This window comes from Dipodomys spectabilis, unplaced genomic scaffold, assembly GCF_019054845.1.
Source record: "Dipodomys spectabilis isolate Male_0828 unplaced genomic scaffold, ASM1905484v1 ptg000175l, whole genome shotgun sequence".
NCBI classification, from domain to species: Eukaryota; Metazoa; Chordata; class Mammalia; order Rodentia; family Heteromyidae; genus Dipodomys; species Dipodomys spectabilis.
The window spans coordinates 9,081,984-9,150,500 of record NW_024870852.1 but is presented as its reverse complement, the minus strand read 5'-3'; the positions used below and the strand labels follow the sequence as shown (position 1 = coordinate 9,150,500).

Sequence of the window (68,517 nt, the reverse complement as noted above, 5' to 3'; positions counted from 1 at the left end):
CCAGGCAGAGCTAGAGATGAGTGACTGGTCTGGTCTGGAAGCTACTTTGGGGGAGGCCTGGGCATCTCCTTGGAGCTCCTGTGGCCACTGCTGCTCTGGCACCATTGTCTGCCTAGGGCAGGCGAACGCCTCTTGTGTCCCAGGTGACCTGCTTTGTGCTTGTTTGTGCTCTTACTGCTAGTACCCTGTGAGGTGAGTGTTGCTGATGAAGAGCTGGATGGCAGATGACAGTCTGGGCAGTGACTTTAAGACACTCACAGCTGCTGTTGCAGGCCACCTTGGGCCTCTCCCTGTGCTCTCTGTCAGCCCAGTGACAGGCTCAACTTTACTGGGAGCCTTGTGCTCCTGGAAAGCAGCTATAGTAAGGAAATCTCCCAACGTTTATTTCCCCAGTCCCTATAACCCCTTTTAATTTTGGCCACTATGAGGATCTTGGAATTGATGGGATGGTGCTCTACCATTCGAGCCATGCCTCAGCTTTTTTTGTGCTGTTTTGGAGATGGAGTCTTCCTTAGGCTTTCCGGCTTAGGTTGGCCATGAGTCATGGTCCTCTGGATCTCAGCCTCCTGAGGAGCTAGGATTACAGACATGAGTTGTTTCTATCTTTTTCTATTCCGAAAAACAACTTGCCAAGCTCTTTTCCCCTATGACTTAGCTAACACTTTTGTGTTCACTTTATCAATTCCCTAAGACCAGAGCTGACTGTGAGTTTTTCCTCTGTACCTTTCTGCTTTTGCCTGAGCTTGCTCGGGTATGGGGCGCTGTCCACGACCCTCCAATTTCCATTCTTTGTTTCATAGTTGATTAGCTCAAAGGGATCCCTTGAAACTATCCAGGTTTCCTCTCCAGCTTTTGTAGACACTCCTTTGGATTGCAGGGAAATCCCAACTCTTAAACTCCCCCTCCTGTATCCTGGCTTCTCCTTCCTAGAAGAGCCGAAGGCAAATCCACTCTGCCCAGACACTCCCATCCAGGGATCTGGGGTGCTCTCCCTGTGGAATAGCTCAGATAGGGTACTGTACCTCATTACTGTAGTCCATGAAATGCTGTATCACCTTCCCACCGGTCCAGTGTATTTCGACTTTACCGCTTTGTATCTAAAAGCCTTGGGTCAGTTAAGAAAGAGCCAGGTGAACTTGGAGGCCATTCTGAAAACCCTGAGATCTGGGCAAAGCGGACACTCTCAGGCCCAAGGGAGCCCAGCCGCTCAGAACAACACCCCACGCAGAGCGCATGCCCCACATTGTCAGCCATTGTGTGTCCCAGAGAGGAGCGGGGCGCCCAGGGAGAGGGACCCCCGAGGTGGAGAGGGGCACCCACAGGAAGAGAGGGATGCCGAGGGAGGGAGGGGCGCCCAGGGAAGAGAGGGGAGGGGAGGGGCCTTTAGAGAGGGAAGCCGCACCTGGCAGGGGCCCCCGCCTGGGGAGGGGCAGAGAGGAGCGGGGCGCCCGCCGCGGGGAGCCACACCGTGGGCGGAAGCGGGGTCAGGACGCCACGCCCGCCCGCGGACCGCGGCCCCCAGCCCTGCGGGCGCCGCGGGGTTCCCTCCCCGTCCGCCCCCCGCCCCGGGATCGCAAGCTGGGCGGGGCGGGGGCGCCCTGCTCGTTCCCCGCTCCCCGCCGCCCGCCTTTGATTGTGAGGAGCAGCGAGTCGCGGAGCAAATTAACTTTTTGCACACTTCATTATGCGCCGCCCCGCGTCCCCCGGGGCCGCGGCCCCGCCCCCGCCCGCGCCGACAACTTGATTGGGCAATTAATCTTCGCGCCCCGCGCCCCGCGCCCCGCCGCCCCGCCGGCCCGGGGCCTTTGTGCGCCGAGCGCGGGCCGCGGGCCCGGCCGGCCGCCCGGTCTGCGAGCGCTGATAAGGCGCCCGCGCCGCCCCGCCTTTGTCAGGCCCGGGAGCCCGGCCGCGCCGTCTCGCACCCCGTCGGCGCGCCCCCGCCCCTCGGGCTCCGTCCATCTGTCTGAGCTGCGCGATCCCCGGCGGCCGGGCTGGGGGAGGGGGTCCTGCTCTCGGGCAGGAAGCCAGCAAAACCCCCCTCCATCCGGCGCCCCATGTGTCAGAAGTGACCCCCTCCGCGTCGCCCGAGAGACACGCGCGCGCGCACACACACACACGCACACGCGCGCGCGGGGCCGCCCAATTAAGCAGCAGCGCGGACTAATTAAGAAGGGGAGAGCGCGAGGCCTAGTAGCAATTTGAGCCGTCGGGACGGGAGGGAAGGAGAGGGGAGGGGAGCGGGGACATGTCCCAGCAGGGTCCAGAAAAGGAGGGGGTCCCTGCCACCCACCCTGCACTCCAGGTGTGCGACGCCTGGTTATTGGCTGGAGTGGGGGGGGGCAGGGTCCCGGGAAATTCGCCTGACACACTCAGCGTCTGCCTCTTTGTGAATATCCCGGGGTTTTGCCAGCAGCTGCCAAGCTCCCCTCCCCCCCCCCCCTCCAAAGGCAGCCTGTGATCCAGGTAATGCTGAGAGCCGGGTATCTCAGGGTGTCTCAGAGAGGGTTCCCACGGGGAGGGGTGCCAGGAATCACGCAGTGCCTGGGGTGGTGTGCGTGCGTGTGTGTCTGTGTGCGCGCGCATGCTGATGAGCTGGGACATGTTGGCGCTGGGAAGCTAGCTACTGCTCACCAGTGCTGTTTCCTGGAATTATCTGCTGTGTTCCCTGCACAGGCACCTTGCCACTGAAAACCCATGGTGCTAGGTGGAGGCCTAGAATCTGGTCTCCCCTTACTCCAGCCGTGTGGCAGCCTGTACTCTGTGTCTAACTTGGCCTTGAGTGTCTGCTCCAGTGGGTGAGGGATGGGAGTGTCTGTTCCTTCATTCCTGCTGGGGTGTGTGTGGGGGGGTGTCTTGCCGACAGGGCTGGGAACCTGTCACCCATCCAGTCCCAGAGCACAAGGGTTGCCAAGTCTATTGTGTGTGGACACGGCAGAAGGACCTCTTAGGTGCTGGGGACATGGTGAGCAATGCAGAAGCCTTGGTACCTGGCAGGCTCATGCTCTTAGTTTGGAAGGAAGATGACAAGTGAAATCAACACGTGAGACGTGTGGCAGGCAGCTCAGTGGGTGCTGAGAGCTGTAGAGAGGCAAGATGACTGGTGAGGTGGGTGGTCCCCTTGCAGGACCCCTCCCCTCCCCACCACTGCAGTGTTCCTTTGTCAGGGCAGTGAAGGCCACCGTCCTGGGTGCAGAGACATCGGGCCTCAGTAGTGGAGCCTAGCCTTTCCAGCCCAGCCCTTGGAATGATGGCCCCCTCACACCCTGCAGCTGTGAGGAGGAGGGGCCTGGAGTGGTTCCCTGTTGATAATGACAAGCTCCAGTCTTGCATGACCACAATGCCTCATGAGCCCATCCTGTCCAGAAGGGGCCCGGAGAGCAAGAGCTGAATTAAAATGGAGAAATGGAGCTTCCTCCCCTCCCCCTCCTCTGTCCTTCGCCCCTTCCCCACTCTCATTTCTGCTGCTATGGAAGTCAGGGAGAACTCTCTCTCTGTCTTGCCTGGGTAGTAGGTTTATGGGGGGACACCTCCTTGTGAATACTAAATTTAAGGGAGGCCTAGAACCAGGAGATGGAATACAAACCAGTGCCATTTGGTCTGCTCCCCACACCCCACTCCATGCATACCTGGGGTCACTTCCTAGTCAACACTGGCTCCTGAATCTTACATTCTATCTCCAAACATCCTGTCATTCCAACATTGTAGCCTTCCGACTTTCTAGAAGCTTACCATCCTGTGCTGCTTACTCAAACATTCTGGATTTCCATGATAGGGGTCCTTCCATGATAGGGGTGCTAGAATTCTAAGGCTCTGATTGTATTGGATTTAACCCATTCAAGAAACAATGGAGAGGGCTGGGAAGGTGGCTCAGTGGTAGAGCGCTTGCCTTGCATGCTCGAGGTCCTGGGTTCGATTCCTCAGCACCACATAAGCAAAAAGAAAAAAGCCGGAAGTGGCGCTGTGGCTCAAGTGGTAGAGCGCTAGCCTTGAGCTGAAGAGCTGAGGGACAGCACCCAGGCCCAGAGTTCAGGCCCTACGACCGGACCCAAAAAAAAAAAAGAAAGAAAAAAAAAGAAACAATGGAGAGCTGGGGCCAGTGGCTCCACACCTGTAATCCTAGCTACTCAGGAGGCTGAGATCTGAGGATCATGGTTCAAAGCCAGCCTGGGCAAGAACGTCCTGGAGACTCCTATCTCCCATAAACCACCAGAAAATGGGAAGTGGTGCTGTGGCTCAAACGGTAGAGCACTTGCCTTGAGCTGAAGAGCACAAGTACAGCACCCAAGCCCAGAGTTCAAGCCCCATGACCGACAAAAACAAAAACAAAAACCCACCAAACAAAAAAAGAAGAAAAGAAACAATGGGGAAAGATGACTTGGCAGACCTGCATAATAATTGCAACAAATCAATCATATTTTTACTTAACAAGTATTTATTGAAAGTTTCTAAGTGCTAAAGACTGTTCCAGGCATTTTACACATAAAGTAAAATACATATTATGTTTAAACAATGTGTGCAGGAAAGATCTAGGAAGCAAAGGAGATAAAAATAAAATTGATGTTCAACACAGGACTAAGGTGATACTTTTCCCCCTTCCCTTCCCTTCCCTTCCTCCCATCCCTCCCTCCCTCTCTCCCTCCCTTCCTTCCTTCTTTCCTTCCTTCCTTCCCTGCCTGCAGCACAGGTATTAAGCTACTGTACCTGGCCCCCTACTTGTTCTTTCAACTACTAAAGTCTGAAATTTTGATAGAGAATTATGGATTTATTTCCTTTTGCAGATCTGACACTTTCTTCATGCATTTTTGAAGCTGCTATGGGGTATAAACATTTAGACTTTTTATATGCACTTTGATTAATTGGCTTCTGTCATTCTAAGATGATCTTATCTATCTCTGGTGTTTTTTTTTTTTTTGCTTTGAAATCAATTTTGTGATATTAAATTAGTCACACTACTATTTTTTTTTTTTTGGGTCCGGTCGTGGGGCCTGAACTCTGGGCCTGGGCGCTGTCCCTCAGCTCTTTTAGCTCAAGGCTAGCACTCTACCACTTGAGCCACAGCACCATTTCCGGCTTTTTTCTTTTTGCTTATGTGGTGCTGGGGACTAGAACCCAGAGCCTCATGCATGCAAGGCAAGCGTTCTACCACTGAGCCACCTCCCCAGCCCCACACACTACTATTTTTTTATTAATGTTATTGTCATATACCTTTTTTCCCTCTGTGTGCTTAGTTTTGGATAATTTTTTCCTGCTCTTTTAGTATTTTAGTTTCATTTTTAGAAGCTGGTCTGGATCTTGCATGTTTCTCCCTAACTTTAGAACATAGAGACAACTAGAATACAAGGCTTTTGGTGGTACCGGGTTTTGAACTCAGAGCCTTATGCTTGCTAGGCAGGGATTCTACCATTTGAGCCATGCCTATAGTCCTAGAATGCAGTGATAATTGATTTAATGTTCTTGTCCATTGCTTCTGTGTTAGTTTCAATTGGTTGAGCCATGTCTCCCTGCTTCTGGGATGCTTCTTTGGACGCCAGGCATGGTGAATTTTACCAATTCTTGGATGTTGTATATTTTTATGTTGCTATACATCTTCTCAAGCTTTTCTCTGAGATACAAGTAAATTACTTAGAAACAGTTTGATCTTTTCCAGCCTTGCTTTTATGATTGGCACAGTAGGAGCAGAGCAGTGCTCTGTGAAGGGCTAATTTACTCCCTGCTATTGAGAGCTCTAACCAGTGTTCAGGGATGAGGGCTCTGTTGGGCACCGTTTCAGTCCGACGTGAGTTCTGGGCACTGTTCTCCAGTCTCTTCCTGTGTTCCTCAGCCGGGGGTGGTTTTGTCATACAAGAGCCTCCATCAGGGCTGAGGCCCAACCTCAAAAGGGATTTTGCTCCCATCTCTGGACCTTTTCTTTCTGTACATGTCGCTTCTCTCAATGTTTTGTCCCACAAACTCTGCTTTCTTGTTTCTCCTGGACTCTCCTCTTCATTCCCCTAAGTTAGGGAACCTTCTAGGTCCGCCCCCTGCACTCGGATCTGAAAACTGTCCCCACACAGCACACTGGGACCCTCTAAGGACTCGCCTGCTGTCCTGTCTCTCAGCGGTCACCATCCGCCCTTGCTATGCCCAGTGACTCAGACACCATCCAGTTACATTTTTCCTCTTACCATGTTTGTCTCAAGTAGGAAGGAGGAGGAACAGAGGAGACCCACCAGGAGCCAGAGCACTGACCCAGTGGAGCCATGGTGGCTGGGGGTGGGTTTGGGGGTAGGGAGGGGATGAGGGCGGGTTCCAGGTGCAGTCAGCCTTTTGGGTCTGGATCTGGGGGTGGGGGAATTAAACCCTGTGCTCACTCTGGGGAGACTCTCCCTAAGCAAGCTGCAGGGGAGAGGCTGATTCTGTTCCTGGTGACTGTGCGTCCTTGGGGGAGTCATATCACCTCTCTGGGCCTCAACTTCCCCATCTGTGAAATGGAGAGCTGGCCCAGGGGCAGGTGGGTGAATAGCCTGCTGCTAGAGCAGGCTCAGAAGGGCCCGTCTGTCCCTGCCTGCCCTGGTGAGCCACCCCTACACTGAAGGTGTGACGCTATGTGACCTTGGCCACTGCCTACCTGCTTCAGACTCCAGAAAGGAAGCCAAGTTCAAGCCGCTGACCCTTGATGCTTCCAGGGGGTGGGGCAGGGGGGGTAAAGGCAGAGATTTGGGACTAGAAGAAGCTTCCTTGGCACGTGACGGGTGGGGACACTGAGGCCCAGGGAGGGAACCGGCCATGCCCCAGTGTCTGTCTGCATCCTGAAGGGCTCATTGTTTGGGTGGGTAATGAGCCCTCATTGGGTGCTCAGCACCCCAGTAGGTGCTGCAGGAGGAGGGACTGTGTGGGTCCCCTAACCCAGGTCACAGAGGAGGAGGCAGGCGCAGTACAAGGGGTCTGTGCAGCTGTGGAGGGGACCCTGGGACCGGAGGAGCGACCGGAGGGCTGCCTCAGGGAGGCTTCCTGGAGGAGGCAGCTTGGGAGATCAAGGAAGAGGGCCTTTGAGAACCACAGAAGGTAAAGATGAAGGACTGGAGGAGGTGGGAGAAGGCGCATCACCTGGAGGGAGCTGGTAGAAAGTGGGAGTGTGGAACAGTGAGACACCGTGGAGGTGTGGAGAGAGCCTGGGCAGAATGTGCAGGGTTGGCCTGGGAAGGTTTACTTTAAAAAAATCATTTATTTATTTATTGTGTCAGTCATGGGCTTGAACTTGGGGCCTAGGTGCTGTCCCTGAGCTCTTTTGCTCAAGGCTAGCACTCGACCACTTTGAACTACAGCTCCACTTCTGGTGTTTCTGGTCTCATGGACATTCCTGTCCAGGCTGGCTTTGAACCGTGATCTTCAGATCCCAGCCTCCTGAGTAGCTGGGATGACAGGTGTTAGTCGCTGGTGCCTGGCGGGGTGAGGTGTTAAACCTGACACATGGCCCCACGCGTGGGGCAGGGCTGCTCTGCAGGAGACCTGTGACTTGCAGAGCTTTGGATGCCGTGGGTTTTCCTCTCACGCCCTGTCCCTCCTGTGACCCCAGCGACCTCCGTGGCCCTGGACCTGTCTCTTCTTCAGGTTGACACCCTTGCTGAATTCTAATGAAGCCAACCTTTGTAATCGGAAGTATTTTTTTTTTTTTAATTGGGACAACAGAGCGTGCCTTCCAAGGCTAGGTCATAAAATGAACTGCGGGACTCTTGGCCTTGGCCTCTGGGTTTGGTGGCCGTAGGAGGCTAGCTGCGGTGCTGTGACATCACTCAGGAACTGTGCAATGGCCCTGGGGTGGGGGTGGAGGGATGAGACCACCCCCTTGCAGCCTGCAGCCTCAGTCCAGCCTTGGGGTGAATGCAGCCCGGAACGGTGCAGCCATGTGTAAATTATGTCTGCTGTATATGGCCGTTAGGCCCTGTGTGGTCGCAGTGGCTTCTCCCAACTCTTAGCCTCCTCTGTAGCATCGCAAGTCACCCACTGAAAGTCTGCTGAGATCAAAGGCTCTCCTCCAGCAGAGCTGAGGTGCACACAGGAATAAGTTGGGTATAAGCCCAAAGGGATTCCAGGCCTCCCGACGTCAAGCCTTGAAGCCCCAAATCTCAGTGATTCCCCCCCCCCCCCGCCCCCAACCCCCAAGTCTGACAGAGAGGTGTTACCTGTGGCGCAGGTGGTGGGTTGTACTGACTGCGGTGGGGCTTTGGCGGGGTCAAGCCGGGGAGCTCATGGCCTTGACCAGGTCTCTTCCTCGCCTCTGCCTCTGCCAGCTGCTGCTACCGAGGAGGCCGCTGTTGGGGTCCAGGCTGTGGCTGGAGGTGGGGAACAAGGGCAAACGAAAGAGTCTGCACGTGTAGGGAGATTTCTCCAGCCAGGCTCTGGAGCTGCGGGCCTCAGCTTTACATCAGGGACTGACTCATGAGCTCTGAGGTTGGAGAATAACTCTTCCCTTTTTTTTCTTGGTGCCAGTCCTGGGGTTCAAACACAGGGCCTAGGTGCTCTGCATTTTTTTTCTTTTTACTCAAGGCTAGCACTCTACCACTTAAACCCCAGCTCTACTTCTGGCTTCTTGGTGGTTAATTGGAGATGAGTCTCTTGGACTTTGCTGCCTGGGCTGGCTTTGAACCATGATCCTCAGCTCGCAGTCTCCCGAGCAGGTAGGATTATAGGCCTGAACTACTGGTGCCCAGAAGGACACCTCTTTTCTGACTTGGGCTTCTTCCTTTCAAGTAGAGATGACAGCCCCCCACTCCCCCCCTCCCCTGCAAGGGTGACAGACAGCAGGAGCCCCAGAGCCCTCAGTTCTTCACCACAGCCTCCTCTCCCTGGCTCTGAGCGTGGCTGGGCCTCAGGCCCCTTTCCTTGGAAATGCCTATAGCTGGCCTGAACCTGGTGTGCAGTCTGGGGGGAAGCAGAGGACAGGGCAGAGGCCAGCTGCCCCTTCCCCAGCAGGGTCTCCCTGCCTCCTTCAAGACCGCTTCGTCCTCCTTTCTGCCTGCCAGTGCCTTCTCTCTCCTCCACTTCTGGCATTTTCTGAGTAATTAGAATCTCTATTTTTTTTTTCTACCTTAGCTGAGTTTCCTCTCTCCTTCCTTTGTCATTTCTTCCTCTTTCCTCTCCCCTGCCTCCCAGTCTTCTCCCTGCCTTTCCTCTCTCTTGCCTCTCCTTTCCCACCTCTGTATCTTCATAGTTGTTATCTGTTAGGTTTTTAAAAAGAGGTAGCCGAGTAAGAACAGCACCACACACGTGGTATTCAGGTAAGGGGTAGGTTTATTCATCGTTCCGGCTGGCACCAGGCCATCTTAGTCCTCCATGCGGTGGGGAAAGGCCTAAGGAAAGAGAGCTGGGAGATCTGGGAAAGAGAGAGAGCTGGGAAAGAAAAAAGAGCTAGAAAAGAGAGAAAAGAGCTAGAAAAGAGAGCATCTGGGAAAGAGGTGGGAAAGAGCAAGCTAGGAAAGAGAAGAGAAGGAAAGAGCTGAGAAAGAGCTAGAAAAGAGCAGAGAGAGGGCGTCTGGGCCTGGGCTAGGCCTTATCTAGGGTATGGGTGGAGAAAGGTGTGGCCACATCAAATTCAGATGTGACCTCAGCAGATGCAGTTGTGACATCTTCCAGGTGTCCTAGTTGCTTAGGTAACGCAGGTACTGGGTGGAGATTTTGCTGCCAGGAGGGTGGAGTCTGCTAGCCATCCAGGAGTGGACCTTACATTATCCACATAGGTATAATGATTAGTAGCTCAGTTTCTGCTGTCTGCCTGCCTGGGTTCCAACCCCAGTTCTGCCTTTGCCTGGCTGTGTGATCTGGGCCAGCTGCTTCATGTCTCTGGTGCTGGCCCCATTGCAGAGATGAGCAGAGCAGGCCAAGGGAATGAAAGCCAGGGGCGGCTGCCCTCCCTCCCACCCCCCATCCCATGCAGGAATGAGGTGATAATCTAGGACCTCTGAGTTCTCTGAGCTGCGTTCATTCCCAGTTCCAGGTGAGGGACCTGAAGCCCAGAGACAAGCGAGAGAGCCAAGGCCACACAGGGCAAAGAAAAAGGGTGGGCCAGCCGGGCGCTGGTGGCTCACGCCTGTAATCCTAGCTACTCAGGAGGCTGAGATCTGAGGATCGCGGTTCAAAGCCAGCCCGGGCAGGAGAGACTGTGAGACTCCTATCTCCAATAAACCACCACAAAACCGGAAGTGGTGCTGTAGCTCAAGTGGTAGAGCGCTCGCCTTGAGCTGAAGAGCTGAGGGACAGCGCCCAGGCCCAGAGTTCAAGCCCCACGACCGACAAAAAAAAAAAGAAAAAGGGTGGGCCCCACACCAGCCTTTCTCTTGGGCTGCTGCCAAGGCTAAGCCAGGTATTCACCATTGTAGAGACCTGGTTCCAGCAGCTTCACCTTGTCCTGGAATCCAGGCTTGGCCCTCCTCTGCCCCCTCAACAAGGGATCCTCGCCCACAAGTGCGCACAGCAGCACCCGGGAGGAGCCCTCCAATGGGGCTTTTGAAATGCATCCCGTGTCCCCTACCACCAAACCAACCTCCGGGCCTTTCCAGCTTAGCAGCAGACTGACACCGCCCCCATCTGCCTCATTTTCATCACCATAAATGCTGCTTGTTCTTGAAATTCAGTGCAGGGATACTTACTCGGACTTTTTTTTTTTTTTGGTCGGTCGTGGGGCCTGAACTCTGGGCCTGGGCGCTGTCCCTCAGCTCTTCAGCTCAAGGCTAGCGCTCTACAACTTGAGCCACAGCACCACTTCCGGCTTTTTTCTTTTTGCTTATGTGGTGCTGAGGAATCGAACCCAGGGCCTCGAGCATGCAAGGCAAGCGCTCTACCACTGAGCCACCTTCCCAGCCCCACTCGGACTTTTTTTTTTGGCCGATCTTGGGCAAGCTTGAACTCAGGGCCTGAGCACTGTCCCTGAGCCTCTTTGTGTTCAAAGCTAGCATTCTATCATTTAATGAGCCACAGTGTACGTCTGGCTTTTTCTGAGAAGTTAAGAGTCTCATGGACATTTTTGCCTGGGCTGGCTTCAAACCATAATCTTCAGATCTCAGCCTCCTGAGCAGTGAGGATCACAGGGGTGAGCCACCCACACCTGGCTACTGGGCTTTTTTTTTTTTTTAATCGGTTGTGGGGCCTGAACTGTGGGCCTGGGCGCTGTCCCTCAGCTCATCAACTCTTCAGCTCAAGGCTAGTGCTTTACCACTTGAGCCACACCGCCACTTCCTGCTTTTTCTACTATGTGGTGCTGAGGAATGGAACCCAGGGCCTCATGCATGCAAGGCAAGCGCTCTACCACTAAGCCACCTTCCCAGCCCTGGGCCTGTTTTTGAGATGAGGAAAATAGAGCCCTGAGAGGGGGCATGCTGGCTGCTGAGGGCCCTTGCTGTGGGCACCGGTGGGCAGAGCTGGGGGCAGTGGTCCCCATCTCGTGGGCACCGGGGGGCAGAGCCAAGGTCAATGCTCCCCCATCTCGTGGGAGTTGCAGGATGCACTCAATGACGTCTCTCCAGGTCTAACTGCTGGTGCAGGGGTGAGAATTACTTTCAGAAGGCCAAGAGCATGGATGGTCTGCAGACACAGGAGAGCCAGGGCCAAGGTCAAGGGAGGGGTGAAGCAAGGGGGCTGGGAAGGTGGCTCAGTGGTAGAGCGCTTGCCTGGCATGCATGAGGCCCTGGGTTCTATTCCTCAGCACCACATAAGCAGAAAAAGCCAGAAGTGGCACTGTGGCTCAAGTGGTAGAGTGCTAGCCTTGAGATGAAGAGCTGAGGGACAGCGCCCAGGCCCAGAGTTCAGGCCCCAGGACCGACAAAAAGCGGGGGAGGTACTTTGTGTACATCCGTGCTGTCCAATCTTCCCCAGGCCTACCTGTAGGAGCCGGTTAAGGGCACGGAGTTCCCAGGGAAGGGCGCGGGGAGGCGTGGGGCGGAGGTGGGCCCAGGAGCGACAGGTTGCGGGAAGGGAGTGAGGAAGGGCGGAGGTGGGGGATGCGGGAGGTGGGGACTGCGGGAGGTGGGGGATGTGGGAGGTGGGGGCTGCGGGAGGTGGGGGCTGCGGGAGGTGGGGGGTGCGGGAGGTGGGGGCTGCGGGAGGTGGGGGCTGCGGGAGGTGGGGGGTGCGGGAGGTGGGGGGCTGCGGGAGGTGGGGGCTGCGGGAGGTGGGGGCTGCGGGAGGTGGGGGGCAGGCCTGTGAGCGGAGGGGCGTGGAGGGGGGGAGGGCTGCGGGGAGCGCCCGCGAGGCCCCCGCGGGCCCGCAGCTGACGGCGGGGCGCGGGCGGAGCAGATGGACGGGGCGCAGGCCGGCTCGGGGTCCCCCGGTCCCGTCCAGGTGGCGCGGCGGCCGCTCGGGGCCGGCTCGGGGGCCCGGGAGGGAGGGGACCCCGCTTTCCATGACAATGCCGGGCGCTGCGCACAAAGGCGCCGCAATCAGCGTTTTATTGGCTGGAGTTAATTATCTGCGGCGGGGCGGGCGGGGCGGCGGCTCCCCGGGGGCTGGGGGCGGGGAGGGGGGGGCAGGCGGGTGGGGGGGGGAGGGCGGGCGGCCCCTCCCCTCCCCGCTCCCCTCCCCCGCTCCCCTCCCCCTCCCCTGCCCCCAGGCTCCCTGCCCCCCTCCTCCCCGCCCCCTCCTCCCCTCCCCCTCCGCCCTCCCTTCCGCCCCCCCACCCCGGGCCGCAGGGCGCCAGCGCCCCCTGGCGGACGCACCGTCCCCCTTCGGCCTCGCCCTCCCCGATCGCCCCCGGGGCCAGCCCTGACCTCCACCAAAGGAGCCACAGTTCCACTCCGGATCTATTTGATTAACTAAGTTACTTATTGGTGGTTAATTGGACAGAAGAGGCCGAGACTTCTCTGCCCGGGCTAGCCTCGAACCCCCATCCTCAGATCTCAGTCTCCTGAGTAGCAGGGGTTGCGGGCGTGGTCCACTGGCGCTGGGGCCTGGCTCGGAGTCTTGATGCGCCCACAGTGATCTGTATTCGGGATAATGCACTTTGGGCAAGTCTGGCAGTTTCTCACAAGGTTATCTATACATCCCTCCACGGTCTCGCAAGGGCACTGCTGGATTTTTGACCCAAAGAAGCCACACACACATATATGCCTATTTATGTGTGTGTATTTTATTTCTTTTGGATATATGTTCCCCGCAAAACTTGTATACAGATGTTCATAAGATGAATATGCAGTCAACAACCACTGGAAACAATTCAGTGTGCACCTGTGAGTGAATGAAGACAGTTGTGCATCCATGTAGTCCAGAACTGGCCTGCAGTAACCACAGTGAGCGATGCGATACAGCCGCACGGCAACCTCAAAATGGAGAGAAAACAAGCTGGCCCCGAACACCTGGCCCTGGAAAACTGTCAGGAGTCATCTATATGAGCTGAGAGAAGCATTCAGGGCCTCCTCCCTGCGCGGGAGAGGCTCAGGAAGTGGGGGACAGCACTTCTTGGCTCTTTGGGGTGCTGGGAGTGGTCATTTGTGTGTTGATGATAAACTTCAGCCTAGTTTAAATGAGCTAGGTGCAGACAGCGGGAGTGTTAAATGGAAGGGAATGCGCCCTGGAAGAGATGGGTGGCCGTGGCTGTTGGGGCCACCTGGGCCCTGGACTTACAGACACTCTGTAATTCTGTTAGACCTGTTGATTCAACTGAGGGAATGTACCCCACAATTACAAACTAATTAAAGAAGTTGGGTACCTGGTGGCTCACACCTGCAATCTTAGCTACTCAAGGAAGCTGAGATCTGAGGATCTCCCTTCAGAGCCAGCCAATTAACCATCAGAAAACCACAAGGGGCACTGAGACTCAAAGTGGTAGAGTGCTAGCCTTGAGTGAAAAAGCTCAGGGACAGCACCCAGGTCCTGAGTTCAAGCCCCATGACCTACAAAATAACAACAAACCACTTAAAGATGGAAAGATCTGTTGAGCATGGCGGCACATACTTGGAATCCCAGCTAGAGGTAAGAGGATCACAGTTCCAGTCTGAGCTGGAACTGTGTAAGAGCCTATCTGCAAAACTAAAAGCAAAAGGAGGCATGGACAGGCACGGTAGTGCTCGATTAGCAAATCCAGGCCAAGGTCAATGCCCAGTTCTGCAAAATGAAGTAATTCATCACTTTGTTAATTACTTTTAAAAAAAATAAATATTTTAATTAATTAATTTTTGCCAGTCCTGAGGCTTGAACTCTGGGTCCGGACAGTGTGCTTGAGCTCCTTTTGCTCAAGGCTAGCACTCTACCACTTGAGCCAGAGCTCTACTTCTGGCTTTTTCCTGTGATTTAATTGGAGATAAGAGTCTCACAGAGGGCTGGGAAGGTGGCTCAGTGGTAGAGCGCTTGCCTTGCATGCCTGAGGCCCTGGGTTCGATTCCTCAGCACCACATAAGCAAAAAGAAAAAAGCCGGAAGTGGCACTGTGGCTCAAGTGGTAGAGCGCTAGCCTTGAGCTGAAGAGCTGAGGGACAGCGCCCAGGCCCAGAGTTCAGGCCCCACAACCGGACCCCCCCAAAAAAAAAGAAAAGAAAAAAAAGAGTCACAGATTTTCTTGCTCAGGCTGCGTGGAACCACAATCCTCAGTTCTCAACCTCCTGAGTAGCTAGGATTATAAGCAGGAGCCTTTAGCACCTGGCTTGTTAATTACTATTAAGGCAAAAATCTTCTAATGGCCATCTGGACGAAGTTAGGCCGAGGTGCTGTCCCCAGCGGAGCAGGCTGGAGTACGCAGCTGCCCCCTCCCCAGCCCTCCCCCTCAGCTCAGCTCCTGGGGGGCTCTAGCACCCCCTAGTCTGTCGGAGTCAGGGATCCTCTCCTTATCTGTCAATCAGACCACTCTGATTCCTGGAGCTTGCTGTGGATTGGGCTGCAGGGGCCATCTTTAGCGGGGAGCTGGCTTCCAGATGCTAGCCTTCTCTTCCTTTAGAGCCTCAGAGCCTCGAGGCAGAAGCCATGATTAAATGTGTTGCTTTTTCATTAAGCAAAGACTGTAGAGAGAACACATCCCATGGCAGGAGCCTACAGCACCTGCTGTCTAACCATGCGACTGGAGGCCAGCACTGGGGAGGGCTCCCATCTCCCCCCAAGACAGGCTCCTAACCCTGCCACTGGGCCTGCAGCCTTATTTGGAAATGGGCTCCAGGCAGATGCAATCAAGTGAAGATGAGGTCGTACCAGGGAAGGCGGGGTCCCAGGGTGATGATGGATATCCTTAGAGAACGGGGGCATGTGGACGCCACACCTTGCACGGGAGGCCGGTGACCACAGAGGCACGGACTGGAGCCTTGGGTCTCCAAGCCAAGGAATATGCCAGGCTTGCCTGCCACCCCGAAAGGCGAAGGGGAAGCTGGGAGGTGTCTCCAGGCCCAGCCAGCCCCTTACTAGTACTCTCTGATCTCCAGACACCTTAGCAAGTCACCTAACTTGGTGCCACCAAGGGACCACTATCCTAGGAAACTGCACACTAACCACTTAGCATCCAAGACAGTTCTAGACAGCGACAGGTATTTTGGAGACACAAAACGAAGCACTTTGCCCCCATGTGGGTGGTTCACACCTGTCATCCTGGTTACTTAGAAGACCGAGATCTGGAGGATTTTAAGCTTCAAAGCCAGCCTGGATAGAAAAGTCCAGGAGATTGCATCTCCAAAAATACCCAACAAAAGCAGGACCGGAGGCATGGCTCAAGTGGTAGAGCTGCCAGATCAGCAAGCCAGGCTGGCAAGTCCAAGCGGCTACAGGAACAAAAGCAAAGAAAATGCCCAAACACATTAGCAAGGTTGGTGAGAGAGGGTGGTGTCTGGGAGCCATGTCACATTGGAGGGTGGGCAGCAGGGCCTTTGGGAAGAGGCGGCCCGTTCCAGGGGAAGGGTCGGCAGAGGCTCTGGGGTGGAGGTGCTAGGTGGTCTTCTCAGCAGTGCTGGGGGTGAAGGACGCTTGTGTGTCTTGGAGGAGGTATATAAAGGGGAGTCCCTGAGCCCACTGCGTGGCTGATGGGGGTGGGGGGGCCCCTTGGCCTGGGCCGGCTGGCAGCTGACAGAGAAGGCCAGCCTCCCAGCTGACATGCTGACCTCTAATTGTGATTAATACCAGGGCCTCTCCCAGCCCGGGCCAGGCCTTAGTAACAGTTGCAAGAGGAGGAAGCACAGAGGCCAGGAAGGGGTTAAGGCGCTGCCTTCCATCTGAGCCCTTCAGACAATGAGGGGAGCTGGGGGGGGCTCCACTGGGAAGAGGGGGCATCAGCTGGGGTGAACCGATGGAGGGGACAGAGGCCCTGTCCCTGGGGGCAGGGTGTGAGTGTCTGTGGGCAGAAGAATCAGACAAGAATCCCTGTCCCTTCCCTGCCTGGTGGCCTCTCTGCAGCCCAGCCTCTGGAATCCTGCAGCTGGAATCCTGAGATCCTGAGATCTTTTGTTGGGTTTTGTTCATCTGTCATGGGGCTTGAACTCAGGGCTTGGGCGGTGTCCCAGAGCTTTTTCACTCAGGGTGAGTGCTCTTCCACTTGAGCCACAGCGCCACTTCCGGTTTTCTGGGGATTAATTGGAGGTCTCACAGACTTTCCTGCCTGGGCTGGCTTCGAACCTCGGTCCTCAGATCTCAGCCTCCTGAGTAGCTAGGATGACAGGCGGGAGCCACCAGCAGGCACCTGGATGGAAAAGTACTTCACCTCCCCCACTGTCAACTCCTTCGCTGAATGACTAGCGGAGTCCCCAGCCCACCCCTCCGCCCTCCTCTGAGGAACGAGTGTCTTGATATGGAGAGTGAACTTGGGGCCCGTCTGTTGCATTGCTCCCCAGTTCTGCCACTTGCCACCGAGGGACCCAGGGGAATACGGGTAGTATAGGCTTTTGTTCTGCTTTGCTCTTCTCTGCCACTTAAACCACACCTCCAACTCTTTTTCTTTTTGCTATTTTTTCTGTAGGGCCTCACATAACCGGCAAGACTAGACCTTGATGCTCCTAGGTGTGCTTCCAGTGCGGCTGGGATGACAGGCCCGTGCTACCATGCCTAGGGTGTTTTTTATTCTCTCTCTCTCTCTCGAATTGATTTAGATGGGTTCTTGAGTACTTGTTGCTCCTGGTTGGCCTTGAATGTCAATTCTGCCAATCTTTATGGCCACCCTTTATGTCTAGTCTCGAGAGCCAGGCCAGTACAGGGCCACAGAACAACTCTAAAGAGAAATCCCAGCTCTCACTCTGGCTGTGTGGCCCTGGGCAAATGGATGAACCTCTCTCTGTGTCTTCATCTCCTTCCCCGTACTGGGAGATGAAACTGCGAATGCCGACCGCACAGGGCTGAACCGGCTGAGGTGGCATGAGGCCGTGCCGGAATTACACAACGGCCACATTATTGGAGGCCCGAAGCATGTCCCAGCTGTGGTGCACACTGCTGTGTGACCTAGTGCAGGTGGCTTTGCCTCTCTGGGCTGCCTCATCTGTCCTGTGGGATCACATTAGTCTGTGTGAGCCTCAGGGGCATGGCCCGTCCTCTGGAGTGTACCTCTGTGCCCCTCCCAGCCTGTAGGACCCTCAGCAGATCCCCCCTCCAGGGACACCCCATTCTTTAACCCCTTTCTCCTGCTTCTTGGGCCACAGTGCCACCTGTTGGCGGGAAGCGGCATTGCAGCCAGTGCCTGTTGTGCATGCCGCTGTGTTTTTACACAGGAGGGGATGGGGGGTCTCGCGGAGCCATCTGCAAAGCTGGGATTGGAACCCACCTCACTGTTCACCTCCAGACACAGCCCAGGGGCCTGTCCTGCCCCTCTGCCCAGAGAGGCCCAGCGGCCTTGGAAAGACAGAGCACTGGACTTGGAGTCCTGGGGCTGGGGTCTGCTTGCACTTTGCTATCCCCAAACATGTGTGGAACCATTCTGACAAACTGCTTTGAGTCACCTGAAGGATGGGACATGCGGTTTTCTGCATGACCCATCGCAGCAGCTAACAGGCTGCACTTAAAGGGGTCAGTGCAGGGCTGGTCTGTGTTGTGACTCTCAGTCTGTTCCTGCCCAGGGCTGTGGGGGTCTCTGAACGCTGGGTCTGACCCCACTCCCGTCCGTGCCCACTCAGGCCGTCCACACTGGTGCTGCTCTCTTCCTGGGCACACAGGATTGTTTCCAGTTGCATAATAAAACAGCTAGCGTTTATTAAGCTCTTAAGACCGGTGCTGTTCTAAGCCCTTTCCTTGCCTTAATTCAGCAGAAGAAAACATACTCTAAAATCAAAACACAAGAAGTGAGAGCGAAGTAAAGCTGGGCATGGGTGGCTCACGCCTGTAATCCTAGCTACTCAGGAGGCTGAGATCTGAGGATCACGGTTCAAAGCCAGTCTGGGCAGTAAAGTCTGTGAGACTCTTCTCTCCAATGAACCACCAGAAAACTGGAAGTGGCGCTGTGGCTCAAAGTGGTAGAGCGCTCGCCTTGAGTGAAAAAGCTCAGAAACAGCGCCCAGGCCCTAAGTTCAAGCTCCAACACTGGCACACACAATCAATCTAACTTAAGTGTGTGTGTGTGTGTGTGTGTGTGAGAGAGAGGTGGGGGAGGAGAGAAGGGCCTTTGGAGGCTCACCTGAACAAGCCCTGGTGAGTTAAACAGTAGGCTCTATTTATAGGAACTTTCCTTTCTTTAGACTTTATTTTTGTTGACTTGAAAAATAATACTCCCCCCCCCCCCCCAAGTCAAAGTACAGAAGTATCCAGGAAGGAAAAAAAATCACCTGAACTCAGTTTTCTCTCCCCGAATGAAGGAGGCTGGCGCTGTGATTGATCTCTCCAGTGGGCTCTGGGAGGCTGTGAGCGTGAGTGCGAATATGGCTGTGTTGTTCTCAACCTGCATCTTCCTCCTCATGGGCTAAGACAGCTGCTCCCGATCCTGCCCTTACCTCTGTATTCCTGCCAGCGGGGAAAGGGGAAATGGGAAGAGGCGCAATTCCTCCTTCCTGTTTATACACGGCACAGAAGTTGCTGGTGTTATTCTGAATCACATCGATGTTAGACTCTGGGCGGCCATGACCCAGTGGCAAGTCAGGGGAGGCTCTAAGCCTAGGAGAGACACAGGCATCACAGCAAGCTGTAAGCCGTTTGAGCCCTGGAGCCCGTTACGGACCCAGCCCGGGACCCTCGCAGGTTCCACGAGCAGGTTTCTCTCCCATGGCAGGTCCAGCGCCCAGGGCTTGGCCAGGGATTGCTAGGCCAGAGCCAGAGTGCCAGCCACACACGCTCAGGGCTCGCCGCACGGCCTCCTGGATTTCAGTCTTGTGGTCATCCGTAGGAGACGCAGGAGAAGCCTCCATTGCACACCCAGAGCCACAAAGCACAGCCAGACAGAAGACACAACGCCCGGTCCCACTGCTGCTCACCCTTGAAGCAGCAATGCTGTCAGACTCTGTGAGTTAAGTCACACCCTGATGTGTGTGTGTGTGTGTGTGTGAGAGAGAGAGAGAGAGAGAGAAAGAGGGAGAGGGGGAGAGACAGAGAGAGAGAGGGGGAGAGAGAGGGAGAGAGAGAGAATGATGGGAGAAAGGGCTTAAGCTTTTCAAGGTGGTAGAGCTTTAATCTGGTGACTCAGTTTCCCCATCTGGTGCTAGCCTTGGATGAGGGTTTCTTTGAGCAGTCCACACCCTTCTAGACTCATAATCTGTGGCACAGAAAACCAGGCAATGCGCAGCTTAAGCGGCCCTGGGTGCAAGTCTTGTGCCACTCACTGGCTGGGTAACGAGGCAAGATACCTAACCCCTGTTTCTTTTTTTTTTTTTTTGGGTCCTGTCATGGGTCCTGAACTCTGGGCCTGGGCACTGTCCCAGGTAGGCTACCGCTCTACCACTTGAGCCACAGCGCCACTTCCGGCTTTATTCTTTTTGCTTATGTGGTGCTGAGGAATCGAACCCAGGGCCTCAGGCATGCAAGGCAAGTGCTCTACCACTGAGCCACCTTCCCAGCTCCCCTCTGTTTCTTAGTTTCCTTCCCTCCCCCTCCTCCTCTCCCCTCCTCCCCCTTCCCTCCCCCTCCTCCTCTCCCCTCCTCTCCCTTCCCATCCCCCTTCCCCTCCCCCTCCTTGTACTGGAATTTAAACCAGGCCTGGCACTGTCTGCTACTTGAGCCAGGCCACCGGCTGTGCTTGGAGACAGAGTCTCTTTATGGAGTCCAGGCTAGCCTGGAACCTTCCTGGCCTCAAGTGCTGGGATTACAGATGTGTGTGACCCTGCTGGGCTTTTTCTCGGGAGTGATGAGAATTAAATCGGGCAGCTTTGTGTGGCGGCCAGGGCCTGCAGGGAGGGCAGCACCCGGCCCAGGGTGGCCCAGGAAGCGGGGCCTGCCCAGCCTTCTCAAGCCCAAGAGCTGATGGCTGCCACAGCCGACCTCAGAGCGGTGGGCAGGGCGGAAGCTAGCCTGCAAGCCCCGGCAGCGCGGCAGCCGCAGCGCCCGCCCGTCCGTCTGTCCGTCCGTCCGTCCATCCGTCCTCAGGGCAGCCCTGCTGGCCTGATGCTTCCAGCTTCCCAGGGCCATGTGTGCAAGCTCAGCATTTGCCCAGGAGCGTGCCAGGAGCCGGAGCCACTTAGCTGGGCTTCGGGGCCGTGTTCTGGGGGACCCTGGCTGGATCACCCCCCACCCTCTGCTACCATATCTGGGAAGTTTGCTGCTGGTGGCTGTCACAGTGTCCACAGAACGACCCAAGCACAGAGGCCCTCCCACAGCACTGTGCCCTTGGTTTTCTAGTGTTGCTCCTGGGCAGCGGCCTCAAAATAGGACAGTGGGGCCGGGCGCCGGTAGTCTTGCCTGTAATCCCAGCTACTCGGGAAGCTGAGATCTGAGGATCACAGTTCAAAGCCAGCCGGGAGGAAAGTCTGTGAGACTCTTACCACCAATAAACCACCAAAAAACTGGAAGTGGCCCTGTGGCTCAAGTAGTAGAGCACTTGCCTTGAGTGAAGGAGCTCAGAACAGTGCCCAGGCCCTGAGTTCAAGCCCCACAACGAAGGAAGGAAGGAAGGAAGGAAGGAAGGAAGGAAGGAAAAGAAAGAAAGAAAGAAAGAAAGAAAGAAAGAAAGAAAGAAAGAAAGAAAGAAAGAAAGAAAGGAGAAAAGAGAGGAAAAGAAATAAGAGCAGGTCTCCTGGGCCCAGCATCCCATAGCACCCGCGTGTGCAGGGCTGGTCCGGGCTCTGGGAGGACCCTCTGGGCTGGTCAGGCTGGTGACAGAAGCCGGACCCTCTCCAGCCATCACCGGGCCACTGCCCTCCACGCCCGCGGGCTCCTCACTCCCTGTGCTTGGACCCCGACTCTTCCTTCAGCCCCGGGCAGCCAAGGCTGGGCACTGAGCCCCTCTCCCCTTCCACCCCCGGACCTCTACCCCCTCTGCCTCGTCCTGTGGGATCCTCACCTGGTTAGGCTGTGCCCACCCCTGCGGCCAGTGACCTTCGAGCCACTTGACAAAGTCCTTTGTGTCTGCCAAGCACCTTGTCCTCGCCTTCCAGGAACCAGGGCGTGGGTGTCCCCATTGAACCTTCAGGGTGGGGTGCTGGGCTGAGCCCCGGGAAGGGCAGGGATTCAAGGTGAACAGCTCAGCTCCTAGCCTCCTTCAGGGACCTGAGATCTGCCGCCCGAGGAAGATGCCTGGCACGGGAAAGGGGACCAGGGCAAGGCCGAACCCAGACAGACGCAGGGCTCCTGGCAGAGCAGAGCCTGCTCAAGCAGAGCCACGTGGGAAGTGGGGGGGGTCTCCAGACAGCCCCAAGTCCCCCTCAGGCCACCCACCCCACAAAAGGCAAAGGGAGGCTCCTGGGACCCTGCCCTGAGGAACAAGACCGGAGCAGCTGCAGGACTGCGGCCCCTTTCCTGTCTGTCCCCTGGGACTCCCAAGTCCTGCAGGGGAGAGGAGCCACGGGCACATTTCTGCCTGTGTTACCCGCTCCCCTTCCTCCCCCCGCCCCCACCTGGCACAGGGGCCTCTGTCCCCTTCAGGCTCACCCCCAAATACTCACAAGCCAATAAAGCCCTCCCACCTTCTGAATAGCTGCCATTCCAGATGCCTACTACCAAGCCTGGCCTCGGATCCTTCCTTCCTTCCTTCCCTTTCCTTTCTTCCTTTCCTTCCTCCCTCCCTCCATTCCCTCCTCCCCTTTGTCCTCCTCCTCCCTCTCTTCCTTTTTTTTTTTTGGTTGTTGGTCATGGGGCCTGAACTCTGGGCCTGAGCGCTGTCCCTCAGCTTTTCAGCTCAAGGCTAGCGCTCTACCACTTGAGCCACAGCACTACTTATGGCTTTCTGGTGGTTAATCAGAAATAAGAGTCTCATGGACTTTCCTGTCCAGGTTGGCTTTGAACCACGATCCTCAGACCTCAGCCTCCTGAGTAGCTAGGATTACAGGTGTGAGCCACCCATGCCCAGCAGTGCTTTGATTTTTAGATGAGGTCTTGTACTTTTGCCTTAAACTATGATCCTGAAGAGCTGGGATTACAAGTGTGAACCATTGTTCCACCTGGCCTCTGATGTTCTTTTCTTTTTGGATTTGAATTTAGGGCCTTGTGCTTGCTAGGCCCCTGCCTTTTTGTGTTGGTTATTTCTTGAGGCAAGTTTTCATTTCATGTTGTGTCTGCTTGGACTATGATCCTCCTATTTGTGTTTCAGTGCATTGCTGAGGTGACAGGTGTGCACTACCTTGACAGGCCATGGGTTGAGATGAAGTCTCCTGAACTTTTTGCCTGGGCTGGCCTCACAGCTTGGTCCCTCAGTCTTTGCCTCCCTGGCAGCTAGGATTACAAGCCTGTACCACAGAGCTCAGCTCACGCCTTCCCTTTCTTCTCTCTGTGCTACATTACCCACGCTGGCCTTGAACTCCTGGGCTCAGGTGGTCTCAGCCTCTGGACCCACAGGCAACCACACTAGCTGAGGGCATGGCTCCGGGCACTTACGTGGGTGCTTGGGTGCTGGGTTGGCTACAGGAATACCTCCAGGCTGTGGCTGGTCTGGAAACTGAAACTGGACAGACGGGGGAGGGGGAAGGGGGGAGGGTAACTCAAGGGCACCGGAGGCCTGTGGTGGATATTCTCCCAAAGTGGAGGGAGAGAGGGAGAGAGGGAGGAAGAAAGGAGCAAAGAAGGAAAGAGGGAGGATGGGAGGGAGGCAGGGAGGAAGGAACTCCCTGGTTCTGTTCCGTTCTGAGCTCAGCCTCAACAGGAAACTGAAGATGGATGCAGAGGAAAAGCAAAAAGAATTTTATTTAAAAAATAAGACCCCCCCCATTATGACTGCGAGTCTGTCTGGGGCTGGAACTGGGTGCCAGGGTCCTCGGCGGGCAGAGGGGCGGGGTCACCTTCGATCTGAGGTGGGCACCCGGTGTCATCTGTCTCCCAGCGGGCCCCGTGGCCTTCGCAGAGCATGGCTTCACCATCCACAACGGGGCTCAGGCACGGGAGTGGGGTCCACACTAGGAACTGGAAAGCCAAGTTGCCCAGGACTCAGCCCCTCAATCTCTCTGGCTGCGGCTGTCACCTGGGGAGCCATCCGAGAGGGGCTGGCCACATGCTCCCTGTGCAGCTAACGGACAAGGAAGCAGCAGCACAGAGAAGTCAAGGGCTTCTCCGAGGTCACACAGCTTGCCAGAGGCAGCTCTCACGGTCCCAGCTCTTAACCCTTTAACATCGGTGAGCCTGCCTCCAACTGGAGGCTTCAAATCAGAGGTCTCAAAAGTCCAAGGACAAGGCAGGCTAGGGCTGGGGTGGGGGGTGGGGGGATGTCAGTCCCAGGTCTGGTGACACTGCTACGCTGGGGAGAGGGGAGGGTTGTGCCTGGCAATTCCAGGCCCTTGCTGACCCTGGGCTGTGTGCCCCCTCCCACCCCTGGGTCCCAGCTTGCAGGTGGCAGGGGTGGGGGCAGGCCGGTGCCTCAGAGTGCCAACCTCCCCCCCACCCCCGACCCCAGGCCTAGGTAGTGCAGTCCAGGCTGCAGTAGTCAGCGGTGGCAAAGAGTCTGAGCACGTTGACCAGCGGGAACATGAGCAGCGCCCCGACCAGAGAGCCCAGCTGCACCGCTGCCCCGCACCACACGAGGGCGCTGTGGCTCCGGTCACGCAGGATCACGCCCAGCATCACCTTGATGTAGCTGAGAAAGGCGGTAAAGAGGACCCAGGACAGCACCTGTGGGCCCATGTGATCCAGAGAGAGAGAGGGGGGGGGGGAGGAGGGAGGCTCGGCATCAGGGAGACCCTGCAGAGCTGCGGGGATCCCTCCACCTCCCGGGGCACGGGGAGTGTGGGTGGCTGTCCTCCCACACTAAGCTGGGGACACTGCTGCCACTCTCACGGTCAGACGGGAGCGTGTGGAGGAGTGCGGGGACCGGTCACCTCCCTCCCCTGAGCCTGCACCTCCAAAGGCTTTGGTCAGTAGGAGGAGGGGTCCCTGGCGGTGGGGGGAGAGGCAAAGGACAGGAGGAGCTACTTACGATGAGGACTTCCCCTCCCCAGTGGCCCTGCAGGAGCGGGCAGGGGCTCAGCACAGCCATGGCCATGTTGTAGGCTCCAAAACCGGTGCCCAGCAGCGTGAGGGCCCCCAAGGTCAGCAGGGACCTAGGAACAGTGGAATGGAGGATGACTGTGAATGGCCTACCCCTCTGGGGTTAAAGGTTACAGCCTTATGGAAACCCCAGGCTGCCACGCCCACAGTGGGACGGACAGACAGATGCCTGAGGGTCAGGGTGGCAGTGGTGGGACCCAGCCTCCCAGAAAATCAGTTGCCAGGCACCGGTGGCTCACACCTGCAGTCCTAGCTATTCAGGAGGCTGAGATCTGAGGATCAGTTTGAAGCCAGCCTGGACAGGAACGTCCATGAGACTTGTTGCTAATAAACTACTAAAGAAAATTTTTTAAAAAAGGAAGTGGCACTGTGGCTCAAGCAGTAGAGCGCCAGACTTGAGCTGAAGAGCTGAGGGACAGCGCCCAGGCCCAGAGTTCAGGCCCCATGACTGACGGAAAAAAAAAAAAAAAAGTTGGAAATAGAGCTGTAGCTCAAGTGGTAGAGCACCAGCCTTGAGAAGAAAAAAGAAAAAAAACAGCTCAGGGGCAGTGCCAAGGCCCTGAATTTAAGGTTTAGGAGCTGCACGCACACGCGTGCACACACACACACAGATAGACACAGACACACAGACACACACTAATTCTTTTTTGCCTTATTCTTCAAGCAGGCCTCGTGTGTTTGCTGGGGTGTGGCGGGGAAGGGATCCTGATCCGCCTACCACAGCTTCCTTTGTGACTGGAATGGCAGGTGTACTACCACATTCGGCAGAGAAAACATACCCAAACCAGCCCCCATGCAGCCAGACCAGGGGGTGGGGGGGGCACTTCTGGGGTGTGGAGTTCTGGAATGAAGTGTTCCCCCATCCCCTGGGGTTCCTAGGACCAAGTGAGGATACCTGGTCGGCAGGAATATGGACAGGAAGCAGGCGAGAGGGCTGGCCACGGAGCTGAGGGTGGCAGCCAGGTGGTAGGCCACCGGCCCGTAGGGCAGGCAGGAGTAAGTCTGCACGGAGGGCAACACGCCGTTGGTGAGCGCATTCACGAAGGCCACCACGGTGTAGATGAAGGCCAGCTGGGCCGGGCGGAGGAGGGCTGCTTTCTGCTCCAGGGGCTCTCCGCCTTTGCTGCTGTCTCCAGGGCCTGGAGACCCCGAGTCCACCTCTTCTCGCGGTCGGATGGAGTGGAGGGTGATCTGGGATTGCAGGAGGTCCTCTATGGAGCCGTGCCGGCCGCCGGGCTGCCGCTGCAGGAGGAGGAAAGCCACGAGGCAGCACAGCATCATGAAGGACAGCAGCAGGAAGAAGACCAGGGGCGAGAAGCGGGCGGGCAGGTAGCGGCTCTCCAGGCGGAATGACGGAGAGGGGCCGCCGGGGCCCTGGGGGAGAGAGCAAGGCAGGGGTCAGTCCCATCCCTGGGGAGGAGGAGGAAGGCAGGGACGCAGGGCCATGGCAATTGCAAGGGTGACCGAGTACACAATCGGTGAATAACAGATTCCCCAACAAAACCTGCCTCAGCCATGCTGGGGAGGAACATCGTTAGGCGTGCACCGGTGGTCTTCATGCCATGCATCGCGGGGCTCATGGCCCTAAATCTCACTGCACCAAGCCAGGACAGGCCGCCTTCCTGCCTCCCTCAGTCATTTCAAACGGGTTATTCTGAGACACCATAAGGAGAGGAGCAGCTCCGTAAAGATGCCCATGTGAGCGGGAAGCGACCGGTAAGGAAGGAAAGGCATCTGCACCAGCAAGAGCAACAAGCCTTTATCACCAGAGAGTCTTTTTTTTTTTTGTCGGTTGTGGGGCTTGACCTCTGGGCCTGGGCGCTGTCCCTCAGCTCTTCAGCTCGAGGCGAGCGCTCTACCACTTAAGCCATAACGCCACTTCCAGTTTTCTGGTGGTTTATTGGAGAGAGAAATCTCAAGGACTTTCTTGCCCGGGCTGGCTTTGAACCCTGATCCTCAGATCTCAGCCTCCTGAGTAGCTAGGATGACAGGCGTGAGCCACCGGCGCCCAGCCACCAGAGATTCTTTATTTCCCTTTCTAACAGGCAACCTCGACTCATCTCCCACACACACATCCACTCCCAAACAGAGAGAAGGCCCAGGGCCCTGGAGCTTGCTGTGGCTCAGGGTGCTAAACTCCAATCAATCTCTTGGCTTTTTGAGTCCCTACCTAAGTAAAACAGGGTTTCTGTTCTTAATTTGCATGTGTCACTCTTTTTTTTTGGTTGGTCATGGGGCTTGAACTCAAGGCTTGGGCACCATCCCTGAGCTCTTTTACTCAAGGCTAGCGCTCTACCCCTTTGAACCACAGCTCCACTTCTGGTTTTCTGGTGGTTAAATGGAGATAAGAGTCTCATGGACTTTTCCTGCCTGGGCTGGCTTTGAACCCTGGTCCTCAGATCTCAGCCTCCTGAATAGCTAGGATTACAGGGGTAAGCCATAGCTCCCGACTTCCTTCTGTTTTTTTTTTGGGTCCGGTCGTGGGGCCTGAACTCTGGGCCTGGGCGCTGTCCCTCAGCTCTTCAGCTCAAGGCTAGTGCTCTACCACTTGAGCCACAACGCCACTTCCGGCTTTTTTCTTTTTGCTTATGTGGTGCTGAGGAATTGAACCCAGGGCCTCAGACATGCAAGACAAGTGCTCTACCACTGAGCCACCTTCCCAGCCCCTTCCTTCTGTTCTTAATCTATGTGCATCACGGATCTGTAGCCTCATCAAAATAAAAGGTTGTCTGGGATCAGGCACAGTGGCCCCGGTCCTGCCGGTACCTGGGTGATGCGAGTCTCTCTGGTGGTCCCAGGACTCAGGGTGGCATCAGCGGTGACGTTGACACAGGTGCTGATACCCGAGCCTTGGATGAGAGCCACGAGCGCAGGCAGGAGGCCGCTGAAGCCTTCGCCCACGAAGAAGGTGGTGAGGTAGTAGGTAGGCAGGCGGCTCATAAAGGGCAAGAAGGTGACGGAGGAGGTGCAGTCCACCAGGGCCAGGAAGAAGGTGAGGACAATGAAAGCGATGCTGTGGCGGCCGCCCATCACCCAGGATGTCATGTTCCACAGGAAGGCGAAGAGGATGCAGGAGACGGTCCCCACGCCCAGGATCGCGAAGATGATGGGTACCTCGGACAGGCAGCCGGGCCGGAAGCGGTGCAGCAGGGTGACGAGGAGGGGCCCAACGTTGGCCAACTGGATGACCACCGTGAGGTAGGAGGGCAGGTACCAGCCTTCAGGCAGCTCCGTCACCAGCAGCGGCAGCTCCACCCAGAGCCCATTGATGGCCACCCAGGAGCCCATCCCGAAGACACAGACCAGCAGGTGGACCAGCAGGGCCATGGTGCGTGTGCCTCGGGCCGGGGGCCACTGTCATGCAGATCAGCCTGCAGGAGAATGGCGGGGAAGGACATCAGGGGAGAAAGCTCAGGTGAATCATCCATCAAGAGACTATACTTTGCGGCTGGGGAATTTTATTCCCAGGAGCCAACTGGCTTTTTATTAGCAGAAAATGGGGATACATTCCTTTGCCTGTGACTAACCTTTCTAAGTGTGACTCATCAATCCAGGGGCTGCAGAGGGAAAGCTCAGTGCTCTGAACCGCACACTTGGGAGAACACACAAAAGCCAACATGGAAGCACATAACAACCCTCCCCCCCCAACCCCCCCCCCCCGTTCCCCCCCCCCCCCCGCCCCGTTCCCCCCAGCAAAGTCAGGAAATGGAAATGACAACCTGGGAGGTATTTGTAGCATAAATCACTGACAAACAGGCTTATTTTCAAGCCGGAAGTGGCTCTGCAGCTCAAAGAGTAGAGCACTATCCTTGAGCAAGAGAAGCTCAGGAATAATACTCATGCCTTGAGTTCAAGCCCTAGGCTTATTTCCCTGATTTGTAAGGAGTTTGTCTGGGTACAGATTACACCTGTAATCCTAGCTACTCAAGAAGCTGAGATCTGAGGATTTTAGTTTGAAGCCAGTCCCAGTAGAAAAGTCCTTAAGACCCTTATCTCCAATAATCACCAAAAAGCAGGAAGTGGAAGTATTGCTCAAATGGTAGAACATCACTTCGAGTGAAAAAGCTCATAGGGACATAGCACCCAGGCCCTGAGTTCAAGCCTCAAATATTGGCACTGGTACACACGCCACGCACGCATGGGCGCATACACACACACACACACACACACACACACACACACACACACACACACACACGAGATTTTATAAATCAACAACAAAAGACCCCAGTAAAAAGTGGGCCAACAGTTTGGTATGCAGAATAGCATATGAACAGTTTAGAAGAAAAAACACAAATAAAATTTTCACATATACCTCTCTTCACTATGGGAAAGTGACTCCAAGATGTCATTTCTCATCACAAGTTTGTCCCAAAGACAAAGGTTACCTGCCATTTGATGTATAAAGTTATTATTTTATTATCATTGCAATAGTAAAATACAAGAAACAACCCAAGTAGCTATCAACAGTGGAGGAGCTAGCAGAGGGGCTCAGCTACTGTTGAAATACTATGTACCCCATTACAGGACTCAGGCTGGGGAAAGCTGCTAATCTTTGGCTGAGGAGGAGCAGTCTCCAGGCTCCACTGTAAGGGAACAGAAGCAAATGGAGAAAGACAGAGAAGAAGCTACTCTTCATTATAGCAACCTGGACCCTTGACCTGCTGGGAGGTTGGTGACCTCTGTGTGTGTGTGTGTGTGTGTGTGTGAGTGTAATGGTACTGAAATTTGAACTCAAGGCCTTGCTAGGATTGCTTGCTCACAGCTGGTGCTCTTCCACTTGAACCATGCCTTCAGTGCAGCTTTTTGCTTGGTAATTGGAGATTCTCACAGATCTATCTGCCCAGGCTGGCTTCAGACCAAGATCCTCAGATCTGATCCTCCTGAATAGCTGGGCATGAGCCACTTTGTCTCCTGGCCTCAGTGTATGTCTTACCTTTAAAAAACCCACTTTTTATTTATGAAGCAAGGAACATATTGCCTAACTACAGGGACATCATTACTTGAAATAAATTTTCAATCTGGTGTTTTTTTTTTTTTTGTTTTGGTTTTTGGTGCTGGCCCTGGGGCTTGAACTCAGGGCCTGGGGCCTATCCCTGAGCTTTATTGCTCAAAACTAGTGCTTTATCACTTGAGCCACAGCTCTACTTCTGGTCTTTTGTTGGTTAATTAAAGATAAGAGTATCTCAGAGTTTCTGGCCCTAGGCTGGCTTTGAACTATGATCCTCAGATCTCAGCCTCCTGAGTAGCTAGGATTACAGGTGTGAGCCACCGGTGCCCAGTTCAGTATGTTTTTATTTTTCCCCTTTATGAAACTACAGAATTCTCTAGGGGCCAGGCCTTCAGAGACCACCTACTCCAGCCCCGTGGGCCAGCGTCAGCCCACCTGAGCTGCTTGCTACCAGCTCTCCCAAATAGTCAGGCTTGAATGGTGGCTCTGCAGGCTGAACTGGCCCTGCCATTGCTGGCTGGGCAGCCAGCTGGTCGTGGGCAGCCCTCTTTGCTCTTCTCACCCTCTGACACTCTAGGGTGCACACACTGAGCCCTGGCTCACACAGCGCATGCGGGAAGGCTGGCTGATTGTTGGCAAGTCTCAGGTGTCTTGGCAGTTTGTTTCTAATTCACAGGAAAATTAAGTTTATGTTGTTATAAATATGCTCTCCAAGAACCATCCAAGTCACAATAATAGGAAAATAATTGTCCCAGTAAGGCAAAATATACTTGTACTCAGAAGGGCGTGCCATCAGCTGAAAATCTGGTAAGCAAGCACACTGGACAGGCAGTTGGCTCAGGGATTTATTCCTAATGCCGCAGGCCCCACCCACCTGCTCAGCTCTGCTCACAACTGGCTAGTTTGAATGGGGTAAAATGTATTTACATAGTGTTTTGAAATAAGATTAACAGTCTACAAGTAATCCCAAATATACCCACACCTTCTGCTATTTCTCGAACAGTCTAAGGTGTGTCCTAATTCCATCCTGGAAAATAAACCACTTTAAGAGAAATCTTTACATTTTACAAGAAATTTTTCTCAAAAAGGGCAGTTCCTCTTTTCCTTAACAAAGGCCAAGCCACCAGGCCAAAGCAAAAACTTTTTTTTTTTTTTTTGCTGGTGTTGGGGCCTGAACTCTGTTCCTCAGCTTTTCAGCTCAAGGTGAGCACTCTACCACTTGAGTCACAGCGCCACTTCCGGCTTTTTCTGCTTATATGGTGCTGAGGAATTGAACCCAGGGCCCCATGCAAAAGCAAGCCTACCTTCCCAACTCCCAAAGCAGGAACTTTTTTTTTGGGGGGGGGGTCTAGTCGTGGGGCCTGAACTCTGGGCCTGGGCGCTGTCCTTCAGCTCTTCAGCTCAAGGCAAGCACTCTACCCCTTGAGCCACAGCGCCACTTTCGGCTTTTTTTTTTTTTTTTTGGTCGGTCATGGGGCTTGAACTCTGGGCCTGGGCGCTGTCCCTCAGCTCTTCAGCTCAAGGCGAGCGCTCTACCACTTGAGCTACAGTGCCACTTCCGGTTTTCTGGTGGTTTATTGGAGATAGGAGTCTCACGGTCTCTCTTGCCCGGGCTGGCTTTGAACCGCGATCCTCAGATCTCAGCCTCCTGAGTAGCTAGGATTACAGGTGTGAGCCACCAGCGCCTGGCAACTTTCGGCTTTTTTTTAATGTGGTGCTGAGGAATCGAACCCAGGGCCTCAGGCATGCAAGGCAAGCGCTCTACCACTGAGTCACCTTCCCAGCCCCCAAAGCAGGAACTTTTAAGCAACACATGTTGAAAGAAAAGACAGCCAAGGCACTGGTGGCTCATGCCTGTAATCCCAGCTACTCAGGAGGCTGAGACCTGAGGATCAGAGGTTGAAGCCAGCTGGCACAGGAAAGTCCTCGAGATTCTTCTCTCCAGGTAACCACCAGAAAACCAGAAGTGGTGCTGTGGCTCAAAGTGTAGCATGCTATCCTTGAGTGAAAAAGTTCAGGGACAGTGCCCAAGCCCTGAGTTCAAGCCCCACACCCAACAAAAGCAGCAAAAAGAAAAGACGGTTTTTCTCACAATGATTAGTAAAATCAGAACAGGAGACATCTCCCCCCTCCAGGAGGTTCTGGCTGGAGTCATCCGTGGCTCAGGCTCCAGCACTGAGAGATAGGTCACCCACCAAGCTCTTCCTGACACAGAGGGGGCCAGGCCCAGGGCCGTGCCAGGTGGATGCTGGCCGGGTCCCTGTGCGATCGTCCTGCAGGCTTGACTCTCCTGCCTTTTCCTTTTTAAATTTGTTTTTTATTTTTGGAGACCAGATCTCCCTAAGTAACCCAGGCTGACCTTGAACTTGAGATCCTCCTGCCTCAGCTTCTTGGGGATTACAGGTGTGTACGACCATGCCCCGATGGTCCCTCCTTTTCGGGTACCTTCAGGAGAGAGTCCAGGTGGCCACGCCTCACCACAGCACCTCCCACACCCTGGCCACATCCTCTCCTACTTTCCCACACACAGAACTTCCTGGGGACCCAGAACGGAGGTGGTCAGACCTGCTCCCAGCCTGCTCCACCGCCTCCCTGAGCAGGCGGCTGAGCTGTTCTCTCCCAGAGCTGGCTGCCAAGGGCATCTGCCAGGCCTGGCTCCTGGGCTGTTGGAGGACCAGAGGAGAGAGGCGGACTCCCTGGGCACCCGGCGTGCTCCAGCTCCAGCTGTGGTCCAGCCTGGAGCTCACTCTCCTCCATCCAAGCTTCCCGCAAGATCCTACCCAAGAAATCTTCCCAGCCCCTCACCAAAAGCTTGGGGTTTTGCTTGAGAGCGTGGATGAAAGGCAGGCCCCGGGCCTGGCAGCCTGGTGCTGGGTAGGCTAGGAGGTTTGGTTTTGTTTTGTGTTCCTTCCTCAAAGATTTGATGAAGCTCAGGATTTGTAAACTGGAAACTCGCTGGCCAGTGCCCAGGTGGGCAGGTGGGCAAGCGAGCTTGATTTTGGTTCACTCAGTGCTTGAAACCACCCAAGCCATCTCTAAGTCAGGCGGTGGCATTCAAAATGCAAGGTTTCTAGTTTCTCAGGAAAACGCTTTCAAACCGTGACCACACATGCCTGCGCGCCCACGTGACATCGATGATCTCCAGGCTCTCTTTAATGTGGGCCTCCTGGGCTCTCTGAAGGGAAGGACCGTCCTTGTTCTGGTCTTCTGCATTTCCTTTATTTTGCTGCCTGGAAATCAGGTGTAACAACCAGAACTCGGGCAGCCCATGTGTCCTACGAGGCATGGAGACCAGACTTCCTTGGTGGCTTGTTGAGTACGCAATTCTTAGACCTGTCCCGGTGGTGAATCCCCTGGATAACTGTATAGAGATGTATGTTCCAGGAGGCCTATGGAACCCCAAAAGCGAATGGATGGTCCGGGTATCCACTATGGCCCGGCCTAGAAAGGCAGGTCCTCTCCTAACCAGGATTTGATCAAAAACCAAAATCTAACAAAAGTAGCTGTTTAGACACACCTTAAATCTTAAGAGGAAACTTAGGAGCAAAGGTCTTCCAGAGAAATGGGGTGGAGGAGGGGGGATGGAGGGGGAGAGGGAGGGCGGAGCTCTTCCTGTGGGATTGGGGCAGAAGTATAAAAGGGGAGCAGAGCCATGTCCTGTGGGTGTTTCTCTCTCTATTCTAAACAGCCTGGCCACGGCCGAGCCCGGAAGGATGCAGGCACCAGCTCAGCGCAGCAGGGAGCAGAGGGGCAAAAGCAGCCAAGCTGCTCAGGAGGCAATAAATGACCGACCTACCCAAGAGGAGGAAGTAAATAATTGAAGGAGATACGGCCTGGTGGAAGATGGCTGTCTGGCCACCTGGAAGCTGTTGGAGTAACAGGAGCTGGGCCAGGTGTCCGGTTACACATTGACAACTGGAGCTGGAGGGAACCCCACTGGACTTCCAGGGTGCGTCCTGGGACCAGCGTCGCCAACCCCCTTTCCCCCAGCCAGGTCTCCCCACGGCCAGCTGGGAGTTGCTGAGTGTCTCTGTTCTGGGGGTCAGGGTCATGCCCGGTGAGTCCACGCCCCTTTCCCCCGCCCCCAGTCACCTCTGAAGGCCTCCCCAGGTTGGGGACACCGTGAGGAGTGGCCATGCCTGAGGAGGGGATGGTGTGGGGATGCCCCTGGCGGAAGGGACCGCACGTGCAAAGGCCCTGATGTTTCAGAATGCTAAGGAACAGCTCAGCACCACAGGCCCTCCGGCGGTATGGGGTATGCATCAGTATCTTCTGCCTTGTGGGCAGTGGCCTTGAGTTCCCTTTCATCCACGCCCTCTGTTTTCACTGGCTGCCTGCTAGGAGCTGGGGAACAACTCCTGCTTGCTCTCAGGAATGTGAGGCAAGTGGTCACTAAGAGAAATAGAAAATGATCAGCCAGGGCCAAGGGCTCAGAGAGAAGCAAAGCTGGGAGGCTGGAAGGGGAGGCCTGAACTGTGTCTGGAGAAAGAGGGTCCAGGGTGGAGACAGCAAGTGCAAAGGCCCTGGGGCGGGGCCTCACGGCAGTGTTCCAGAAACAGATCTAAATGTTCTGAGAACAGCTGGAAGGTCACAGCGGCTAGGCCTTGGGAGGGAGAAGAGACTGGAGAGCAGAGAGAGAGTTGCCCTGACCTGCAGGCGAGAGCTTGGCTGCTCTCTCTTGTGGCCCAAAGGCCCCTCCACCCAGAGACGGGCTCTCACTTAATGTTTAACATTCTGGCTGTGGGGAGGAGCCAGGGATTTGGGGGGGGGGGGCTGGGCTCACACCTGTCACCTTAGCCACTCCCAGGCTGAGATCTGGAGTGTTGGGGTATGAAGCCAGCCTCCAGCCAACGTTGAGTAAGGAAGCCTAGCAAGCAAAACCCAAGGCTCTGAGCGCAAGTCCTGGGACCAGCAGCAAACAAGCAAAACACCAAAAGCCAAAACAATGAGGGGGACAGTGACTGGGCGCGGGGCTGCCTTCTCCACGCTATCTGTCGCCTTTGCAGTCATTGGGAGCGTGGCTCAGGTGAGGAAACTGCCCAGAGGAGGAGAGGAGTCACCTGAGGTCACACAGCCTCCTCTGCTGTGAGCTGAGCGTAGGTGCAGGTGGCCTGTGTGCCAGTGTGTGTGTGGGGGGGGGGCTGGCAGAGGCTCTCCCCTGCCCTCGGCCTGCCACAGCCTCCCTGGCATTGAGAAATGGAGGGACCGGGCCCTCCTGTGCGTCTAGATGCTAGAAAGCAGAGGGTCAGGCCGGCCCTGTGTTTTTGTCAGTTGTGGGGCTTGAACTCAGGGCCTGGGCACTGTCCTCGAACCTCTCTGTGTTCAAGGCTAGCGCTCTAGCACTTGAGCCACAGCACCACTTCAGTTTTGGAGTGCTTAATTGAAGCTAAGGTCTAGTCTCTTGGAGGTTCCTGCCCCTCAGATCTCAGCCTCCTGAGTAGCTGGGATTACAGGTGTGAGCCACTGGCGCTGGGATTTGACTTTTATTTCTTGTGGTGCTGAGGCTGGCGCCCCAGAGGCCCCCCCCCAGATTCTCCCCACAGGCCCTGCACCCCTAGGCCCCACCGGGGTCCTCTTCCCCACGGCCAGGGCCGGGTCCCCCTCCCTCCACTCCCCTACCGTGTATGTGTGGGGAGATCAGCTGCTGCCAGAACTGGCCCCAGCAGCCCGTGATGGGGTCGGCCGGCCAGGGTGGCCCGGGCAGAGCCAGCTGGCAGCCGGGGTTGAGGGACAAGCATGGGAGTGGGGGCCGCCCGGAGTCGGAGCAGCAGAGAACAGGGTGGCTTTTGTAGGCAGGGTAGGGAGGCAGGGAGGCCCACGGCCGACACCGAGTGGGAGAGGCCGGGAGATAAGACAGGGGAGAGAGGAAGACGTGAGAGAGAGGCAGAGTCAGACACGAGAAAGACACAGAGAGACAGAGAGACAGACAGACAGACACAGAGACAGATAGAACTAAACGCAAGAAGCAGAAATTCACAGAAAGCAAGCTGGAAGAATAGAGGAAAAAAGGAGAAACTGAGGCAGAGAGAGAGGCCCCGAGGGACCGGGTGTGGGGTGTGGCGGGAGCCCGCGCCGTGGGGCCCCCCGCCCCGGGAGGGAGGCCTGCCCGGCCAGGCCCGCAGCACCCCGCGCTCCCTTCCGTGGGGCCAGGCCGCGCGGGAGGGGGGTCGCCCGGGGCCGCGCGGGAGGGGGGTCGCCCGGGGCCGCGCGGGAGGGGGGTCGCCCGGGGCCGCGCGGGAGGGGGGGTCGCCCGGGGCCCCTGCCGCCGGGCCGCGCCGGCCCGAGGCCCCGCACCGCCGCGGCCCCGCCCCGGGCCGCCTCCCGCCCATCCCGCGGCCTCCCGCGAGCGACCTGACCCGGCGGCTGGAAGTAGGGGAAAGGCCGCGCCCCGCGGCCCCGCTTACCGTCCCGGCCCGGCCGTCCCGTCGGGTCCCCGGCTCGGCGGCGCGCGCGGCCGCCCGCCAGCCCGCCCGGGCCGCACCTGTCCCCGCCCCGCCGGCGGGAGGAGCCGGGCGGGGCGCGGCCTCCCCACGCCCCGGCCTCCCGGCCTCCCCGCTTCCCGGCCTCCCCACGCCCCGGCCTCCCGGCCTCCCCGCTTCCCGGCCTCCCCACGCCCCGGCCTCCGGCCCGGCCCCCGCTCCCCAGACCCCCGCGGGGGCGAGGGGCGTCACGGAGGCGCCTGTTCCAGATGAGGAAACTGAGTCCCAGAGATGGGGGGGTCAAGAAGATGGGGTGGGGGAGAGGCGGCCTGCACCCCACCCCATCTTCCAGTCGTCCTGAGGGGGAAACTGAGGCTCAGAGAGGCGAAGGACTTGGCCCAAGGAGCTCACGCAGGGCTCCCGGGGCCCTGGGGTGTGCCCGCGGCGACGTGGGGGGGCACGGAAATGAGGGTGTCACCCCGAGTTCTGGGGCCTGAGCTTGTCCCCCGCATCCCCCGCGGGCCCCGGCCAGGGCTTGTGCTGTCCCCGCGCGGCGGCAGATCTGAACCGGGGCTGCGGGTGTGCTTGTGTTTTCTCCAGTCCTGGGGCTTGAACTCTGGGCCTGGGCGCTGTGTCCGAGCTTTTGTGCTCAAGGCTAGTGCCCCACCACTTGACCCACAGCTCCACTTCCAGCATTTTGGTGATTCATGGGAGAAAAAAAAAAATCTCGTAGACTTTGGTGTCCTGGCTGGCTTTGAACTTTGGTCCTCAGATCTCAGCCTCCTGAGTAGCTGGGATTCCAGGCGTGAGCCACCGGTGCCCAGCCTCATGTTTAAGACCTAGCTCAGCCTTTATTGCTGTCTTTCTTATCTGTCACCTCTCCTAGGACTCCTCCCGTCCTCTAAGTATTTGTTGTGTGACTGTCAGCCCGCCTGTCTACCTGCGTCCTGGTGTGGAGGGAGAGAGTTCAGGTAAGACCTGAAAGGTAGTAAAACTAACAGGAAAGTTTTTTTTTTTTTGTCGGTCGTGGGGCTTGAACTCTGGGCATGGGCGCTGTCCCTCAGCTCTTCAGCTCAAGGGGAGCGCTCTACCACTTGAACTACAGCGCCACTTCCGGTTTTCTGGTGGTTTATTGGAGATAGGAGTCTCACAGTCTCTCCTGCCCAGGCTGGCTTTGAACCGCGATCCTCAGATCTCAGCCTCCCGAGTAGCTAGGATTACAGGCATGAGCCACCAGCGCCCGGCAACAGGAAAGTTTTTGTGTTTTTCTTGTTCCTGTCCTGGGGCTTGAACTCCGGGCCTGGGTGCTGTCCCTGAGCTCTTTTGCTCAAGGCTGGCACTGTACTTTTGAGTCACAGCTCCACTTCCACTGATAGGAAAGGTGTTTTTTTAAAGGAAAGAAATCACTTTTAAGGCCAGACACTGGTGGCTCACGCCTGTAATCCTAGCTACTCAGGAGGCTGAGATCTAACAATAGCAGTTCAAAGCCAGTCCCAGCTGGAAAGTCCATGAAACTCTTATCTCCAGTTAGCCACCGGAAAACTGGAAGTGGTGCTGTGGTTCAAGGTGGTACAGTGCTAACCTTGAGCAAAAGAGCTCAGGGACAGCGCCTGGGCACGAGTTCAAGCCCCACGACCCACAAAAAAAAAAGAAAAGAAAAAGAAATGTACTTTCAGTGTGCTGAAAGCGGTCACCTGGGGGGAGAGAGTGGCCAGGTTTTCACTGTGGCTGAGGGACTTGGAGTGCTGAGTCGTCTCCAGGACCTGAGTCACAGGTGCAGCTTAGGAGATGTCCTGACCGGGCCCTGGCTGAGGGCGTGGCTTGCTGGGGCGGGGTCTGTCAGAGCTCAGTCCCTCTCACAGCTGTGGAGCACCTTAGGCTGGAGCCAAGCCTTTCATTAATCCCCTGACAGGTTCTTGGGTGGTTGGAAAGTGCTGTTTACCTGAGCCTGCAAATCAACCAAAACTACAATAACAGCTGGGCATCACAGCCCTGATGCCCCCCCCCCTCTCTCTCTAGCTGGTATAAACTTGAACTCAGGGGCTTGCACTTACCTCCCTTCATTGCGCACACTAGCACTCAACCACTTGAGTCATGCCTCTAGCCTGGCATCTTGCTGGTTTGTTGGAAATGGAGATTCACACAGTGTTCTGCCCTGGGCTGGCTTTGAACTGCGCTCCTCTAGACTTCAGCCTCCTGAGTAGCTAAGATGACCGATCCTGAGCCACTGGACTGCCAGGCCATCTGCTGCTGGCCCTGGCTGCCTTCCAGCACATCTGGGACTGCGTACGTTTGTCCCTCTGTTTAAAGCTAAGGCTCATGTCTGTACCGGGAAGATGGTGGGCGGTGTCCTGATGGGCTGTAGTGCTACTTCCTTTCTTTCACTGATTAATTAGTTCATATTTATTTGCTGTATTGGGGATTGGATTTAGGGCTCCAAGTGTTCTACCACTTAAACCGTGACCCCAGTCTGTCATTTTGTGTGTGTGTGGGATGGGGGGGGTAGGTTGTTCTTTAAGTAAGCTTTTGCTCAGCTGGCCTTGGACTGACAGCCTTCCGTTTACCCAGTAGCTGGGATTACAGGTATGGAATGCTATGCTCAGCCTCCTTCCTCCCCCCCCCCCCCACCCCCTGCTTTTTAAAAAATCTGCAGAAAGTTTTATTATCTCTGTTATTTGAGTTTTGGGGTTTGGAGGCTTTATTTTTCTTCTGTTACAGTGCTGGGGATGGAACCCAGGGCCTCCAGCACACAAGGCAAATGCTTGGCCATGGAGCCAAACTGCTTGGAGCAATTCTGTCTCACCTTAAGTTACTCAAAGGGCTGGGGGGGGGCAGCACATGGGACCCCACAAGTTGCCTTTTTCATTTACTATCTCTGAGCTCTCTCTACCCCTACACAAAGTCCCCTTCCCCAGTTTCATTTGTTCATTTTGATTTGCCCAACAAGTTTTGATGCAGTGTCAGCTCTCCATCAGGCCTTGGGATGGTACTGGAGACACAGCGAAGAGGACAAAGTCTTTGTCCACAGAGTGCTACTGTAGCAGCAGGAGATGGAAAATCAAACATGATAAACAAGGAAAACTGTCAGTGTGTTAGAATAGGAGCTCTCCAGAAGAGAGGGGCCTGCAATGGGAGGGGGGGCAGGGAGTTGGGCACAGTGGGCGGAGCCAGCAAACCACACAGGGAGATGGTTCAGATGGAGACTTCAGACCCAGGGGAGGGAGGGAGCTGTCTACAGGCTAGCTCTGGGAGGACAATAGCTGGTCAGATGTGGGCCCAGAGGACAGGCGGGGCTCTTTCCTATGGCTGGAGGTGTTCTATGATGCGGATGCCAGCGTGAACTTAGCCCACTCTCCTTGCTGGGCTTTCATCGTTTGCCAGCAAGAACAATGTGCTAAGTGGGGTGTGGTGTTGTGCACTTGTAGTCCCAGCACTCAGGAAGTGGGGGCAGGAGACTCCGGAGCACCAGACCAACCCGGGCTACAGAACATAAATCTGCCTTACAATGAAAACTAGCTGGGTCCAGTGGCCAGATGCCTGGAATGCCAGCTATTCAGGAGGCAACCATCAAGAGGGTCATGGTTGGTAGCCAGCCCAGGCAAAAACCCTTGTGAGACTCCTATCTTGACCTATAACAAGCTGGCTCACAGCTGTCATCCCAGCTGTGGGGGAAGTGTGAAAGGAGGATCAAGGTCCAGAAAGACCTGGGGAAAACGGGGGGCTCCATTTGGAAAAATAAGGAAAATCGAAAGGCCTGGATGTGTGACTCAATGACAGAGCACTGGCCTAGCAAGGCCCTCATTTCAGACCTCAGTATGTCCAAAAACTGAAAGAAAGGAAGGAGGAAATCAGGCAAGACAGAACAGCGCATTCGTAGAGGGCACCTTCAAATCAAATCCGCAGTCACATTTCACCTGGAAGCTTCACCTTAGACATCAACTGGGTCCGGTCCCTCCCAGCCCCCTTCCCCCCCCCCCCCCCCCCCTTAGTAGGAAGCAAGGACCAGGGACTGGAGGCACTGCTGCAGTTACAGAGAGCAGCCACCAGGAGGCGGGGGAGCCCAAGGCCTGCAGGGAACTTCTCTCTTCTCTCTCTCCCTCTTCCTTCCTTCTTTACTTTCTTTTTCTTTCCTTCCTTCTTTCCTTCCTTCCTTCCTTGTTTCCTTCCTTCCTTCTTTCTTGTTTGAACTCAGGGCTAGGGTGTGGTCCTTGAACTTCTTTTGCTCAAGGCTAGCTCTACCACTTGAGCCACAGCACCACCTCTGGCTTTTTTTGAGTAGTTTCTTGGAGATAATAGTCTCACAGACTTTCCAGTCTGGGCTGGCTTTGAACCATGATCCTCAGATCTCAGCCTCCTGAAGTAGCTAGGATTACAGGTGTGAGCCACTGACCCCTGGCTTGTGAGGAACCTCTCTAAGGCACCAGACAGCCTCATCCCTTCTGCAAGGGAGCTATGAGGGGCCTGAGCTCCACGAGGTGGCAGAGGAGGAGGGGAAAGGGAAGGGAGGAGAGAGGGGCTTTAGGGGATCTCCAGGCCAGGAAAGGACCCATCTGCTCCCAGTAAGGACTTGTAGCATGCGCAGTCCCATCACAGCCAGCACATCCTTGTATCCAGGAACTGAGCTCAAGAGACCGAACAGGCCAGGGACTAGTGGTTCACATCTTTAGCTACTCAGGAGGCTGAGATCTGAGGATTGCAGTTCTAAGCCAGTCTGGGCAAGAAAGTCTTCTCTCTAATTAATTGAGCTGTGGCTCAAATGGCAGAGCAACAGTCTTGATCAAAAAAGCCCAGGGACAGTGCCCATGCTATAAGTTCAAACACCAGTACTAGCAAAGAGGAGAGAGGAGAGGAGGGGGGAAGGAGAGGGGAGATGAAGGGAGGGGCTTAGAACAGCAATTGCAATTGGCAAAGCAATTACAGAATAAGTATGTGGGTCCGAGTAAATCCTATACATTCTTTAGGGATGTGTGTATGTGTTTACACATCCAACAGCCCTGGGGGACTGGAAGGGGAAGTGGGGGGGGGGGAAGGGAACTTAATCTTTCACTAAGCTATTTTAATTGTCCTGGAGGCTGTAATCCCATTAATTGTTTAACCTAAAATTAAAAATACTTAAAAAAGAAATGAAAGCAATAGCCAGTGCTCTTTTGTGTGCCATCAACAAAGGTCTAACTTGCAGGTCAGGGGAGGTGACAACTCCCTGGGCTGTACTCAGCCCAAGTCTGACCTTGGGTTTGTTCTCTATGAGACACTATGTTGCCTAAGGCAGGCCAAGGTTGAAGGTGGGAGACTGACACAGATCACAGATCTGGAAGAACTGGAAGGGGAATATGGGGGTCAGGGGCTCCTGTGGACACCTCTAGGCACGCAGTGACAGGGGACAAGGCTAGTGGAAATGCCGGCCTGGGAAAGCCCATCACTCAGTCTGTTGGGGCAGGGACCCCCTTCTGCTGAGCTTGGGGTAATTTGGGGAGCTGAGATCTGGGATGTGTGCAAGGTAGGCTGGATTGTGAGCTGGGGTGGTATACAGACCAGAGGTTAGGCTCAATCTCCCCAACTGGAAAAGGTAGCTAGCTAGCTAGCTATCTCTGCATTTTACTGCCTGGAACCAGACGGCCTGCAATTATAAAAGTTGACCACCAGGAGGCATGGTCTGCCAGGCTTGCAAACTCATTCAACTGGGAGCTACAGCAGATGCTTCCGGATGGAGGGTCTGGCCACAGAGAGGCCCTCCAACTCCAGGCCAGAGGGGCTAGACACTTAGGGTCCCTGGGGAAGGGCCTCAGACAGGGACAGATGTACAGGGACACACGCACGCTCAGGTCTGGGGACAGCACTGACTTCTATCCTCACTCTTTGTTCACAGTGTTGACCATAGCCAATGTGATAAAGATTATTCATTCCCCCCCTCCCCCACAACTGGGCCTTAACTCAAGGACTCTTGCTCTTTTTGTTTTGTTTTGTTGTTGGTCGTGGGGCCTGAACTCTGGGCAAGGACTCTTGCTCTTTCTGTTTTTTTTTTTTTTTTGTTGGTCATGGGGCCTGAACTCTGGGCCTGGGCGCTGTCCCTCAGCTCTTCAGCCCAAGGCTAGTGCTCTACCACTTGAGCCACAGCACCACTTCCAGCTTTTTCTGCTTATGTGGTGCTGAGGAATCGAACCCATGGCTTCATGCATGCAAGGCAAGCACTCTACCACTGAGCCACCTTCCCAGCCCCGGACTCTTGCTCTTTATTAGCTTTTCTCCTCAAGGCTGGCACTATACCACTTCAGCCACATGTCAATTTTGCCTTTGTTTTTGCTGATTTAGAGATAAGTATTTTGGATTTGTCTGCCCAGGCTGGCTTTGAACCTCAACCTTGAGATCTCAGCCTCCTGAGTAGCTAGGATTCCAGATGTGAGTGACCTGGTGCCCAGCTGATTTTCCTCATAATATTCTCTTTAAGTGACTCCATTACACTGGGGGCACTGTGGGACACAGGAAGACAGGATAATACAACAAACGACCCAACCTACACCCACATTTAACCATCACATTTGCTGCATTTGCTTGTTCTAGTTTCTTCTAAAGCATTTTAATCTACATATCCCCAAATTCTTGAGTCTGCCTCTCTAAAAATTAAGTCCAGTTCCTTGAATATGCCCACGTTCCCCATATGAGCACTGTGTCATATCTAGGTGCAACTGCTTTCCCTGATTGCCCCAAATTATATCTATCAGCTTCAGTGTAGGAGGCTAGCTGGATGAGAACCAGGTGAGCCAGGCACTCATGGCTCATGCCTGTAATCCTGGCTACTAAGAAGGCTGAGATTCGAGGATCGCCATTCAAAGCCAGCCTGGGCAAGGAAGGCCATGAGACTCTTTGTTTCCAATTAACTATCAGAAAACTGGAAGTGGCTCTGTGGCTCAAAGTGGTAGAATACTAGCCTTGAACAGAAGAGCTCAGGACAGCACACAGGCCATGAGTTCAAGCCCTCTCCCCCCAAAAAAAAAGAGAGAAGAAAAGCAGGGTCTTCCAGTCTAATAGAAAGCACTTCCGGCGGTGGACGCTGGTCATCTTTATGAAGAGACCACGGGCACTCGGACAGCAGCAGCAGGGATCTGCCTTTCTCACTGATGCTATGAGCTTCCCAGCCACCTTCTCTGGTTTGGGGCTGGTGTTTAAGTATTGGCCTGCAGAGGTGGAGGGGTGCAGGGGGACAGGAAGGGGCCCCTTCCCTTTGCCAGGGAGAAGCCTGGGGCTTCCGCAGGTTCTGGGAGCTCCTAAAAGGTGTGCCCTGGATAGGGGCTGTGCTTTCCTGGCTTCTGATTTTATGGTCAAAGCAGGCTGTGCCCTGGCCTCTGTGTCTCCACCTCCTGCCCTCAAGTGGGGACAGGGACAGCAGAGGGCAGCCTGCCCTGTCCCCTGCAGTGTCCCCAGCCCCCGCAGTGTCCAGCACTCAGCAGGACTGCAGTGAAGAAACAAATGATTGTTACTGCATTTCTCACTCTAGTATGTCTGTGTGTGTGTGTGGAAGTCTCAGCCTGGGCACTGAATCCTCCTCTCCCCTTTCCTTTACTGAGCACCTATTGTGTGCCAGGCAGTTTCTAGGTCTGGGACATAGACAAGGCCTCCCAGCCTGTAAACTTACAAGCATAAGCAAGAGAACAAAGGCATGGGAAATGATTCCAGGTTGTAGGTCAGGTAAGTTGGCTCGTAAGTGCCTGTCATCTCAGGAGGCAGACGTCTGATGGATCACAGTTTGAGACTGGTCCAGGTAAAACATTCATGAGATCTCATCTCAACCAACAAGCCAGGCATGGTTGTTGTATGCCTGTGATCACAGCTACTCAGGAGGTATAGTATACACAGTAGACTCAGGAGGTTGTCTGGGCAAAAAAGGAAAGACTATCTGGAAAAGAACCGAAGCGAAAGTGGGCTGGAGGCATAGTGGAAGAGTAAGCTGCATGCTCTGAGTCCAGATCTCCAAGCAAGTCCAGGTGTGCCTCCCGTGTGAGGACCCTAGAGGCTGGGGGAAGAGTGTGAAGAGGGTGGCAAGCAAGAGCAGGCAGAGAAGAGGGGGGAGGGCAGGCAGGAGACCCTTGCAGGGGTGTGGGTGGGGTTAGGAGGAGAGGGAAGGTTCTGGATGGGCAGGGGGCCTGCGGGGTGAGCGTTGGAGCACACAGGCTCTGACTCAGGGTCCAGGCCAGATGGATGGGCTACGCTAGTGTATACTCCCCAAATCACTGGGCCAGGGGATTGGGATATCAGGGCAGACCTGCAAGAGAGGGGGGCAGCACGCTCCAGCCCTGGCAGGCTCATTTGCATCTGATTAGCACAGGAGGCGGAGGGGTCAAGTTGAAAGCTGGGAAGGGCTGCACCGCTCTCGCTCTCTCTCAGGTAGTGGGTCCCGGCTGTTCATTTTCCACAAAGGCTCTGTTCTCGTCCCCAGACCATGACCTTCCACTCAGGGGGGCCTCCACCCCCCTTCCCACACCCCTTCAGCCTGGCCTGCCATCTGGGGCTGGGGAGGGGCCACAGAGTGGAGGTCATTTCCTTTCATAAGAAGCCTGCCGGCTCGGATGCCCCTTCCTCTTGCAGAATGCCATCTGTCGGGGCCAGCCTCTGAACTCCGACCTCTCCTTAGCACAGGGCAGAAGGATGGGGATGGGCGAACCTCCCCCTCCTCCTAGGGGAGATGCAAGCTTCCCCTTCCCTCCAGAACCATCTGTTCTCTCCTGCTCTGGCCACCTGCTCCACCTGCTCCACGTATTCCCATCAGGCCACCTCCCCTTTCTGAGCCTCAGTGTCTCCAAGGGTCAGGCAGCATTTTCCTAAATGCGAGTGGCTCACACCCCACTTTTGCAATCGCTGCCTGGTCTACCATCCACCAGGCCCGGGAGTGACTCAAGGTTGAGAAGGGGAATTTATGCTCCTTCACGGATCTCATTTTAAGAATGTGTAACAGCTCTGTAATAGAAAATCAGTCACAGAGGCCACAGTTGGAAAACCAATGGAGCAGGAGTAACACAGTCATTAAATGCTTGCTCGGCTCCGGTGCAGTCAAACAGAGGAGTGTTTGCTGTGCATCTATTTATCCCACCATCAGAAACAGCACAGCTAGAGAAAGAAACCACTCCAAGGCCACCAAGGAGCAGAGGAGACTCACCTGCAAGGACAGAGGGGAGTTCTGGGGAGGATGGCTTCTTTTTTCCATTGGAGCTGTGGCTAACCAAGAGTACTTAGTAAATTGTACTGCATATACAATTCACTTTGAAAAGACACAGATTTGCCTGGTGCTAGTGGCTCACACGTGTAATCCTAGCTACTCAAGAGGCTGAGATCTGAGGATTGTGGTTCAAAGCCAACCAGGGCAGGAAGTCTGTGGGACTCTTTTTTGGCAGTCATGGGGCCTGAACTCTGGGCCTGGGCACAGCTGTCCCTCAGTTCTTCAGCTCAAGACTAGTGCTCTACCACTTGAGTCTGTGGGACTCTTATCTCCAATTAACTACCAGAAAACTGGATGTGGTGCTGTGTGTGGCTCAAAGTGGTAGAGTGCTAGCCTTGAGCAAAAAGAACTCAGGGACAGCACCCAGGCCCTGAGTTCAAGCCCCAGGACAGGCATCGAGGGAAATTCTCTGTGTGTGTCTATGAATGTGTGTGCCTGTCCTGGGGCTTGAACTCAGGCCCTGGGTGCTGCCCCCTATTTACTTATTTACTCAAGGCTGATGTTCTTCCACTTGAGCCAGAGCTCTACTTCTGTCTTTTTGCTACCTCCCATGCACACTGAGCTCCCATCTCCCAGCCTTTTGTAATCAGTATTCTTTTGTTTTTGTTTTTTTGGGGTCCGGTTGTGGGGCCTGAATTCTGGGCCTGGGGGCTGTCCCTCAGCTCTTCAGCTCAAGGCTAGCACTCTACCACTTGAGCCATAGCTCCACTTCCAGCTTTTTTCTTTTTGCTTATGTGGTGCTGGGGAATCAAACCCAGGGCCTCAGGCATGCAAAGCAAGCGCTCTACCACTGAGCCACCTTCCCAGCCCCTGTAATCAATATTCTTGTTCTGAAGTTTTCTGATTCTCCATTATCGGCTCAGGATCACTTTCTTAAAGCACAATTCTGGATCTGAGCAGAGACTATTGTAAAGCATTTAAATTTAGAATTCTATGTTGTTCTTCAGGGCCTCTTGGGTCACTTCTTGCCTCTGGTGTTCAGGGGGATAAACCCAGGCTGGCCTTGCACATGCTTGGCTTTACTTCCTTAGCGGGTGCTCTACCTCTCAAGCCGTGCCTTCAGCCCAGCTTTATGCTACTTAGACATAGTCACGGATTTTTGTCCTGGTGCTGGCTTTGAACCATGGTCTCCTTGATCCCAGCCTTCTGAGTAGCTAGGATGACAGGGGGGTGAGACACCTGTTTTTGTAAACAGATAATACATTTTCAAGGAACAAAACCCCAGATACATAAAATACACATGCTAAAAAGCTGTCCCCCACGACCCCATCCCTCAGTTAACCCAGTATCCACTGCAGGGCCCAGTTTCAGAAAAATTCAGATGCAAGCACTTACACACAGAGAACCACCTTTCAATTAAACGAAGCAAAACAATTATGGATCCACAAGGTTCAGGGAGACAGGAGATGTGATTGCATCTTGGTTTCGAACTGAGCGGAGACAACAAGGCCAAGGTCAGGTTCTCGGGGAGGCACAACCCACACCCACAGCCCGGCCCGGGGCGCGGTCAGGGCCAGGTGTTATTGTTGCTCCAGTGCTGGGTCAGGACGGCCCAGCATCCTGCCAATCCAGGCAGTCAATGACAGCTTCCAATTGGGCAGCCCCTCCCACCCCAGGGTGTAGGAAGGGGAGACCGGCGATGCTTGGACGGGAGCCAAGCTGACGGCAGGTGCTCACAAATTCCTGAAGAGTCAGAACATCCCTAACACGCTGCTAGCAAGGAAAGACACTCAAGAGTTCTAGAATGCACGTGATCTCCCTTCCTGTGGCCTAATCCAAGATGCTGCAACCGCGCACGCGGGTGCACTTGATCTGTTTTATCTTAATGTGAGGGAAGAGCCTCAGGTTTTTCCTTTTGTCTTGATTGTTTAAGCTCCACAGAGCAAAACCTGGCAGGCTACCTTTATCAGATATCTCAAATAGATCCTACACCTTGTTTACACCACTCCTCTCAGAGAAGAATCCTATGAACCCAGTGGTAGTCAGTCCCTTTTAAAGACTGGGACCCTGGGGTCTAAAAGACTGTCTCGCGGAGCAATCATGGGTCACGTGCTTGCTGCTGTAAAACCTGCTAAAGTAAGCTATTTTCACCTCCCTCGGTTAAAAACCACTCCCTCCCTCTGTTTGACTTTTTATGTCAGGTGAAACTGGAGACTGGCTTAAGAGGACTTTGAAAGTGTAGTAGACTATATTTATATTGTTTCCAGTCACTTTTGTGAATAATTACATTACTACTAACTCACCATATAAATAGCTTTAAAAAAAAAAAAAATCCCTGCTGACCACCCTAAGCTGCTTCAGCTGGGCTGGGTGAAATACCTCATGGACATGTCTAGTCCTAGTGCCCAAGCCACCAGTAGGAGGCAGCAGACGGGAGGTTGGAGATAAACACACAAAGCCAGAAACTAGTTTGTAGAAAGCATTACATCGGCTCATACCTGTAATCCTAGCTACCCAGGAGGTTGAGATCTGAGGATCCCAGTTTGAAGCCAGCCCAGGCAGGAAGTCCATAAGACTCTTATCTCCAATTAGCCACCAGAAAACGGGAAGTGGTGCTGAGGTTGCAAGCAGCAGAGCCCTAGCCTTGAGCAAAAGAGCTCAGGGACAGTGAACAGGGCTGAGTTCAAGCCCCATGACCGACAAAAAAAAAAAAAGAAAGAAAAAAAGAAGTATTACACAGGAAATGACTAATGCGCTGTTCTTCCTCCCCCCTCCCCCCCCAGGTTTTGTAACGTTTGTGGAATTTGTCCAGTGTTAATAGTTTTTTTCCTAACTAAATCTTCATCACAAATTCTTATGTGTAATTTTGTGTCCCATTTCTTAAAAGAAATTCCCCTTAGCTGTACAAACATCACCAAGTACAAATCCTGACCAGACCCACTCAGTGTTTACACGTCTTACAGGGTCCCAGCATCCCCTGGTTCTTTCTCACTGCGAGGATCAAATGCTCCTCACGGGCAGCAAGAAAGGATGGGAGTGACTCTCATACAGCAGATGGAAAATCAGTACCATGTCCCTTTTCAGCAATGAACTCCAAGGAACTAGTAGGTGCAGAGTGCTGGGTAGTTAATACACATAGGACACTCAGCTGCTTCTTATCTGCACAGCCAAGACCTTACGGCTATTGTTCTGAATCTGTCACAGCCATACAGAGTAACTGATATATTACTAGCTCCCTTTTTTGCCTGCTCCAGGAAGGCTACCCGGTAACTGTTCAATCACTGGTGAACCGGTCAAAGAATGAAAGACACCAGCTGGAACAGAAAACAGGCTGGCTCCAAACTGACCAATGCACACCTAGGGATGGACAACTAGGAAAGTGGCCAGAGACCTTGGGATTAATTTATTCTGGTTTTGTTTTGTTCTTTGCTGGTCCTGGGGCTTGAACTTAGGCTTGGGCTCAGTCCCTGAGCCTCACTATGCTCAAGGTTAGTGCTCTACCACTTGAGCCACAGCACCACTTCCAGCTTTTTCTGTTTATGTGGTACTGAGATATTGAACTCAGAGCTTCATATATACTAGGAAAGCACTCTACTACTAAGCCACATTTCCAGCCCTTGGAATTTATTCTACCTCCCCTAAAAAATTTTTTTATTGAACAACGTTGGTGCGGGGGGGGGGGGGGGGGGAAGGGGGGGAAGGGAGAGAAGGAGAAGGATTGGGATTGGGGGGGAGGGGGGAGGCTGGGAAGGGATGTGAAGGGTAAACAAAGGAGGAGGCTGCAATGCTTGGTAAGAAATGTACGCATTATCCTGCCCATGTAACTGTAACTCCTCTGTACAGTATGTTCACAAATAAAATTAAATTAAATTAAAAAAAAAATTTTATTGAGGGAGGTACTGGGGATGTGGTTCAAGTGGTAGAGTACCTGCCTAGCAAGCTGAAGGCCCTTAGTTCAAGTCCCAAAACTAGGGGAAAAAAAGAAACAGCTTTTTCTCCCCTTAATATGTTTAGCTGTTGGACATTTAGATTCCACAAAAGCAGGTACACAGGCTGGGAATGTAGCTTAGTGGTAGAACGCTTATCTAGTGTGAAGCCCTGGGTTTGATTCCTCAGTACCACATAAATAGAAAAAGTCCGAAGTGGTGCTGTGGCTCAAGTGGTAGAGTACTAGCCTTAAGTACAGAGAGACTCAGGGACAGTGCCCAGGCCCTAAGTTCAAGCTCCAGGACTGGCAAAAAAATAATAATAAAAGGCTCATGCCTATAATCCAAGGTACTGTGGAGGCTGTGATCTGAGGATCAAGGTTCCAAGTGAGCCCAGGCAGACAAATCCCCTAGACTCTTGCCTTTAGTTGGTCACCAAAAAGCTGGAAGTGGAGATGTGGCTCAATTGGTACAGCATCAGCCTGGAGTGGAAAAAGCCAAGTGAGAGTGCAAGATCCTGAATTCAAGCCCCAGTACAGACACGTGTTCATTCACCTGTGAGCTGTGCACGCGCGCGCGCACACACATACACACACACACATTCCTAAAAGCACAAAGACATTAGCTGCTATTATAATGATCTGTATGTACACAGACTTGTGGCTATGTGTGTGTGTGTGTATATATATATATACACACACACACACACACATATATATTTGTTGTACATAGTTGCCTAGAGACACATCTTAAGCAACGTAATGGTTTCTTAGCGTTTCTCCCATCTTTCTCATTTGACGGGATCGTTTTTAATGGCTGCCTGATATAAACCTCATCAGAAAGTGGGGGGGATCACGATTCTGCCTCAGTGGGGTTGTGCCCAGAGCTAACTCGTGTATAGCGACCTGGCCTGTTAAAACGCTCCGTGAAGTGACCTCCTCCCAGGACTTACAGATAATCAGCCCCTGTCTGATGAGCGCGGAAGTTGTTTCCATAATTTTGCTACCGCGAATAACGCCGGGGGAGGTTAATCGCGTTCCAGTCTTCGGTTGTTTTCCCGGGTCCGTTTCAAAACTTAAGTCGTCGCGCACTTAGGAGAATGGAGAGGAAGGGGCTTGCCCGGGGTCACCAAGCGACCTAGCGGCACGGTTGGGACGAGGAACCTGCGCAGGGCCCCCACCTGGCACCTCTGCCATCTGGGGGACCCGCAGGAAGTCCCAGGTAGAGCCACGGGAGGACGCCGGAGGCGCCACCGGGACCAGCTGCCGGAAGAACCTGGGGCCAGCTGGGCGGATGGGGGCGGGACTTGGGGGGGAGGGTTCGCGCTCCGCGGTTGCTAGGCAACCGCGCGGCGCGACGTTCGAACGGAAACGAGGAACCAATCAGGAAGTCCGGGGCGAACCATTCCGGTGGAGGGGTGGGGGAAACGCTCACTTCCCTTTCCTCCGTGCCCCGGGGACCTCCGCGCGCTGGGGGCGGCCCAGACCTCAGGACCTCCGGCTCGGCTCCAGTGCGACGGGCGGCTCCGGAGAGACTCCCGAGGGGTCCCCAGTGTGTGTGTGGGGGGCGGAGCGGCGGGCTCCCGGGTCGCGGCGGGAGCGACCCATGCAGGCCGGGGTCCGAGCTGTCAGCCGGCCGGCCCCTCACCTGCGCGGGCGGAGTCGGGACACGCCTTCGCGGGCTCCAGGTGAGCGCGCGGGCCGGGCCGGGCTCGGGGGCTCAGCGCCCCGGGCCGGGTCCTCGCGTGACACCTGCGCGCGTGGCACAGGTGAGGACGGGGGCTCCAGGGGTCCCGCCGAGAATCCGCTCTCTAGTCTCTCCGCGCTTCCTGGCAGCCTCTAGGCCAGGCGGCTCGGATTTTCCTCCGAGAGGCCTACCAGGACCCCTGGTGCGCACTTCCTGAGCCCCCTGTCGTGGAGACAGGGCCTGCGGGCCCCCGGGTGGGTCACCTGCGCTCCCCACCCCCGCGTCTCCATCCTGGGGTATCTCATGCCCATCTGCCTTCCCTTCCCCCAGAACGTGTCCGAGCTGGACTCTGGGTTCGCGTGACACCGTTTGCCTACCGGGCATGAACTCCAGTTCTGCTCTCTCAGAGGGTCTCTTTATGGAGGGGGGGAGGGGAATCGGATGGGACGGACAGTGCTGGGTTATATTGGGGCGGGTAATAGACTCTTTGACCCTAAGCGTCTCTCCTGGCCTCGGGAATCTGCCCCAGGTTGGGGTAGGGCAGAGGGGCCAGGGTCGCTAGTCTGCCAAGACCTGGAGGTGGGAGTAGGGTTAGGACCCTCCCAGATGGAGATTTGATTTGGGCTGGGCCCTCTGCCTCCTGGGATTCCCCTCTTGCCTTAGGGTACTATAGTTGGTGACATTATGTAGGAGAGGGGGGAGGAATTGAGGTCTGAGAATTTAACCCCCATCGCCATATTCTCAGGCTTGTCAATGCAAGGGTCTGGCTTCCGTCTTGACATCTAGAATCCTGTCAGCAGTCTCTTCAGAAGGGAATTTCTGACCTCTGGTGGGGATTCCCTGCCTCCAGCCTTTGGGGATAAGACTCCAAGAACTCAAAGAAAAACAAATCTTTCCATTCATTCCTTCAACTGAGCACCTCCCTCACCCTGGCCTTCACTGACCATGTTTTGTTTTTCTCTGTGGCATTGGTCCCATCCATGCCCTCCATGGCTTACTTATTAGCCAGTTTCTGATCTTCCCCTGCTGGAAGGTGATGCCTGGCAAATGTGGGGATGAGGCAAGTGAGGGACTTACCAGGAGTGCAGTGTGGGCTTTTTGGGGGAGGAGGGCAGTACTGGGACTTGAACTCAGGCCCTTGGGATCTCCCTTGGCTTTTTCACTGAAGACTTGAGCTATATACCTCCACTTCTTGCTTATTTTGTTAGTTATTTGGAGATGAGAGTCTCACTGACTTTTTGGCCTGTGCTGGCTTTGGACTGAGATCCTGAGATTTCAAATTCCTTGATTAGCTAGGATTACAAGGTGTGAGCCTCTAGCCCTGGACCAAAGTTGTAAAATTTTGAGCTATGTGTTTACCTCACTGAAAATCCCATTAAATAGATATACTTAAAATGATTAAATATACATAATGATTAAATATGCATACAACCATGAGGTCACTGTCCTGTCTGTGAGATCTGTTGCTGACGTGGTGTGACATTGGACGTGTTTCTTCACATTTTTAGGCGGGACTGGTAAGCTCAGGCCTAGGCAGAGGGTAGTGGAGGTCAGGAAGTGGGCATGGCTGTGGGTTCTTCTCAAGCCCCACCTTTCCCCTTCCTGTGTGCCTAAGGCCTTGCCTTTCTCTCTCTCTCCCCCTTGGCATTCAGTCTCCACAGCAAGGCCCTTTGTCCCCATTTTGCAACCTCTGGTATAAATCAAGGCTAGAAGACCGAGTTAGTGGAGGTGGGCATACGGTGTGCCGCACAGGCAGGAGCTTGGTACCCTAGGCATCCACTCCCACTCCCCTCCCACAGCCTTCTCATACCTCCTTCCTGAGGATTGTGCCAGGTTGACTCTTGGACAGGCCAAGACATGAGTGTTGAGAAGACTCCAGAAATAGCTTGGGCTGGCACAGCCGTGGAGGCTGTCCAGCGGGGTGTCTGACCTGGACAGCTGGCTGAAATGGAGCTGGGGTTGCCCTGCTGGCTGGAGCCTTTCTGATCCTCCTCTGGGACAGGCCCGGGCCTCTCTGTCTCTCCAAGTCTGGACTTGGCTTCCAGGACGGGACTGAGAGAAGCAGGTGGAAGGAAGGGGGTGGGGTTGGTGGGTGGAGGATGTGATGAACACCAGAAACTGCACCTCTGACCCCTGAACCAGGGCAAAAATCACTCCACACCTTGAGCACTTAGGGCTAAGTGCTTTATAAGTGTGTGTGAATTCCCTCCATTCTGCAAGGTAGTTACCTTCACATCCTTTCCATCTTCCAGAGGGGAAACAGTACAAGAGGGACCTAAGGGGCTGGGAAGGTGGCTCAGTGGTAGAGCGCTTGCCTTGCATGCATGAGGCCCTGGGTTCGATTCCTCAGCACCACGTAAGCAGAAAAACCTGGAAGTGGTGTTGTGGCTCAAGTGGTAGAGCGCTAGCCTTAAGCTGAAGATCTGAGGGTCAGTGCCCAGGCCTAGAGTTCAAGCCCTATGACTGACCAAAAAAAAAAAATAAAAGGGACCTAAGACTTTGCACGAGGTCATGCAGAAATGTGATATAAACTAAGGCAGCCTTGCTTCTTCTTCAGCATGAGCATGTATATATGTGCCAAATAATATTGATTCTCAAAACCCTCCAGTCATAGTTGTGAAGTTTGAATTCTGGGCCTTTGGCTCAAAAGCTCAGTGTTGCTTGCTAGGCTGGAGTTCCATCTCTTAAGGTGTGTGTGTGTGTGTGTGTGTGTGTGTGTGTGTGTGTGTGTGTGTGTGTGTGTGTGTGTGTGTGTGTGTGTGTGTGTACCATGCCTGGAGTTCCATCTCTTAAGGTGTGTGTGTGTGTGTGTGTGTGTGTGTGTGTGTGTACCATGCCTGGAGTTCCATCTCTTAAGGTGTGTGTGTGTGTGTGTGTGTGTGTGTGTACCATGCCTGGAGTTCCATCTCTTAAGGTGTGTGTGTGTGTGTGTGTGTGTGTGTGTGTACCATGCCTGGAGTTCCATCTCTTAAGATGTGTGTGTGTGTGTGTGTGTGTGTGTGTGTGTGTGTGTACCATGCCTGGAGCTTGAGTTCAGGGCCTGGGTGCTGTTTTTGTGCTCAAGGCTAGCACTCTACCACTTAAGCCATAACTCTACTTCCACTTTTTTTTGTTTTTTTGCCTCATTGGAGATAAGAATGTTATAGACTTTCCTGCCCCTGCTGACTTTGAACCTCAATCCTCAGATCTCAGCCTTCTGAGTAGCTAAGTTTACAGGTATGAGCCATGGTATTCAGCTTTGATTTCACCTTTTGTATATCTTCTTTCTGAGGATGTGGCCATGTCTCACTTCCTACCATACCCCCCAGAGTGCTGGGATTACAGACATGCACCACCGTGCTTGGCTCCCCTTTGTAAATCATGGGGAAATGTCTGTTCCAGTGACTTTGCTCTCTTTACTGTCTTGTCTTAGATTTGGAGCCCATGGGGACTGTGGCCAGCCTTCTGGTGATGGCCTCTCCTGGGAGCTGGCCCTGGAGAGCCTGCTTGGCAGAGCAGTTTCCATCGGTCACACTTTGGTGGGAATTATCTTGCACAGGCCTCATGCTGGGAGGGATTTGTTGTTTTGGAGTTGGGGAAACTGAGGCCTCGAGATGTTTGCTGTGCAGAACGCTGACTCTGGAATCCAGCTGCACCTACAGAGGAAGCAGGGGTGGAGCAAAGGCACTGAGGGCAGGTGAGCTGCACCCGCAGAGATGGATACGGTGTTTTTGAAGGAAGAACTGGGCTGGGCTAGAAGCAGCAGAGCCCAGGTTGAGGGGTGGGGGACTTGGGGCCAGAGGAGGAGTCAGTTGGGCCCAGGTGCCAACAGCTAGGTGGGAGAGGGAGCTGGGGGAACTGGTACCCTGGGACTCAGGCCTTTATTTCCCCCCCTCCCAAGATAACGATTAATTACAAAGGGAAAATAGTAACTATACACAGGGGAAATCTGGCAGTTAGAGCCCTAGCCAGGGAGTCAGCTGATCACCAAGATTAGGACAGACTGTTGTTACAGAATAAAGAGTCCCCTCCTTCCCTCCCTCTTTTTCTCCCTTTTAAATTGAGGTAGGATTAATGGAACAGTAATCAGCTGGGCACAGTGGCTCATGCCTGTAATCCTAGCTACTGAGAAACTGAGAACTGGGGATTGAAGTTTGAAGTCAGCCTTGGCAGACAAAGCTATGAGACTTTGGTTCCTGTTAACCAGCAAAAAGCTAGAGCTGGAGGTAGAGCCATAACTGAGTAGAAAAAGCTGATAAGCACATGAGGCCCTAAGTTCAAGCCCCAGAATCAACACAGAAAACAAGACAAAATGAAACAAAAACCCCACTATTAAATGCATGCATCTCCATGGCTGGTCTGTGTCTTGTTCTAGCCACAGGTCAGTGATGTTTCCTGTCATGTTTGTCTTGGAAGAAGAAAACATGGAGGGCAGAGGAAGTTCTAGGACAGATGTGAAGGAGAAGAGAGAACTCAGAAGGATAAGGGATGGGGTTGGTGGGACTCTCTCGGGGTGGCCAGGAGGCCTTGGAGGAGCTGGCATTTGAAGTGATTCTAAAAACCGGCAAAGAGCAATTGCTGCAAAGACCCTGGGGCAAGACAGACCTCTGCACATCAGAATATCTGCAGACAGGGCTTGGTGGCTGGAGCAGGGGAGAGGCTTTGTATGCAGAGAAGGGAGGCTTGGGCAGGGACCTGGCCCCCGAGGGTAGAGGGCCTACTGGCCAGGTAGATTTTTGTTTGTCTGCTTTTTTTTTTTTTTTAATGTTGGTACTAGGGCTTGAACTCAGGTCCCTGAGTTTTGGGCCCAAGACTGGCACTCTACCACTTCAGCCACAGTTCTACTTCCAACTTCCTTTGGTATTTAATTGGAGATGGGAGCCTCACAGACTTTCCTGCTTGGGCTGGCTTTGAGCTGAGACCTTCAGATCTCAGTCTCCTGAGTAGTTAGATTATAGGCCTGAGCCACTGGTGCTCTGCTAAGACTGGATTTTATCCTTAGAGTTAAGCGGAGTGGTTATGAGATCAGGTCTTTTGGACAACACTTCATTGCTTTCTCATTTTATAGCTGAGAAAACAGAGGCTCAGCATCACAGCCAAGGTGTGCTTCCAGAGATGTCTTCTTTCTGGGGCCCAAGCAGGATCTGTAGGTACTTTAGATGTTTCCTGAGGGACTTGTCTGGTCAATGGCCAAAGCCTTAACACTAGAAACCCTCCCAGGACCCAAGCCAGGGTTCAAATCCTGGCTTTGCCATTTGCAGGCTGTGTGACCTCAGGTTGGCAACCTGACTTCTGTCCCTCAGTTGTTTTTTTAATCCATAAAATGGGGTAATGCACAGAGCATTTGAAGTGTAAAATGGGGTAATGCACAGAGCAGGTATGAGGGTGTAAGTTGTTAATATGTCTGTGAGAGAGTGCAGCAGAGCCTGGTGCAGATAGAAGAGACGAATCCTCCCATTTTACTAAAGTATGGGTGATGATCTCTTTCCTGGCCTCAGCATCCTAGTGGAAGATGGCTTAGTCCGTGGCGCCCACCTGAGAGGCCGAGGCTAGCAGCTGGTGGAGGGTGGGGAGCGAGTACAGGTCCTTCTGCAGGCTGGCCGCAAGGCACCATGAGGTTTCAGTGTGCTGTGCTTGGCCCTCAGAGCTCCAGGGAACCTCACCGCCCTGTCTCAGGTTTGCACAAAGCTGTTGCAGGCAGGGCATGTCCAGGCCCAAAGGTGGCACTCCTCATTCACAGCAGAAGCCAGCCACCTGCTCCAGGGTTTGCGAGGTGACATGGGGGCGTGGTCTGGAGGGAAAGTTCCCAGGTTGCAGTCTCCCTGGTGAGTTTGAGCAAGTGACTCAGCCTTCCCCAGCCTGGGCTTTCCATTCGTCAGGGCGCAGACCACTGGCACTGACTCAGGGGAGTTTGGGGAGTGACTTCATTTCCCCTTAACTGGGAGGTCCCTCACATAGACACAGTCCCGAGTGTGTGCTGGGACTCTGCCACGCATGCAGTGGGCTGGCCTGGCTCTCGGAAGAGCTTCCTGGGGTGGCCTGGGGCTGATTGGACCCCCTTTACAGTCCACTGGTTAGCACCCAGGGTCCAGTTCCAGCTTCCTCCTGGCTTTCCTTCCCTCCTATGGAGTGACATTTAGGCCAGCGGGTTCACCTGCCTGAGGCTGCCGGAAGTTGCGCAAACTTGGTTACCTGAGCCAGGTTGGCTGGGCTGGAGGAGCGCAGCAGCAGGGAGCAAGGGGAGCAAGGTAGGTACGTGCTGGGGGGAGTTGGTGGGGGCCAGGACTGGGGGGGGCGCTTGGCCCAGACATGAGGGGACAGCCAGGGTGCCATGTCCTCCTGGATGGCAGGGAATTGGTCAGTTCTAGCCTTTGGCCATGACTGGGCCACACGGACCATTAGAAACATAGGTCAACCCTGGCTCAGAGCCGGGCAGGGGCTCTGGCGGTCACACAGCCCTCCTGGTACCCTTGCCATCCCTAGGACTCCCCAACTTGCCTCAGAGTGAGAGATGGTAGAAGCCAAGCTGAGGTTTTGAGTCCCCCTCCATGGTCCCCTAAGGCTAAAGCGGGTGCCAGTGGTGGGGAGGGGTGAGGCGCAGCAGAAGGTGTTGGCATTCAGAGTGTTGGTGGCAGTGTTGGAAAATCCACGGGTGGGGTGCCGGCCAGTGAGAACAGACCAGCCTGGCCACCCTTCACAGGAGCCACTAGCCTGCAGCTGCCCCCTGTGCGTGGAGCTCCTGCAGGTCACTTTGCTGTTCAGCCCCTGTCACAGGGGCCTAGGGACCCTGGGATGGCATCTGCGTACCTGGGTTGTCACAGGCACGATTCGGAAATCAGCCAGCCAGCCAGGCTGGTGGAGCGCTGCCCTCCCACTGGCTCCTCAGGTGTGGTGACCTGTTTGATCTCTCCAGGCTTCTGGTGACCCCACCGACCGTGCACAGGGAGGGCTATTTTTAACTTTATTTCACAGATAAGGAAACCAAGTCTGTTAAAGAGGTGGCAGCTGCTTGTGCAAGGTGCACAGCAGGCGGGTGGGTGGGCACACCCGAGACCCTGAGCCAGGCCGCTTCTGTCCCTGTGCCTCCCTGCCCAAGGGGACTCTGGGGCCAGGGGGCACTGGCAGGAAGGAATGACTACTGGAGCAGGGTGCTCAAGGGGCTTTTGCCCTGGCCCTGCTTCTCTGACCTTCTTCCTCTTTCCCTGTGGTGCCTGGGGAGGGACCCGCCTCTGCCTCTGCTACTACCAACGGGTTGGACTGGTTTGGGTGGTGGGGAGGTGGAGGGGGTGGGGGGGAGGGGGTGGGGTGCAGTCTGGCTACTTCGCAGGAACTCCCTGCCTGAGGTCTCCTGGGGGGTCTACCTGAGTTGGGTGAGCCTGCCTCCCCTATCTACCCATCCCCCCTACCCTGGGAGCAGCAGTAGCTGTGAACCAACAGCCCCCAAGGCCCAGGTCAGTTCACCATAGCTGCTCACCTCCAAGCTGGGGAAGGAGGAAACATGGAGGAGGACAGGTACCTTTGCAGACATGTTTTATTTGCCTGGTAAATGCAGTATTGTACAAATTATTACTGATTATGTGCATAGCTAAGAAGCCTTTCATTTTTGGGTCTCCAGCCTCCTGGTACACTACTCCCATAGCCTTGGCCTTGGCCCACAGGCTGCTCCTCTGCTCCATAGCTCTGCTGGTTCAGGGGTGGCTCCCTAGGCATTTCAACTCAGTGAATATTGGAATACCTAGCAGGTACTAAGAGCCAAAACAGACTGGCCCTCCTGTCATCATGGAGGTGGGAGCTGGTGTGATTCAGGACCTGGCTGTATGTGTGACACTGTCCCTTAGCTTTTTTTTTTTTAAACTCAAGTCTGGTGCTCGACTACTTGAGCCATACCTCCACTCTGGCTTTTTGATGATTAATTAGAGGTAAGAGTCTCATGGAGTTTCCTGCCCAGGTTGGCTTTTAACTACAATCCTCACATCCCTGCCTCTGAGCACTGAGGATTAGAGGTGTGAGGTGCTGTCTCTTTGAGTCTTAGGAAGGCTGAGGAGTCAGGTGAGTAGTGGCTATTTAGTCCAGGCAGTACAGGTCCAGGAGGCCTGAACAGTAAGTCCTCTCGGGGTGCTTTAAGCACTCCTCTTTCTCTGTTGCCCATATGAGGTTTGGGGCCTTTGTTTCCCGGGGAGCTAAGGGGCTGGGGTCTTCTGGCCTTGGGCCTTCCTTGGAAACATGCACAGGGTTGCGTGGATGCCTGAGCTGTGCTGCTTGGGCATCCCTGTAGACTTGCATGTGCAGGCAGAGCTCGGGCCTGAGAGCCATCCCTGTGGGCCTGGCCCCTTCCAACCTTCCTTGGAGCAGCAGGGCTCAGATGGGTCACTGTGGGCCTCACCTTGGCATCCCATGTTGGAAGCTACGGGTGTCTGGCCTCCGGTGGAGCAGAGGTGGGCATTTTCTGCTTGTACATGCTCTTCTTCTGTGCCCAGGGCCTGGCATGTCCAGGCAGGTGGATGGCACCTAGCGGCTTCCTGCCCGGGTGGGTGAGGAGAGGAGGTGGTGCCAGGCTTCTGTGGGCAGTCTAGGGCTGGAGTCCCCTCCTCCTGGGTCACTTGACCACCTGCACCCCCATTTCCTTTGCAGCTTGTTGGGTGATTTCCTCCAGCTCTGGTTTCCTCAGTTTTCCCATCTGCAAAATGGCTTCTGGGGAGACTCCGAGGTGGAGCTGGCCGTCCTCAGCACGGGGTCTGGGCCCTGCTCTGTTCCCCTTAAAATCAGCGCTGCCTGGTCTTTCTTCTCCAGCGTCTTTTTACTTTTTCTGCCTGTGCTGGGCCTGGTTGATCCCCATCCCTAGATGGGCGGGGGAAAGGGGAGTGGGTGTGGCCACATCCCGGCAGCAGCGGCCGTCTACCTGTTGATTGGTTCCCTGTGGTGCGGGGGCGTGGCCTCTCCCTTATATAGGGCCGGTTTCTCAGCCCCTCACCGGCTCTGCTTGAGCCTTTGTCTGTCTGCGCTCAGCCTGGTTCCTTCCCTTCCCCGCAGAGGTTGCCTGCTTTCTGCCGGAGCGAAGCCCTCGGGGTATGTGACAGCCATGCCTGTGGACACGCTCAGCCCCGGAGCCCCAGCCGCGCCCGCCCTTCCTTTCCGCTTGCGGCCCAAGGTTCCCGGCTACCTGCTACGGAGGCCGGTGGACGGCGGAGCCCGGAAACCCAGCGCGGTGGAGCGCCTGGAGGCCGACAAGGCCAAGTACGTCAAGAGCCTGCACGTGGCCAACACCCGCCAGGAGCCAGTGCAGCCCCTGCTGTCCAAGCAGCCGCTCTTTAGTCCCGGGACTCGCCGCACAGTGCTCACGCCGAGCCGCCGAGCGCTGCCTGGCCCCTGCCGCCGGCCGCAGCTGGACCTGGACATCCTCAGCAACCTCATCGACCTGTGTGACAGCCCCGTGTGCGCCGGGGAGGGCAGCCGGACCCCCGGGCGGGCGGAGGGAGCCGCCCCCGCGCCCCCAGCCACCCCTCCGCGCCCCCCGCCCAGCACAGCTGCCGTGCGCCGCGTGGACGTGCGCCCCCTGCCCGCCGCCTCACCTGCCCAGCCCTGCCCGTCGCCCGGGACCACCGCCGCCTCCAGCCCCGGCCGGCCGCCGGGACTGCAGCGCTCCAAGTCGGACCTGAGCGAGCGCTTCTCCAGGGCGGCTGCCGACCTCGAGCGCTTTTTTAACTACTGCGGCCTGGACCCCGAGGAGGCCCGGGGCCTGGGGGTGGCGCACCTGGCGCGGGCCAGCTCGGACATCGTGTCCCTGGCGGGGCCCAGTGCCGGGCCCGGCAGCTCCGAGGGGGGATGCTCCCGCCGCAGCTCGGCCACGGTGGAGGAGCGCGCCCGGGATCGCGTCCCCTACGGCGTGTCGGTGATCGAGAGGAATGCCCGCGTGATCAAGTGGCTGTATGGCCTCCGGCAGGCCCGCGAGACCCCGGCCGCGGAGGGGTAGGCCCCCACGGGGGCCGCGATCCGCGCAGGACAGAGCGTGGCGGGCATTTGGGCCCTGGACTTCTGCATCCACTTCCTGTCTCTGGGCAGACCGGAGGCAGCTCCCTGGTGTGAACCTGAACCCCGCGTGGAGGCGCAACCTCAGACCCTGGCCGGCGACCTCTGACAAGGTCCCACCCTGCCCCCAGTGGCCTTGGCCTTGGCCTCCCCTCCCCACGAGCGAGGTTTCTGAAGGGAGTATACACCTGCTTGGTTCCTCTACTGGGGCCGGATTTGGGGTGTTGAGCCCTCCCCATTGAGAGTAAGGGGCCAAACAACTTGCCAAGCCTGTCTGGCCAAGGAGCTCCATTTCCTCCTTCCTTCCTTGGCCTCTGCTGACTTCTTTATCCAGCGGGCCCTGACTTCCTGGGAGCTCATCCTGGATGGGGGTAGGGAGGAGAGCATTTGTCTACAGTCTTTGGCAGATGGGCTAGGTGGGTAGACTACAGGAGGGACTGGTTAGGAGACTGTGCTGCTCTGATTTCTCTTCCTTGTTAATAAACACAATTGTTTGTTTTCTCAAGGGCTGAGCCTTCAGACTCTTCTGTGTTCACAAAGGATAAGTCTCTAAAAGTCGTGGGGTAGAGTCTTTAAAACTTGGTACTTGTTCACCCTAAGGTATGGGCAAGGGGTTGAATGGCCAGCTATCCCTCCCTCATCGCAGAGGAGATGGGTCAGCTGCATGGCAGAAGGGGACAGAGCTGGGAAAGGGGCATAGAGAGGCTGGCAGGGATGCCCAGGCCCTCCCCAGCCTTGGTGGTCAGGAAGCTCAGAGAAGGCACCCAGGCTATAGTGAGAGCTGGAGGCAGGAGTTGTAAAGGAAGTGGGGCTGTAGGTGAGCAGCGTAGGATGGGTGGCTGTGGACAAGCCAGTCTCCCTCCTGGCCTCCATGGAGAGCCAGGTGTCACAAGCTTGGGTCCTGGATCCTTGGTGATGTTCTGGGGGGAAGGGGCATAAGGGTAGGGCGCCGTTACTGAGCTTGGAGGGCTTATCCCCTTCTAGTTGTCTCCCAGGTTAGTTAGTACCTTGTAGCCAGGAGACACTGCGCTTGGCTGCCAGGACACTCAGACCTAGTACTCGGGGGTGACCATCCAGGCTGGCCTTGCAGGCTCCCCTCCCTCCCCCCATGGGAGTGGGGAGGCCGGTGGTGCTTCCTCACCCAGGCTGCCTCCTTCAGCTGCAACTTTCAGAAACAGGAAGCGATAGGGGGCCCTGTGACAGGGCTCATGTTTTATTTTAGGCAGAAAGAGTTGATTTCCAGGTCAGCCCAGTTGTCTGTTCACAACAGGTCCTGGGGATCTGGCCTGAGTCTGAGCAAAAACGGGGAGATTGGATAAAGAAAAATGTGGTTGCTGCATGAGAATGGGTTCTACTCCCTCTGGGTACAGCAAAGAGACTGAGGCTCAAGAGGCCCGGATGTCCAAAGATGTCCAGCAGTTCTGACAGGGCAGGAGCCAGGCCTCCTGGGTCTCCATACTGCAGGAGTGAGGGTCAGGGTGGACAGCCAGGCCAGCTCTGCGTGGTGAAGCCTTTGTGTTGTCCAAGGCCAGCTCTCTGGGCTTTCCTCACTGTGACCTGCAAACCCCAGGCAGCCTGGAAGTTGGATGACCTGGCTGCATTTTACAATGTGGAGAAATTGGTGTTCAGGTCCCAGAGCTGGCAGGGGAACTTCTAGTTCCTGGGAGAGGTGTTGGTGCTGGGTCACCCCTCACCAAATCTGAAGGGGACCTTTAGAGAGACCAGGGGTGCTGTCTAGCAGGTCTGCAAGAAGGCCTGGGCTTCCCACTTCTCCATGGACCCATTCCTTCTGATTATTCTACTGTGCAGCACTTGCTGCGTGCCCGTGGCAAGCACACCTCGTCCCTGCCTTCACTTAGGGCAGAGAAGCCGAGAGCACTTCCCCTGTCCTGCAATACAAGGCCCTGCCCCAGAGCAGAGCTGAGTCAACCAGTGGGGGGGAAGGGGACCCTAGGAGGGATTATTGGAAGGGGCGATGGTGCCAGACTGTGCCTTGATTTCTCCAACAGGTGCTGCCGGGCCTTGAGAGCCCCCACCCCACCCCTTCCAGAGTCTGGAGCCTCCCCGCCAGCCCCTCCCCCTGCCAGCCTCCAATCTGCAGACACAGCTCCTCCATTGTTCCCCTCCATGTGGAGTGGGTGTGAGCCTCAATGGGCAGCCCCCCTCAGGGCCGGCAGCTGCTGCCCCTTCTCCGGGGCTTGCTGCTCTCCCGCTGGCTCCTCAGGCCAACCTGGTCCCAGCTGCTGAGCCCCTAATTAGGCAGATGAGATCTGCTCCCCCATCTATTTCCCACTGGCTAATTATACATACATGGGCTGGGAGCAAGCACCCTGGCTGCTTAGTCCCCAGGCGAGCCAGGCTCCGCCTCACCTCAGTTTACCCCCTGCAAGAGGACAGAATACAGCTTCAGGGGATGTCCCTGGTGAGATAGTTCTGTTACTGAGGTATGGAGGGGCCCGGGGGAGGACATCCCATTCTGCCAGACATCCTGGGGGGGGGAGGGAGAGGGGGACAGAGGTGAGGAGTTAGGGCATCATGGGTCCCCACACTCTAGGGTCCCAGGGTGCAGTGGGAACACAAAGGCATGGTGACAGTTGCCAACCAGCCAGGCACAGAGGAGGGTGGATGTGTGTGGGCCATCCAGGCCGAGCTGAGTTTGAGCAGTATAATATTGGCCTTCAAATCATTCACTTAGTGGTCCCCCAGCATCTTATGAGGAAAAACTTCAAATGGAAATCATTATATATCTACCCCAAATGTACAATTGTTAATATTGCTATACTTGATTTATAAGGAACCTACTTGTCTATGCAACTTTTTTTCGCAGCGAGTGTGTATGTGCTAGTACTGGAGCTTGAACTCTCATTTGGCTTTTTCCATTCAAATCTGGTACCCTACCATTTGAGCCATGTCATTACTTCTGACTTTTTGCTGGTTTCTAATGAGAGATAAATGTCTCATGGACTTTTCAGCCGGGCGTTGGTGGCTCTCGCCTATGACCCTAGCTACTTAGGCAGCTGAGATCTGAGGATTGCGGTTTGAAGCTAGACTAGGCAGAAAAGTCCTTGTGAGACTTTTAATCCCAATCAACCACTCAAAACCCGGAAGTGGTGCTATGGCTCAAGTGGTAGCGCACTAGCCTTGAGCACAAAGAGGCTCAGGGGCAGTGATGAGGCCCTGAGTTCAAGCCCCACAGCCAGTGGGGAAAAAAGTCTTGTCTGGCATTAAACACCGATCTTCCTGTGTAGCTCTGGTTACAGGAGTGAGCCACCAGGACCTGGCTTAATTTAAAAAACCTTCTCAAAGAAAGTTTGCAAATATCAGCTTGCTCTCCTTCATGAGATGTCAGCATGCGGGCCGTTAGCTAGAGTCCTGTATTTGCTTACAGTTCTTTTTTTTTTTCCTTGGTGAAGATAAAATGTACAGATGGCTCTTTGAAGGTCTGGTTTGCTGAGTTTAGACAAGTGTGGGCCGTATGGACAGGAAACGTCACCCACTGTCCCCAGAGACTGTTCCCTTTGTGTTTCTCTGCCGGTTCCGAACCCCCTGGGATATTAGTGCCAGATTACATGGCACAGTTAGAAAGGGTATTCTCACCCCATCCTGGCCCTCCCAGCCTCACTCCCCCAAGGAGACCACTTCCAACTTTTTCAGTGTTGTCTGCCGCCAGATTTCCAAGTAGCTTGCTTTCCCTGGTGCTCATAAGGTGTAGGCAGCGACAGACGGGCTCTGTTTGCAGTGGCTGCCCTCCGGACCCCCTGGGTGGGAATCACATGACAGTCTTTGCCTCTTTGGAAGGAAAGAGTGGAAGACTTTGGTTGTTGAGTTGTCAGTAGGGTTCAAGCCTGTCATGTGGCCAAATGCCTTTTTCTTGGGTCCATCCCGGGCCTTGAACTCAGGTCCTGGGTGCTGTTCCTGAGCTCTTATGCTCAAGGCTAGCACTCTACCGGTTTGAGCCACTTCTGGTTTTCTGGTGGTTTATTGGAGATAAGAATCTCACAGACTTTTCTGCCGGGGCTGGCTTTGAACCGTGATTCTCAGAAATCAGCCTTCTTAGTAGCTAGGATTACAGACACTTTTTATGGAGGAGGACTTAGCTTTCACTCACCCCCTTCTACAATCGATATGCAGTTCAGTTTTTGTTTTTGTTTTCCTGAAATGTGCATTGCTCGTCTTGTGGCTGTGGAAATGCTGCTTCCTGCTAAGCCATGTCACGTGTGTATATTTGGGTTCCTTTCCTGTCTCAAGCAGCTCTTGGCTTTTCCCCTGTTCCTGCTCGCTCTCCTTTCATATTTGCTCAGGTGCCTCCTCAGCTGCCCCTAATTCTCTTGATTCCCTGACACCTTTGATTTCCCCAGGGTGCTATTACACACAGCAGTGAGCTTCTAGGCTCCAGTTTCCTTCTGGAAGCCCTTCAAGCGCTTCTGAACAAGCCTGCCTCCTTCCCTCTTTCATGTGGAGCCATTTTGATGAACAGCATCTCGAGAGTGCCTCGTAAGACAAGCATCATGAGCACCAACATTGTGCGGGTGCTGGAGCTGGGGCTGTGGTAGCCAGACAGAAGGCTCCTGCCCATGGTGCTCTAACAGGCAAACCTTGCAGCGGAGCCCACCCCTCTCCGTTTTCCTGGGAACCCCAGGCCCCCCTGGGGCCCAGATTCACGCACATGGAAAATGAAGATCAGTTAGCCACTCTGCTATTGTGCCTTGCCACATGTCCTGGGCTTGGGTGTGGTATGTGTATGTATGGCAGTGATCTCCCCATCCCTGAGGGCTTCATAGAGGGGACGGAGGGAGGGGGAAAGGAGGAAGAGGAGGAGGATGGGGGATGAGAAATTCTGTGTCTTTGCTGGAAGGAGGGACTGCTGACCTGACCAGCAGATCTTGGAAGTCTAAAATTTGAGCCGAGCTGTGAAGGATACATAGGAATTAACCAGAGAAGATGAACTAGGGATAAAGGATTCTGGATAGACAGCATGTTCTGCCTCAGGAGGAATAGATGATAGGAATAGGGAGAAAGTGATATTCATGAAGAATGGTAGGAGCCTTCCAACGATGTGAGGGTCTATCCTGCCAGGCAGACAAAAACCCTATGGCCAAATGGTGCTTGGCAAAGCCTCATGATCTCAATCCCTGTCATTCCTCCAACCTCTGCTGTAGCCATGTCTTACTACCACAGGGCCTTTGCACTTGCTGTTTCCTTTGATTCTGTGGCAGATATCACACAATTCATTCTTTCCTTCATTCTGGTGTCTGCCCAGGTTAGACCTCCTCCGAGAGCCTTCCCTGACCACCCCCCACAGCTGACTCATGAGCATGTGACAGTTTCCCTCCCTATTGCTGGTGGTTCCTCTTCCTAAGACACATCCTCCTGGACTGGACTGTGAAGTGGCCACTTTGTGTCTCTCACGAGAATGCAGCTTCAGTAGGCAGAGGCTTGGCTTTGCCCTGGGTGATGCCCCCAGCCTCTGAAGGGAGACAGCTACTCCTAAAACATCTAAGCATTTGCTGAATGAAGGGAGGAGGAGAGAGAGAGGAGAGAGGAGAGAGAGAGCAGAGAGAGAGAGAGAGAGAGAGAGAGAATGCGCGCATGGTGGGAAGGCCCAGAGATTAGAGGGACAGAGTTCAGGCCCTCTAGCTGGGTGACCCAGAGCGATGGATTGTTCCCCTATGGTTTTTGCTTTCCTCTTGAGGCGTTGTGATCTCTAGTATGGCTCTAGGCAGGGAAGGGCTAACCCTGGGCTGGGGGAAGTGGAAAGTCAGGACCTTCAGCCTGGATTTTTGGGGTTTGAAAATAGCCCAGGGAGGTCTCTCCCCTAAAGCCGGGGGCCCTGTCTGGAGCCTTCCAGCCTGGCACTGCATTGGGAGCAAGGTCACTCGACAGCTGGGCTGGGCTGTCCAGCCATGTCCCTGGTGTCCCTCCCACTCTCCCTTTCCCTCTGTGTGCGCCCTCCCCTCACCCTGGGGTTCATCCTTAATCCTTCCTGCCTGCAGCCTCTGCAGCCCAGAGAGCTCTGCCCTAGGCTTGTTGAATTTTACCCCTACATGTGTACAGGCTCTGGGGCACAGAGGGGACAGCTGCCCCTCCCTCCCTTCAGGTCACACTGCTGGGCAGTGTGCAGTGACCACTCGGTCTTGGGCCTGGCCTGGCTCTGCCAGTGTGAGTGCATACTGAGAGACAAGTGTGTGTGTGTACACATGTCTCGTGGTCTTCTCGAGGGCGGCTGGGTCTCTGATGAGGTGCTCTGGTTTGGAGCCTCTAGAATGAGGGGGCCTGGGTTCAAATCCTCTCTTGGCTACTTCCAAGCTCGGTGCCTACCTTGGCATCTGCCCAAAGGGAGAATTCCTTAATCATGGACACTAAGATGAATATCATCTGCATTGTTTCAGAGTCTTATGAGCTGGGCATGGTGGTAGATGCCTGTAATGCCAGCATTCAGGAGGCTGAGACAGGAAGATTGTGAATGCAAGGCCTGTCTTGGCTATATAGTGAGTCCCTGTTGGCAAAAGAGAAACTGTTGGCCTGGGAAGGTGGCTCAGTGGTAGAGCGCTTGCCTTGCATGCATGAAGCCCTGGGTTCCATTCCTCAGCACCACATACACAGAAAAAGCCAGAAGTGGCGCTGTGGCTCAAAGTGGTAGAGCGCTAGCCTTGAGCCAAAGAAGCTCAGGGACTGTGCCTAAGCCCTGAGTTCAAGCCCCAGGACTGGCAAAAAAAAAGAAAAGAAAAAAAAGAATAAAAGAAAACGTTTTTCATTTGTTCTCCACACTGAAAGGTTTAAACTGTGAGGAAACTAGCACTAAGAGGTAAAGGGATAGACATCTCTCAAGCCCAGGCACCTATGGTGCGCTGGGCACTGAGCCCAGCGGGTGGTGGGCACAGCTCCCACGTCCTCCCACACGGTCTCAGGAAGGGGAGCCCACATTTTAGGCTCCTAAATAGGGAGGTGAGGCCCAACACCAGCCTCACTACTATCCAAGGTCCTGTGGCATGTGCCATGCTCGCAGGCATGCAAGCTGCCCCCTCTCTGGCTCTGTGTTCCCTTGGTCACCTGTGATCCGGAGGACCTGCTCACTGCCCCCCCCCCCCCCCCCCGCTCCCAGCATAGGTGCAGCAGAGCCCCAGCTCCAAGCACACGCATTTCCAACGTGAAACAGGATCCTCAGCCACAATAGCTAGAACCCATCTCCCCAGAGAACGGGCCCCAGCTGTCCCCACAGAGCAAACTGGCTGGAATCAAGAGAGAAGGAAACTCTTAAAGTTTTGAACCTTTTGAACTTTGGATCATGTGCATGCACATCTTATCCATGTGGAAAGAAAATAAAATGAAGTAAAAGAAAGCAGCCAAGAAGCCTGTGACAGACAGGCAGACAGACAGGCAGACATCATCAGGTGGCGGCCTCCGGGCCCTGGGCTCTGCCCCGCTTGGTGTGTGGCTCCACCTTTAAGGTAATATTTTGGTTGTCACACACACACACACACAGTGCCCACATGGGAAGTCCCGGCCAATGGCGTCAGGTTCCGGGCTGGGCCCCTGCAGGGTTACAGTGATGATGACAGAGCCCAAGAATGGCATCGTCCAAATAAATGCCTGAGCCGTGACGCAGCCGGGCACGGCCCGCCTGCAGACGCGCAGGAGCTATTGTCTAAGCTGTTGTCTGTCCCAACGTCCACGGGGTAAATGGCTGCCAAACACTGGCCGTCCACTCAGGTGGGGCACAGGGACTGAATCTTCATTCTTTCATTCATTTGTTTATTCCAGAGAACAAAACAAACTCCTGGCCCTGTGCAGGGGATCAGCCAGAGATCAGAAAGACCATGCTCTGTGTGTGTGTGTGTGTGTGTGTGTGTGTGTGTGTGTGTGTGTAGGGACAGAAAGGAGTGTGGAGGTAGAGAAGCGGGGAGGGATGGGAGGG

At 54.9% G+C, this 68,517-nt stretch overlaps 2 protein-coding genes across 7 annotated transcripts; one reads left to right on the top strand and one right to left on the bottom strand.

The window, feature by feature from the left end:
• Positions 1–16,180: 16,180 nt before the first annotated feature.
• Slc52a3 (solute carrier family 52 member 3) lies at positions 16,181–35,874 on the bottom strand. 4 transcript variants are annotated; one of them, XM_042694565.1, is made up of 7 exons: positions 35,823–35,874; positions 28,783–28,855; positions 27,234–27,838; positions 25,363–25,841; positions 24,397–24,520; positions 23,873–24,092; positions 16,181–16,191 (listed from the first exon to the last, which is right to left on the bottom strand). In XM_042694565.1, exons 3-6 carry the CDS (start codon positions 27,792–27,794, stop codon positions 23,880–23,882), a joined length of 1,377 nt encoding a protein of 458 aa, XP_042550499.1. In that variant the 5' UTR covers positions 27,795–27,838; positions 28,783–28,855; positions 35,823–35,874; the 3' UTR covers positions 16,181–16,191; positions 23,873–23,879. The 4 variants fall into 4 exon arrangements, with proteins under 4 accessions (XP_042550499.1, XP_042550498.1, XP_042550500.1 ...); XM_042694564.1 differs by lacking the exon at positions 16,181–16,191 and having other exon boundaries at positions 23,185–24,092; XM_042694567.1 differs by lacking the exon at positions 16,181–16,191 and having other exon boundaries at positions 23,932–24,057.
• Positions 35,875–50,360: 14,486 nt separating this feature from the next.
• Positions 50,361–61,113, top strand: Fam110a (family with sequence similarity 110 member A). Of its 3 annotated transcripts, none has more exons than XM_042694735.1 (2): positions 50,361–50,598; positions 59,607–61,113. In XM_042694735.1, the coding sequence occupies exon 2, from the start codon at positions 59,656–59,658 to the stop codon at positions 60,544–60,546; it is 891 nt and encodes a 296-aa protein (XP_042550669.1). In that variant the 5' UTR covers positions 50,361–50,598; positions 59,607–59,655; the 3' UTR covers positions 60,547–61,113. The 3 variants fall into 3 exon arrangements, with proteins under 3 accessions (XP_042550669.1, XP_042550667.1, XP_042550668.1); XM_042694733.1 differs by having other exon boundaries at positions 50,596–50,679; XM_042694734.1 differs by lacking the exon at positions 50,361–50,598 and adding an exon at positions 56,502–56,824.
• The last annotated feature ends 7,404 nt before the right edge of the window (positions 61,114–68,517 follow it).

Excerpts from the sequence above, each read along its gene's own strand:
- Fam110a (XM_042694735.1), top strand. The coding sequence starts at position 59,656 with ATGCCTGTGGACACGCTCAGCCCCGGAGCCCCAGCCGCGCCCGCCCTT.
- Slc52a3 (XM_042694565.1), bottom strand. The coding sequence starts at position 27,794 with ATGGCCCTGCTGGTCCACCTGCTGGTCTGTGTCTTCGGGATGGGCTCC. Across the intron at positions 25,842-27,233 it reads GAGAGACTCGCATCACCCAG|GGCCCCGGCGGCCCCTCTCC; the intron begins GTACCGGCAGGA and ends TCTCTCCCCCAG. Across the intron at positions 24,093-24,396 it reads GGGGAGGGGAAGTCCTCATC|GTGCTGTCCTGGGTCCTCTT; the intron begins GTAAGTAGCTCC and ends ATGGGCCCACAG.